The sequence below is a fragment of the Nicotiana sylvestris genome, chromosome 4 (assembly GCF_000393655.2).
Source record: "Nicotiana sylvestris chromosome 4, ASM39365v2, whole genome shotgun sequence".
Lineage (NCBI taxonomy): Eukaryota > Viridiplantae > Streptophyta > Magnoliopsida > Solanales > Solanaceae > Nicotiana > Nicotiana sylvestris.
In genome coordinates this window covers 115,395,926-115,468,014 of record NC_091060.1, presented here as the reverse complement: position 1 = coordinate 115,468,014, position 72,089 = coordinate 115,395,926, and the positions used below count along the sequence as shown (strand labels likewise).

General features: G+C 38.4%; 2 protein-coding genes across 2 annotated transcripts; both read right to left on the bottom strand.

The window, feature by feature from the left end:
• Window positions 1-38,607: 38,607 nt before the first annotated feature.
• LOC138890044 (uncharacterized) lies at window positions 38,608-39,603 on the bottom strand. Its single transcript, XM_070173394.1, has 2 exons — window positions 39,242-39,603; window positions 38,608-39,133 (listed from the first exon to the last, which is right to left on the bottom strand). The coding sequence occupies exons 1-2, from the start codon at window positions 39,601-39,603 to the stop codon at window positions 38,608-38,610; spliced, it is 888 nt and encodes a 295-aa protein (XP_070029495.1).
• A 4,473-nt stretch (window positions 39,604-44,076) lies between these two features.
• On the bottom strand, window positions 44,077-53,737 carry LOC104219273 (peroxidase 12-like). Its single transcript, XM_070172176.1, has 3 exons — window positions 53,431-53,737; window positions 52,774-52,968; window positions 44,077-44,898 (listed from the first exon to the last, which is right to left on the bottom strand). The coding sequence occupies exons 1-3, from the start codon at window positions 53,683-53,685 to the stop codon at window positions 44,272-44,274; spliced, it is 1,077 nt and encodes a 358-aa protein (XP_070028277.1). The 5' UTR covers window positions 53,686-53,737; the 3' UTR covers window positions 44,077-44,271.
• Window positions 53,738-72,089: the final 18,352 nt, after the last annotated feature.

The window sequence follows — 72,089 nt, the reverse complement described above, 5'->3', positions numbered from 1 at the left end:
GAGCGTCAGTTTGATGACCCTCATTTGCTTGTCCTCAAGGATAAGGTCTTGCATGTCGATGCCAGAGATGTGACTACTGGTGATGATGGGGTATTGAGGATGCAGGGTTGGGTTTATGTACCCAATGTTGATGTGCTTCAGGAGTTAATTTTAGAGGAGGCCCATAGCTCGCGGTATTCCATTCATTCGGGTGCCGCGAAGAAGTATCAAGATTTGAGGCAGTACTATTGGAGGAGGTAGATGAAGAAAGATAGAGTTAGATTTGTATGTCGGTGCCTCAACTGTCAGTAGGTGAAGTATAAGCACCAGAGACCGGGTGGGTTGCTTCATCAGATAGAGATTCCGGAGTGAAAGTGGGAGCGGATCACCATGGACTTTGTAGTTGGGCTCCCATGGACTTTGAGAAAGTTCGATGCTATTTGGATGATTGTAGATCGGTTGACCAAGTCCGCGCACTTCATTCCTATGTACTACCTATTCTTCGGAGCGTCTAGCGGAGATTTATATTTGGGAGATTGTTCGTCTGCATGGTATTCCAGTTTCCATCATTTCAGATAGAGGTACGCAGTTTACATCACGGTTCTAGAGGGTCGTTCAGCATGATTTGGGTACTCGGGTAGAGTTACAAAATTTCACCCTCAGACGAACAGACAGTCCGAGCGCACTATTCATATTTTTGAGGATATTCCCTATGCGTGTGTGATTAAGTTTGGAGGGTCTTGGGATCAGTTCTTACCACTGGCAGAGTTTGCTTACAACAACAGCTATCAGTCCAGCATTCAGATGGTACCGTATGAGGCTTTATATGGTAGGCGGTGCAGATCCCCAGTGGGTTGCTTTAAACCAGGTAAGGTTAGATTATTGGGCACAGACTTGGTTTAGGATGCTTTGGAGAAGGTTAAGGTTATTCAGGATAGACTCCGTACATCCCAATTCAGACAGAAGATTTACATGGACAAGAAGGTTAATGATGTTTCCTATATGGTTGGAAAGCGGGTTTTGCTTTGGGTTTTGCATATGAAGGGCGTTATGAGATTTAAGAAGAAAGGGAAGTTGAGTCCGAGGTTTATTGGCCCTTTTATGGTATTGAGGAGTGTTGGGGAGGTTGCTTATGATCTTGCCCTACCTCCTAGCTTGGCAGGAGTTCATCCTATATTTCATGTTTCAATGCTCCGGAGGTATCACAGGGATCCGTCGCACGGGTTGGATTTCAGTTCAGTCCAGTTGGACAAGGATCTATCTTATGTTGAGGAGCCAGTGGCGATATTGGACAGGCAGGTTCGAATGTAGAGGTTAAAGAACATTGCATCAGTAAAGGTTTAGTGGTGGGGTCAGCCGGTCGAGGAGGTGACCTGGGAGACCGAGCAGGATATGCGTAGCCATTACCCTCTTCTTTTCACTACTTCAGGTATGTCTCTATGTTCATTGATGTTTAAGTGTGGGAGGATGTAGCGACCCGGTCAGTCATTTTAAGAATTTACGCCCCGATCCCCTATTAACTGCTTTCCCCGTGTTTGTTTCTGCTATTGTGAGGTGCCGAGAGGAATTATTTGGAGTTTCAGAGAGTTTTGGGACACTTAATCCCTAAATGAGAGCTTAAGTTTTGGAAATTTGACCGTTTTTGGAACAGTGTGAAGATGGCCTCAGAATGGAATTTCGATGGTTCTGTTAGCTCCGTTGGGTGATTTCGGGTTTAGGAGCGTGTTCAAATTGTATTTTGGAGGTCCGTAGCTAATTTAGACTTGAAATGCCAAAAGGTGAATTTTTGGAGTTTTCGGTTCGATAGTGAGATTTTGATCCGAGGGTCGGAATGGAATTCCGGAAGTTATGGTAGCTCTGTAGTGTTGAATGTGACGTGTGTGCAAATTTCAGGTCATTCAGACGATGTTTGATAGACTTTTTGATCGAAAGCGTATTTTGAGAGTTTTTGGAATTCTTAGATTCGAATCCATGGTTAATTCAATGTTTCGATGGTGTTTTAGGTGTTTAAGGAATGGTATAAGTTTGAATCGTGGTATAGGACTTATTCGTGCTTTTAGTTGAGGTCCTGGGGGCCTCAGGATGATTTCGGGTGGTTAACGGGAAGTTGGAAATTTGGAGGTGCAGCTGAAGTTCTTTGGGCTACTGTCATAACCGCATCTGCGGTTGAGAGGCAGCAGATGCGACTCCGGAAGATCCCCTCACATTATGAGTTGGACTATAGGACGGTATCCCGGGAGATCCACTGGATATTTATATTTGGGACTACAGGACGGTATCATGGGAGATCCCCGGTTGTTATCTTTGTGCTGAACTGTATTTCTTTCTGTGTTTACTTTGCCTCTATTGTAGTTGTTGTTGTCCTTTATATCCTGTGTTACTTTTACTGTTGTACTTACTTATATTGTTTTGTTCTACACTTTTGAACCTTATATTTTATTTAACCTCAGCAGGGCCCTAACCTTCCTCATCACTACCCGACCGAGGTTAGGCTTGGCACTTACTGAGTACCGCTATGGTGTACTCATGCCCTTTCTGTGCATGTTTTCCTAGTGCAGACCGAAGAGTTCTTTCTACTCTCCCTTTTTGTATTAGCCCTTTTGTACTTTCATTTCCTTGTTAGATATTCTAGAGTTAGATGCTTGTAGACATTCAAAGGCTTGTGATCATGAGATTCCGAGTTTTCAAAAATGTTACTAGATTTTGAGAGTTGATATTGTGTATGTCGAGCGGCACTTTAAAATACTATTTATTTCACTATTTTGATTTTTATTTATTTCTTCCGCAAATTGGTTAATTTTCGCATTGTTAGGCTTACCTAGTCGTAGAGACTAGGTGCCGTCACAATGTTTCACGGAGGGCGAACCGGGGTCGTGACAAAAAGGCATATAAGTATTGAAGAGACTACTAACCTGAGTCACAAGAACCAGGTTCCTTGACGATTTTTGAAAATTTGAGCAAAAACTCCTAGAAGTGCAATGTCACTCATACTTGTTTTTTCCTGAAATTTCCATGTATGTATACCTGTAACGGTATAGAATTGAGTTAGATGCCACCAGAAAAACACTTTTTAGCATTGTTCCTTTCATTTTTTACATAGTCAATTATCGAGGGACCAGGTCCTTAGTTGAGCTTGATCAACTCCAACTCTAGACAATCTCTTTCAAAGTGTTCTCTGTTCAGTTCTTTAGTGAAGATATCTGCTACCTGATACTCCGTATTGCAAACCCTCATACAAATAAGCCATTTTTCATCATTGTCCCTCAAAAAGTGATACCGTACATCAATGTGCTTTGTCCCCTTGTGTTGTACTGGGTTCTTTGCCATGTTTAGAGCACTTGTGTTATCACAAAACAATGGCACACGATCTGTAGATACACGCAAATCTTGTAGTTATTTCTTGATCTATGGCAGTTGAGCACAACAAGAGGCAACATCCAAATATTCAGCTTCAATAGTAGAAAGAGCCGTAGAGTGTTGTTTCTTTGTACCCAAAGAGATCAAACATGACCCCAGAAAATGTACCATTCCAGATGTTTTCTTTCAATCCACCAGATATCCAACATGATTAGCATCAGCATATTCAACCAAGTCAAAATTATCTCCTGAAGGATAGAAGAGGACCAGGTCCTACGTTCCCTTAGGATACCTTAAAATTCTTTTGGCAGCCTTCAAGTGAGATTATTTTGGGCTTGATTGGAACCTAGAACACAACCCAACACTAAAAACAATATTAGGTTTGTTAACAATCAAGTACAAAAGAGATCCAATTATACCTCTATACATAGTTTCATGCCTAAACGAGTAGTAGTGGCAATAGGTATATCAATGTTCTTAGCATTATCCATCTCAAATCTTTTCAGCAGCTCCTTGAAGTACTTAAACTTCAAAATTTGAAGGATCAGGTTCCTCTATATTTGAAATATCACTGACATCAATAGAATTATGGCTTCCACTTCTTTGTTCTGCATCAGGAGTACCTGATGCTATATCAGCAAGACAATTAGGGGTAAGTACATAGGGGTTCAATTAAGGAAACAGCTAATGAAGAATCAGTGAAATACTCGACTAACCAAATAAGGTAAGAAAATAAAATAAAGTTGCAGAATATAAAAATAATCGAAAATTAGCATATAGTAAATCATGGAATCAAGGATTCGAAATTACTGATTTAAGGAGAGTAATAAGGGTTCCCATGAATAAGCAAATAAACAAGCTAAAACAAGAGAATCGAAAGTCTAAAGGGAAGTTTTTCATATCAAGCGAAGAAGCTTAGAGTTAATCAAGGAGAGAGTCATAAGTCAATGTTTCAGCATATAAATAGAGTGAGATAGGAGTAACCAAACATAGCAAGAAAAGAGGCAAGTCTTGACCAATCAAGACGAAAAGAAGCACATAGAGCTGATGTAGGATAGGCATAAGAAACTTAATAGAAACACATTCGAAGTGATCTAGTCACAGAAACTCAAACAAGAACAACCTAGTCACAAAATCAAATGAAGAAACCTAGAAAAAATTAGAGCTTTCAACATAGGTGAGTTGAAGAGGTAGTAAACTCACAGAATCAGTTGAAACATGCAAGAAATAGAAGTTTAAACATAAAAAATTAGTTTAAATAAAGTTTTAGAAGAAGTTCCAAAAACCCTAATTTTAGAAAAAGATGAAAACACTTGAAATCACATGGTTCTTGTAAAAAGTTCCAAGGATAGTGTAAAACATCAAATAAACAAACTCAAATCGTTTTAAATTTGCACAGATCTAGGAGATGTATGAAGAAATTAGGGTTTCAGAAAAACCCAAATAGAGATAAAAGAACCTGTCTAGAATCCCAAAGATCGTAACAAATACAACATAATTTTGCTCGAAATCATACTGGAGTAGCCAAGAACAGACAAGTGATGAACACTAGGTGCAAGTCGGCGTGGCCCTGGGCCCTTGAAGTCCTTAGAGAAGGCAAGCATGGCCTTAGAGGAGCCATTAGAGGCTTAGGAGTTTATAGGAGCTCACCGGAGAAGAGAGGTCAGTGGTTAAAGGGGCTAGGGTTAGGTTGAGTTACTGAGAGAGGAGAGGAGATGAGAGAATACGGAGGCGGCGGGTTTGGGAAAATGAGATAGGGTTAGGGTCGTTTAGGAATAAAAAAGGAAGGAGTTAATACGGGCCGTTGATCTCTCAGATCAACCGACATGATTTAATTAGTTTTGGATCGGGTAGGCAGGTTTAGGGTTTGGGTCGGGTAATTTAATACGAAATTGGGTTGGGGTTGGGTTAAAATTAAGGCTAAAATTGAAATGTAAGCTGGCTATATTTTAAATTGCCAATTTATCCCTATATAATTTATAATAAATAATTAATAATTTCTACAAAATAATTTCATATACTAAAATGATTTAAAATAGATTATCAACATTTTAAAAATATAGAAGGTTGATTTTATGCATATAAATGTAATTATACATTAACAGGGCTAATATTACAATTATATGCAATTTAGCTTTAAAAAAGCAATTATAAAAATGCATAAAAATATTTTAACCATATTTTGGAATAAAAATAAAATTAAATGACTATATCACCACAACAATAATTTGAGGGATAATTATTGGGGATTTTATGAGTAAAAGGGAAGGAAATAAATCAATTTAAAATCTTTAAAATTATGGAAAATTTATAACAACCTTGTGCATGCTTATATATGCATATATATGCTATTTTAAAGGTATTTATGTATATAAAAAATATTGGAAAAAATTGGGTATAAATAATTCCAGTGAAGATACCAATTTACCCTAGAGGCTTTCCCCCTTATATAAAATGGGATCCAAAGTTCAATTGAAGAATGGTATCTCAGCTCAATGATTGGGTCACTATAAATCTTTTGAACTTATAGGACTAAACTTAGAATGAAACTGTAAGATGCCTACGTACCACGGTGAAAAGGATCAAGTCCTACTGTAGTTCAGAATGGGTAAGTTTTTTATTTTTTTGTCCTAACATTTCTTAGGCCGCCTATTTTGAGGTTTTCAACCTAGCAGACCTTTTTATTTGGTAAGCCGTAAAAATTTTAGACTCATGCGGGCCAGGAGTGACATGTAGTTTATGATCTTGAATTAAGGAGCGTAGGGATTTGCAATTAAAGCTTGTATTTTGAGGAGCTTTGCAACCAGAAGATTTTTTCAAATTTGAGGAGCTTCATGACATGCATTTTAGGCTCGTTCATCCAGGAGAATGGCAACTTCAAGGATAATACTTCTTCAAAAACTTGCCATTGATAGGGCCGATTCTCATGCCATCTGCATCAACCAGCTTGTAAGCCCCACTTGAATAAGCTTCTTCCATGACATATGGTCCATCCCTTTTTTAAGTGAACTTCCCTACAGGCTTATGGGAAGTAATAATGGGTCTTCGTATGGCAAGTACTTGATTTTCTACTTGAAAGGATCTTGGGAGAACTCTTTTATTGAAGGCACGAAACAATCAAGCTTGATAACATTCAAGACTCTATTGAGCTTCCAATCTCTTCTCATCAAGAGCCTCCAACTCTGACAATCAAAGTCGAGCATTTTCTTTTTCAATGATCTCTTCTTAAAGAGCTAACTGTAATGAAGGTATTTGATACTCGAGTGGCAAAACGGCTTCAAATCCATAGGCAAGTGAATAAGGGGTCGCTTGTGTTGGCATATGGTGAGTTGTCCTATATGCCCACAAAGCTTCTTCCATACAGTCATGCCAATCTTCTTTGGATTTTGAGACAACTTTCTTAAAGAAGTTGCATAAAGTCTTGTTGAATGACTCGACTAGACCATTGCGACAATGTTGTACATGAAGAGTTACGTTGATTGAAGCCAAAGAGATTACAAATCTTGTTCATCAACCTATTATATAATGGCTTTATTATCCGTTATTATGTAACAGGAATGCCAAAGCGATAGATTATGTTTACTCATATGAAACTTGCAATATTTTTCTTCTTTACTTCCTTAAGAGCAACAACTTCAGCCCATTTTGAGAAGTAGTCAGTTGCAGCCAACATATATAGGTGCCAATTAGAGGACTTTGGTAGTGGTCCAACAACAAATGATCCCCAAGTGTCAAACGACCAGGATGCAACAGTTGGGTGCAACACTTCGGGAGGCTAATAAATAAAATTTGAATGGAATTGGCAAGCCTTGCATCTTCGAGCATACTCCAAGCAATCTTTTACCATCCTTGACCAATAATATCCCATCCTTTTTATATGGAAGTGGAGCTTTGGTCCAGACTGGTGTAACCCACATACCCCAGAATGTGCTTCTTGCAAAGCTTGGAGTGTTTCGTTTTCCCCTAAGCATCGCAAGAGTACTCCCTTGAATGACCTTTTTTATAGAGTATCTTTGTATTAAAGGAAGCAAGGTGCACGACGACGGATTTTAGTCCTTCTCCTCGGATTTTCTGGAAGTATCACATAGCTTAAGTAGTCAATAATGAGTTGTCGACATTCTTCCTTCTCAGCTTCAGAAACCGCAACCAGATGCTCGAGTTAATTTTCTTCACTTTCCCCCTTATTTGGTGGCGGTACTACCTATTTTTGGTAGATAGTAACTTGCGCTTGATCAGGCAGGGTTAGTGATGAAGCTAGGGCATCGACCTTCTTATTTTCTTTCCTAGGTAAGTGTTGAATAATCACATCGCCAATCCATCCCATCAATTTCTTAGCATAATTATGATAAGGGTGTAGTTCAGGTTTCTTGACCTCGTAACTACCTAAACGCTGATTGACCACTAACTAGGAGTCACTAAAGATTTGCAATTGCAACTGTTTCATATTGACAATCATTTCAAGTCCAAGTATTAATGCTTGATACTCAGCAACATTGTTGGAAATGAGTTGTGTCAAAGTGAAGGAGTATGGCAAAACTTCCCCTTGAGAAGTGTCAAATACTACACCAGCACATGTTCCTCCGCGATGTGCAACACCATCAAAGTACATCTTCCATGGAGGTTCAGAGAATTGCATTTTCAGGATTAATGGCAAGCGTGGTCCATGTCAGAATTACGCGGCCGCGATTAAAATTATGCGGTCCGCGAAACTCAGCTCAACCCAGATCCAGATTTGAATAATGCGGACTGCGATCAGAATCATGCGATCGTCAAAGCAAGAATGTGGTCGAGCTCAGAATTACGCGGCCGCACAACCTCTGCAGGAGTATTTTTTTGGAAATCTTATCTTAGTATAAATAGATCTTTTTGACATTTTTAGGTCATGTTATGCATTAGCGGATCAAGTGAGATGGCTGGATATTTCGTTTTGAGCAATTTTGTACTAGAATTAACTTTCAACATTAGATTTTCATCTTTTAATCTAGTATTATGAATTTTATCTTCATTTTATCTTTAATTTCTGTTATTTCCATGAGTAGCTAAACCAATAGCTAGGGTTGTAACCTAACCCTAATGTGCGTATTTGATGGGTATTTGATTTTAGGGCTTGAATGTGTATGGGTTAGTGTTATTTAGCCTAGTTCTTGCTAGAACTATAGAATTAGTGGTTGCAAATACTGATTCATGCCATTATGACTTAGTCTCTACTTGAGAAATAGGGACTAAGTATAGGAAAACTAGGCTAACAAGGAATTGGGATGAACTCAAGAAATTGATAACCCTAATTAAAGGGTTAAATCTAGAGATAGTAATACCCGACTTGAGCAGATATCACTTGAATTGCATGAATACCCATTTGGACTTGAGAAAGCCAAATTGGGAAAAATTACTCAAACTACCGAGAGGTATAGAGTGAGTACCTGGGTGTGATAGCCATATTACAATCCCAATTAATCATGAGATTGCCCTAGATTTTACTATTCGTTAGATATCCACCTAGGTAGAAGACATGACCCTAGTATCTTTAAACATTTGAAAAACAACAACAAAAATACTGTCCTTAGTTTCAATTATTGCAATCTCTAGAGTAAAGATTAGAAGTAGAAATCAAACCCAAACATTTGTGAAAGTGTAATTAGACTCAGAGCCCGCATCTAGCTTAGATATAAACATAATTCAAATTATTAACTCCCTGTGGATTCGATCCCGACCTAGTTGGGTTAAAACTGCATTGACCACCCTCTCTACTCAATAGTAGTGTAGGCTTGGACTCGATCAATTTTTGGCGCCGATGCCGGGGAGTTAGACGGTTTTAGCTATATATCTAATTATTTGTGTGTTTTGTTTTTCTTTCCTTCCGTTTTTCTAATTTGTGTATGAATTACTTTTAGGTACCAAATGGCTCTTAATAACAAAGCTCTCGAAAATTTTCCATTGGGGGAGGAGGTAGATGATGATCACATAGATGAGATTCAACCTGAACCTCAAGTACAAAGGAGAGGCCGCCCGCCTAATAACAATATCCCAAACGCTCCCCTACCTCCTCCAAGGGCAGCACATCGGGTGTTGCCCAATGAAGGCTATGCAAGTGCAATAGTCCCGCCCAGAATTAGGGCAGGCGATTTTCAAATAACCAATGTCATGCTTACACTGTTGGAACATAGGGGTTTCTGCACCGGAGCTCCACACCAAAACGCCTACAAGCTTCTCAAAGGTTTTGTTGACACGTGCTGGGGGAGCAAGCAAACTAATGTCTTCGAGGACGCATTGAGGTTAAGGCTTTTCCCATTTTCTCTAAGGGGGAAGGCTTTGGATTGGCTAGAAAGGTTACCCAACCATTCCATCACCACTTGGGATAAGTTGGCCGAGAAGTTCATTGCAAAGTTCTTTTCTCTGGGACATATGGCAACGCTAAGAGATGAGATCCTTGATTTTAAACAAGATCCAAATGAACCGTTGTATGAGATTTGGGAAACGTATCAGACAATGGTTAAAGAATGCCCGAATAATGATATGACCAAAGCCATGATCCAACAAACATTCTACTGTGGCATCAACACAACAAACCAATGTGTGGTTAACTAACTCGCCAGGGGGAACTTCATAAACACGCCATATGCCGAAGCTTGTGAAATACTTGATGAGATGGCGGAAACATCCTCAATATGGCAAAGTAGAGACAATGTGACACAAGGTGACTCTAATGTTATTCACCTACACAAGGAGCTATATGAACAGCCAAGCTATAGCCGGAGTTGACTACTACCATGAACCAATTGGCCAAAGCTCAGTTATAACAAGTTCAAGGACCAAAGGAAGTGCATGCCATGGAAGGGGAGAATATGATGATCAACAAGAGAAGGCAACGAGGTCAACAAGTTCAAAACAATCCAGATCAATTTGGGCAAAGTGGTAGTGGGTACAATCAAGATGATTCCTATGATGATCAAAGTAAAGAGGTTCAATATGTCAACAATTATCAAGGTCAACAAGGCAATGCTCCGAATCAACAACAGTGGAGATCACAAGGAAATTGCGGAAATCAAGGTCAACAAGGAAATTGGAATAGTGGAAACAACAACAACCAAGGCAATTGAGGGAACAACAACAATCAAAACTGGGGTAATCAAGGCAATTGGGGTGGCAACAATAATAGTAATTGGGGATGCAACAACAATCAAGGGGTTGGAACAATAATAATCAAGAAAATAGGGGGTCGAGCTTTCAAAGGCCCCCGATGTATCAACAACTGAACAACCCACCCCCATTTCCGTCACAAGTTCCTAGCTCTTCCAACAATGAGATGGGATGGATTGAATCCATGTTCGAGCAAATTATGAAGAAAAATGCCAACTTTGATGCCCAATTGGCCTCCCACAACACTTTTATCCGCAACTTGGAAGTCCAACTTGGCCAAATTTCTCAAGTATTGAATACTCATCATAAGGGGGCACTACCAAGTGATACGCTAGTAAACCTGAAGGGTGGAACCAATACGGGCCATGCTATGATGGTGATTACAAGAAGTGGCAGAGGTGGAGCTGCTAGTACCTCTAATCCAAAAAAGATTTGAGTGATGATGTATTGGTGCAAGATGATGATGAGAAAAGCAATAATGTGCAAGTGAATGATGAGAATGTGAATGATGAAGTGAGGATAGACATTGATAACAACCTGGAGGAGACACAAAATGATGTAAATTCGTCTAGGGAACATGTGATAGACATACTGGGAATGGTAGTGCCAAAGACAAGGCTCCTTTGCCAAGGCCTCCTCCACCATATCTTCAAAAGCTCTCAAAGCAAAACAATGAGAACCAATTCAAGAAATTCATTGATATGATGAAACGTTTGTCCATAAATTTGCCTTTGGTTGAAGCTCTAGAACAAATGTCGGGATATGCCAAGTTTATGAAAGACTTGGTAACAAAGAAGAGATCCATGAATTGTGAAACAATCAAAATGATGCATCAAGTGAGTGCCATTTTACACTCCATGGCTCCAAGGTTAGAAGGCCCCGGTGCCTTTACAATCCCATGAACTATTGGTAATGCCGATTTTGCCAAAGCTTTATGTGACTTGGGGGCAAGCATTAAGTTGATGCCATATTCTGTGTTCAATACATTTGGGATTGGGAAACCAAGACCCATATCCATGAGGTTGGAAATGGCGGACTTAACAATGAAGAGGCCATTGGGGGTAATTGATGATGTGCTAGTTCGAGTCGACAAGTTCATATTTCCCACAGATTATGTGATACTTGACTGTGAGGTTGACTACGAGGTGCCAATCGTATTGGGGAGACCTTTCATAGCTACAGGGAAGGCCTTAGGTGATGTGGAAGCTGGGGAGCTCACTTTCTGGGTAGGTGATGAAAATGTTGTGTTCCTTGTTTGCAAGTCAATGAGGCAGCCTAATAGCAACAAAGTGTGTTCGTTTGTGGATCTTGTGACCGAAGTGATTGTTGAAGACACAAGTGCTGTGATTAATGTGGAAGACTCATTGGAAGCTGTGTTATTGAATCATGATGTGGATTATAAGTAAGGCTTGGTAGAATATGTCAATGCTTTGCAAGGAATGGGTTCATATACATATGAGCACCGAAAACTTTCCTTGGACTTCGAGAATAGGAAGACTCCACCAACAAATCCTTCAATCGAAGAGCCTCATACATTGGAGTTGAAGCCCTTGCCTTTACACCTCAGGTATGAGTTCTTGGGCCCTTGGTCTACTTTACATGTTATTCTTTCCTCGTGCTTAACTAACGTGCAGGTAGATGCTACCATTGCGGTGCTCCAAATGAGGAAGAAGGCAATAGGTTGTACATTGGAAGGATATTCGGGGTATAAGCCCCGCCTTTTGCATGCACAAAATGGTATTGGACAAGGATGCCAAACCTTCTGTGGAACATTAAAGAAGGTTGAATGAGGCCATGCAAGAGGTAGTCAAGAATGAGATCATCAAATGGTTGGATGTTGGGGTTGTCTACCCCCATTTCTGATAGTTCATGGACTTCATCGGTGCAATGTGTCGCAAATAATGGGGGTATGACTGTGATTACAAATGACAACAATGAGTTGATCCACACAAGAACTATCACTGGTTGTAGAGTATGCATGGATTACAGGAAGCTCAACAAAGTGACTCGAAAAGACCATTTTCTGCTTCCATTTCTTGATCAAATGTTGGATATGTTAGCCGGATATGCTTATTATTGCTTCTTGGATGGGTATTCTGGATATAACCATATTATTATTGCACCTAAAGACCAAGAGAAGACCATTTTCACTTGTCTGTATGACACATTTTCATTCTCAAGGATGTCATTTGGTCTATGTAATGCACCGGCTACTTTTCAGCGGTGTATGATGACAATATTCACGGATATGGTGGAGGAATTCCAAGAGGTTTTCATGGATGATCTCTCTATTGTGGAGGATTCTTTTGATGCATGTTTGGATAATCTTGATAAAGTATTGGCACGTTGTGAAGAGACCAACTTGGTGCTTAATTAGGAGAAGTGTCACTTTATGGTTGAGGAGGGCATTGTCCTCGGTCATAAGATCTCCAAGAATGGTATTGAAGTGGATAAAGAAAAAATTGAAGTGATATTAAAACTCTCTCCTCCTACTTCCGTCAAAGGAGTGAGGAGCTTTCTAGGCCACACAGGGTTTTACCGTCGGTTCATCAAGGATTTCTCAAAGGTGGTGAACCCCTTGTGTAAGTTGTTGGAAAAATATGCAAAATTTATGTTCAATGATGATTGTATGAAGGTATTTGAGCTACTCAAGTATAGGTTGACTACCACTCCCATCATTACCGCACCAAATTGGAGTTTACCATTTATGTGATGCTAGCGACGTGGCAGTAGGAGCGGTATTGGGGCAAAGAATCAACAAGATATTCCACCTGGTCTTCTTTGCCAGTAAGACCATGAACGACGCCCAAGTCAACTATAAAAGAACTCTTTGGCATTGTCTTTGCTATGGAAAAGTTTTGCCCGTACCTCATGGGTACCAAAGTGATTGTTAACACCGATCACACGACGCTTCGTTATTTGATGAGCAAAAAGGAGTCAAAGGCTAGATTGATGTGGTGGGTACTTCTTTGATCTTGAAATCATAGACCGAGAAGGGAGTGAAAATCAAGTGGCGGACCACTTGTCCCATTTGTAAGAGGAGGGGAGGCCCCATGATGGCCTTGAGATCAATGATTTGTTTCCGGATGAACAACTCTTTTCCATGTCTTTGACCTGGATGCATTGGTTTGCCGATGTGGCTAACTATCTTGTGAGCAGAACTGTCCAGAATGAGTTCTCTTCAAACCAAATAAAGAATCTTAAACGGGGCTTCTTGGATTATTATTGGGATGATCCATATCTTTTCAAAATTTGCACTGATAGTGTTATATGAAGATATGTTCTAGAATAAGAGCAATTGGGTATTCTTCAAGCTTTCCATTCCTCACCCTATGGTGGTCACCATGGTGGGGCAAGAACTGCTACAAAGGTCCTAAGCTGTGGATTTTATTGGCCTACCTTGTACAAAGATGTTAGCAAGCTTATTAAGCGGTGCGATGATTGTCAACGAGCTGGTGGGATTTCCAAGAATAATGATATTCCTTTCACCACCATCCTTGAGATTGATATTTTTTATGTATGGGGCATCGACTTTATGGGTCCATTTATGAGTTCGTATGGGAACACCTATATTCTTGTTGTTGTGCATTACGTTTTCAAATGGGTTGAAGCTGTGGTTTTGCCCAACGATGAAGCATGGAGTGTGGTGTATTTCTTGAAGAAAAACATATTCACAAGGTTCGGCACCCCAAGGGCCATCATTAGTGATGGGGGTTCTCATTTTTGCAACAAAGCCTTTGACATGTTACTCTCCAAGTATGGTGTCACTCACAAGGTGTCAACCCCCTATTACCCCCAGGCAAGTGGATAGGTTGAAGTCTCCAACAGGGAGATCAAGAGTATTCTATCCAAGACTATCAATGCAAACTGGACTGATTGGTCAAGGAAACTTGATAATGAGTTGTGGGCATATAGAACAGCTTACAAGACTCCAACTGGTAAGTCTCTGTATCAGTTGGTGTTTGGAAAAGCATGTCACCTCCCAGTGGAATTAGAGCATAAGGCCATGTGGGCGTTGAAGAAGTTGAACCTTGAGTGGGATGTAGTTGCCAATCTTTGGGTGGAGCAATTGAATGAACTTGATGAGTTCCGGTTCCCTGCTTACTCCAGTTCATCCTTGTATAAGGACAAGGTGTACCTACATGATAAGTATATCCAGAACAAAGAATTCAAAGAAGGTGACCTTGTTCTCTTATTCAACTCATAGTTATGGATGTTTCCGGGAAAGCTAAAGTCAAAGTGGAGTGATCCCTTTGAATTGGTGTATGTGACTCCTTTTGGTGCTCTTGATTTGAAAAACAAGAATGGTGAGATCTTCATAGTCAACGGGCACCGAGTGAAGCACTACATTTGTAAGGTTGAAGATGGCCACGTTGTGGAATTGATCCATTTCAAGTTAATGATGGTAACATGCGTCATGCCGCGACGTTAAATCAGGCGCTTCTTGGGAGGCAACCCATGTATTTTTCTTTCATTTGATTTTCTTCTTAGAGTAGTCATTATTTTGAACTAACAGGTTGTGAAGTGTGTATAGGAATTGGTTGTGCAGTGCAGAAAAATGACTAGGAAAAAGTTGGCTAAGTGGTGAAACCTCGCGGACCGCGCCCAAAATTATGTAGACCGTACAAGAACTTTGCGGCCGCACAAATCTGTGCGCGGTTGCGCAACTGAAAGATGGAAATTGCCAACTCTTTGAAGTTGGCCTGTTGAAACTCATTAAGACTTGCGGTCTCGTTCATAATTCTGTGGTCTGCACAATTTGTGCGGCCGCTGCCAATATTTTGCGGACCGCGTCCAACTGAGCTATAAACAAGTAAAGATTGGGGACCGTGACAAAATTTCGCAGCCGCACTCAGGTAAGTCAGTGGGGTCATTGGGTTCAGAGAATAAATAAGACCTCTTGGAACTATTCACACTTTATAAACCCTGACTTCTCATACACACCTAAAGCAATGTGCATTTGTTCTTGCTTTCAATCTCATCCCATTTTCATCAAGTGTTCATTTCCTACTTCTTCACAACTGGTATGATTCATTTCAATGATTTAATTTCTTCTTTTTCTTTTCTTTTCTCTTTGTTTTAGTTTTCTTTTTATCTAGGGTTAGATTCATGCCAAAATATAGAATTGATGCTTAAGCCTTGCGTAGAATCATATAGGTAGTGTTAAAATGCACTATGAGGGCTGGGGTTAGTATCTTTGCAAGGTTAATTTCCATAAATTTTGTTTAATTAGTGAAAACCCTAGTATCATGAGTTCATTAGTGCCGATGTGATTTGAACTTCACGACCGCCCACATTTTTGTGCGGTCCGCGATAGGGTATGCGACTGTGTACTATATTGTGCGATCCACGATACCCTAGTTCAGAGGCACTGAAACTTGATAGATTTCGTAGCCGCGGTCACTTTAGCTGTCACTCCACCAGTTGTCGGAGATGTAAAGATTGATACATAAAATAACTTTTTATTTAATTGATAATCATATAAAGAAGACGATATTTTAGCCATTTGCATCAAGCTCAAACTTCCTTCCTCCATGCGCGCCCCCCAGAAACACACACTATAATAAGGGGTAAAATTTGATTGGCAGCATGTTCAATCAAACAGGTGATTTTCTCTCCGACTACGGTCTGTGATTGATCTTTCACGGCTACACTCTATTTTATGTGGTCTGCGCATGTGAACTTCAGAGACTCATTGATTTGTTTCTGCGGCCACACCCAAAATTATGCGATCCACGATGGGTCTTTCACGTCCGCATTCATTTTTATGCGGTCCGCGGTTGATCAACTTCAGAGATCTAGTAGTCTGAGCCTGGTCTCTTCGCAGTTGTGTTCACTTTTATGCGGTCCATGATGGGCAGTTCGCGGTTGCACTTACTTTTGTGCGTTTCGCGCTGCCCTGTTCTAAGAAGCACTAACTTTTATTTCTTCTGTAATGCTTTAACACATGTTTAACCCCAATCCTAACTAACTTTCACTACTTGTATGTTGCAGACAATGGTGTGTTCCCATGGTAGAGGTGATACCTCCAAAGGGAGGGCAGAACCCTCTCGAGGCCGGAGTCGAGGCAAACCCAACATACCTCTATCAGTCCAAAAATTAATTGGCAAGATGGAAACCACCAATAGAGCCCCGGACACTTCAGACGCTAGTGAGTATGTCCCATCCAGGAAGGCTTCTAAGAAAACTTCGGCCAGGCGCAGCCGGAAGTCCAATCCCAACAAATTCAGGGGAGATTGCATTTGGTTGATGAGTCCTCCTCCTCTGAGGGTTCATTTGGATAGTCGGAAGGGGGTAGTGAAGATTCTGAACCCTCTTTCGCACATGCTCCCTCGGTACCAATCAACTTAGACGATGATGACGAAGTCCCGGATGAAAAGAGAGGGAGTGATACAGTTGTGGGAGGCTTGGCTAGATCAAGGAACCCGGAGGTGTGGGCTGATAGGTTTGTGAGTGAGAAAGTTTATGCCAAATTTTTGGAATGGTGGACCCAAAGGTCGCTCACCCTTGGGCGTCAATTCATAACCAAAGACCTGAGCCAACACAATCTAAATGTCTTAAAGCAATAAAAACCGATGGAAGTGGTTCTCCTGCCGTCCGCATGATCCCAATGAATACCTCATCAAGGAGTTTTATACCAATGTTGCCAACATCAAAAAGGGTACAAAAGTGACGAAGGTCCGAAATTTGAAAATCCAGTTTGATGGCCTAGCATTGAACAGATATATAGGGTTTGAGGAGGTTGAGTTAGTGCAATACTTGGAGAAGCTAGACTTGGGTGAGGCAGTTCGCCCATGGCTAGTTGAGTTACTTATTATTCCGAGGTCGACACCAGTATGTCTCACAGAAGGGGTGCCAATCCTCAGAAACACCCTTAGCTTTGAAGCAAAAGGGTGGCAAACATTCGTGTGCAGTCGTCTTGACCTTTTCCAGCATGAACATGTCCTTCCACTTTCCCGAGCAGTGTTGGTAGCATCTATCATGGCAGGATATCCTATCAATGTAGGGAACTTGATGTCCTACAACATCTCCAACGCAGTGCATAAAGAAGAAAGATTGTATTCTTACCCCAACTTTCTGACTGAGTACTTCAAAGACAAAGGGGTTGAGCCTAGACACTTTGATGTGGAGCTGAAGGCTAAAAAGCCTTTATCATAGTATCACCTCCAGGGACCAGACAACCCTAAATTCAAGGGTAAAGCCACTACCTCCACTGGACAGTCTGAAGAGCTAAGGGTAGTGGCCACAAGATCATTTGTCGAGCCCTCTACAATCACCGGTACTTCTACCGAAGCAGCAGCCATGCCTCCTCCATCTTCAGTACCACTGTCAGTGCCTTTATCTTCTACCTACCCTCAGACTGCACTAAGGTTTTCCCAGATACTATCCAGTCTCAATGACTAGATGCAGGTAGCTACCACAAATCTAGCTACCATATCCAGTGCAGTGGCAGCACAATCTTCAGTCCCAGTAGAGCTTCAGGTACCTCCATCAGTAGAGGACTCATTGAAGAAGATTTTGGACAACAAGAAGAAGATTATGGATGACTAGAAAAAGATCAGGGAGACTCTTGATGCACATGGGAAGGTAATCAAGGATCTGGGGAAGCAGGTGAGGAAGCTGAAAAAGACTCAAAAGGAGTTTGTCGGGAAGTTAGCTAAGGAGGTGGAGAAGATTGCACATGCGGGAGATTTGCCTATGGACCTTCTGATGGAGGAAACAGTCCCAGAAGCACATGTTGCAGAGCCCAAGGCACCAGGGGCAGCAGCCGACCAGTCTGAGGAGCCAGCTGCAGCAACACACACTGCTAAGGAGCTTATCCAGATACTCAGCAATCCTGTAGTCCCCCAGTCAGAGGATGAGGAGATACAGTTAGAGGATGTTGAGGACACTGTTCAGGTTGAGGACCCAACGCAGACAGAGATCGCATAGGACATTTTCTTTACTCTTAATCCCTTTTCCCTGTTCTTATTTGATTATTAGCATTGAGTACAATGCTATATTTCATTTGGGGGGTGGTACATTTTGATTTATGGCATTTGGTATGTAATAACCATTACACTATTTTTCTTTATTTTTACTTTTGGTATGTATATATTTTTTATTTTCACTTTTGGTATGTATATATTTTTACCATTTGATGTATATATTCATTTCCAATTATGTATATATTTGCTTTACCTGAACTTTGTATATATTCAGTTTAATCTCCCTAGTTTACTTCATAACTTCTTTCGTTATTTTCCCTTATTAGCATAGCTTTTTACTTTCTTTAGTAGCTTCTTTTTAAGTTGTTAGCTTCTTTTTTGCGCTTTATGTGAACAATAAGCCTTTGGTTTTCTTTATGCTACGGTTCTTTCCTAATGTGGATATTGTATGAACCGGGTGGCTCTTCCCAATGATGGATGACATGAAAACCTTCTTAAGGGATTGAGTCTGTTTTACTTATGTTTTGGTGTAAATAGTAGTAATGAATAAAAGTGTCTCAAGTAGGCTTCACTTGGTACTGACACATTTACCTTCGACCTTATGGTTAGAAACAAGTTGATTGGCAAAGAATAGTTCTAGTTGTGACCTTTAGACTCTTGTGTTGACTAAAACAATCATCAAGTGGTTTCTTTGAGCCATTTGGGATGTTCAATCTTAGTTAGGGTTGTTGTAGGCCCTCTACTCTGTTCACTTTAACAATCCAACAACTTGTGAGGTGAGCTATTGAATTACAACTCCAAGTTTCGTGCCAATAAGTCTAGAACTTGCCCTGAATGTTTGTCTAGGCGAAATTCTAAGTTAGCTCGACTTGAGAAATGGTTAGAGGCTCTCCTTGATCCAATTTGAAACTTGAAAGCTTCCTTAACCTACCAATGTATATCCCTAATCAACCCCTTTGAGCCGAAGCCCTTTTTCTTTCAATAACCATATTACAATCCTTTATCCGTTCTATGATGATCCTCTCTTGGCACCCAATCTTTCCTTGGCATTCTTGATAGACAAGTGGAAAAAGCATAAGTTTAGGGGAGAGATGAGGAATGTGAAAGTGATAAAAGGTAAAAAGAACAAAAAGAAATGAAAAAAATTGAAGGCAAAAGAAAAGAAAGAAAAGTCAAAAAGAAATATGTCAAAACGAAAGTGAATAAGATAGAAAAGTGAAGGGATTAAAAGAAAACAATAATGAAAGGCATTAGATAATTAGAAAAGGAGAAAAATGATTGTCATGAGCAAAAAAGAGTAACAGTGTGTCTCTCTAGTTCCCCTAAGGAGGAAGAAAATGACTCAAAGAGTCAAGAAAGTATGACCGAAATGAGAAAATGGAGTGCTTAAGGAAAGATGAAACCATCATATGCCGATAAGTCCTACCTTGATCCAAAAGCCTTCATTATATTCCCACAAAAGCCCTATATGATCTTGAGTTGAGTGAGCTTACATTAATGGTGATTTACATAAGGGGCAAGCTTATGGTACTTAGATCCAGACTTGTGACATTCCTTTGAGAGACATGAGCGACTTCTTCACACTCCTTGTTTTTAGTGTTACAATGCTAAAGTGAGATTTGCTTATGGAGAGTAGAGGAGAAGGAGTTTGGGTTCCACAATGACCTACGTAATAGAGCGATCCTCCTTGATGAATTAAGTTAACTCTTGATGCTCTAGTGTCGCATTAGAACTATGGTACTCAAAAGGTCAAAAAATATTTTTGTTTATAATTCATTTGTGTTGAGGGTAATTGTTAGTACCAATTGATGCATGATTGATTCACCTTAGGGTGGCTGAAATATCCTTCTATTTTAGTGGAGGTGGGAATTACCTTATTAGCTTGAGGACAAGCAAATTCTTAAGTTTGGGGGAGTTGATAAGTAGGGATTTTAACCTATTATTTGCTCTCTTTTACTTGTGTTTTGGGGCAAAAATGCGTGAAGGTATTTCCGAAAACTAATGTAATATGATTGCTTGCAGGAATTGATAAAAATGAGACAAATGAGTCATAATCAACTCATAAAGGAGTCAAAACTGGAACAAAAACCAAGACTAGGCCAAGATATCTGAACCGCGGACCGCACAAATATTGTGCAGCCACAAAAAACACACCGCTGCCATGATCAGAATTATGCGGTCCACGAAAGAGAGGTTTAGAGAGTTGCATTTTCAGGATTAATGACAAGCGCGGTCCGCGATAGAATTACGTGGCTGCAGAAGTCCATTACGTGGCCGCGATTGAAATTATGCGGTCCGAGAAACGCAGCTCAACCTAGATCTAGATTTGAAGAACACGGACTATGATCAGAATTACATGGCCACAAAATCAAGAATGTGGTCGCGCTCAAAATTATGAGGCCGCACAACCTCCGCAGGGTTATTTTTTTCCGAAAATTTTAGCTTAGTATAAATAGATCTTTTTGACATTTTTAGGTAATGTCATGTATTAGCAGAGCACGTGAGACGGCTTGATATTCCATTTTGGGAAATTGATTGAACCCTCGAATATGTTCGAAGATCTCGAAATGATTTTCTAGTTCGGGGGAGAATTCGTGTACTAGAATTATCTTTAACATTAGATTTTATTCTTTTAGTCTAGTATTATCAATTTTATCTTTATTTCATCTTTAATTTCTGTTATTTCCATGAGTAGATAAACTCATAGCTAGGGTTGTGACCCAACCCTAGTATGGGTATTTGATTTTAGGGCTTGAATGTGTATGGGTTAGTGATATTTAGCCTAATTCTTGCTAGAACTATAGAATTAGTGGTTACAAACACTGATTCATGCCTGTATGACTTAGTCTCTACTTGAGAAAAAGGGACTAAATATAGGAAAACTAGGCTAACAAGGAATTGGGGTGAACTCAAGAAATTGATAGCCCCAATTAAAAGGTTAAACCTAGAGATAGTAATACCCGACTTGAGCCAATATCACTTGAATTGCATGAATACCCATTTGGACTTGAGAAAGCCAAATTTGGCAAAATCACTCAAACTACCGAGAGGTATAGAGTGAGTACCCGAGTGTGATAGCCATATTACAATCCCAATTAATCACGAGCTTGCCCTAGATTTTACTATCTGTTAGATATCCACCTTGGTAGAAGTCATGACCCTAGTCTCTTTAAACATTTGAAAAACAACAACAAAAACATTGTCATTAGTTTCAATTATTACAATCTCTAGAGTAAATATTAGAAGTATAAATCAAACCCAAACATTTGTGGAAGAGTAATTAGACTCAAAACCCACATCTAGGTTAGATATAAACCTAATTCCAATTATTAACTCCCTGTGGATTCAATCCCGACCTAGTTGGGTTAAAACTGCTTCGACCACCTTCTCTACTCAATTGTAGTGTAGGCTTGGACCCGATCAAGGATCCTCCATCAATCAAAATTAGATTTAATCTTTCATCACGTATATAGCCAACTAGGTACAATGGGCGGTTATGAGGAGTGTTACCTAGTATAAGATCGACATTCGTGAACATAACTTTTTCCTCACAAGCATTAACTTCTTTAGGAATGGACTCGATGAGCTTTTGTGAAGATGGTGCCAATGGTAGGTCATCACTAATTTCTTTCCCTTTGTTAGCATGGCAACAAGAGGCATCAATGCCCTCATGAGAAATTTTCTTGCGAAACCAACTTGGTAAGAACTCCTCCAAGGTCACTGGATGTCGTGGATTTTGAAGGTGGTGCACCTCAACTTTTGCTTTCTTCAAATGCTTAACTAGATTCCATCTCCTTGATATTTTTACCATCATTTTCCTTGTTGGTTGTTCTATTGATCCTTTTCGTGGGATCCTTTTGAGGCACCGACGAGTCACCAACGTCCAACCTTCATCATCATCAGGTTGATCATCTTCAACTCTGTTGTTCTCTAGTAATTCTTCATCTTTACTTTCTTTAAAACTACATAACTCATCTGGACTGAATGAGCCAAAGGTGATAGAGACTTGGTTTGCACTTGTTTTCTCATCTTCAAGCATGATATTCTTTTCACGAGCCAAGTCCATAACTTTGTCCTTGAAGACAAAGAACTTCTTCAAAGGGTGGCTCACAAGTCGATGATATTTGCAGTAATTTGGGTCATTCGTTTTCCCAGCTTCATTTGTCCACTTCATCTCCAGAAGCTCAATGAGATTTAACTCGAGGAGTTCTTCAAAAATTGTTGGCACGTCAGAATCCATAAATGGGTACTCTTTCTCTTGCATTTATTTTGGACTCAACTTTCCACTTGGCTTTTCTAGAAAATAAGTGGATTTCATACTCTGCTTCTTGCTCACCTTTGTCATGAACTTCATAGGTGATGTGCTGACATTTATAGCTTCTTTGTTTTCAGACTTGGGTACGAAGTTGCTCCATTTCCTGACTTCTTGCTTGTCGTTGCCTTTGCGAGGTTCATAGATGGGTAGTCTTTCATTTCCAGTGGAGGACATGCTCAATTCTATGTCATGGGAACGAGTTGCAAGTTCTTCAAATGTGCTAGGCCTAATACCTTGTAATATGTAGCGCAGTCCGCAGTGCATGCCTTGTATGCACATCTCTATGCCAGAAGCTTGTCTTTGCAATTGAAGCTTGCATTTCTCAACCTATTGATAAAGTCGATAACTAGTTCACCCTTCTGTTGACGAGTATTTGTAAGTTCCACCATGCTCATAGTGCGCCTTGTGCTATAAAAGCGAATGAGGAACTCTTGCTCTAGTTGATCCCAGCTATCAATAGATCCCGTCTCAAGTCTGTATACCAATCAAAAGAATTTTCTTTTAGTGAGCGAACAAATTGCTTGACGAGGTAATCTCCATAATTCCCAGCATTGTTGCATGTCTCAATGAAGTGCGCCACATGTTGCTTTGGATTGTATTTACCATCAAGCTCTTGGAACTTTGGGGGTTCATAGCCAGCAGATATCTTCATCATGTCGATCCTCACAATGTACGGTTTTGCATATGTACGGGAGAACTTGGAAGTAACTTCATACTTATTTTTGAGAGTCCCTTCAATAAACTCATTTAGTTGATCGATTGGAATCATCCATTCAGATATGATAAGCGTCACGACCCAAAATCTACTATAGATCGTGATGGCGCCTAACGCTGCCATCAGGCAAGCCAACAGTGATTAATCAACTTAGTTACTCATTTTATTATTTTCGAAATCATGAATCCCATTAAATAAGTAGAGTAAAATCTGGCACTTATAGAAAACCCGTGATTTTATTTTCCAATTTCCGTATAAAATATAAATTACAAGGTGAAATGTCAATTACTGCGTGGACTACAATGATGAATATCCAATAGGAACTCCCAAAACCCGGTGTCACAAGTGCATGAGCATCTATTAAAGAGTACAATAATAATACAGCATTTGTCTGGAATACAAGTTAAACAGGAGAATATAAATAACTCTGATGGAGACTCTATATGTTGCGGATCATAACGTGGAATGTAGCTCACCGTAAAGTCCCCGCAACAGCCATGCCCTTTGCGGCCAAAAGACCACGAGACATATATATACCTTCACAATAAGTGCAGCAAATATAGCATGAGTACGTAAATCAATGTGTTCCTAATGCATATCTAGCCTAACCGCGGAGAAGTAATGACGAAGGGTCAACGTCAACACTTGCTAGCGTTCCAATAAAGCAGTATGCTTAATCCTAAATAAATATGAAGCACAACAGTAATAGTAGGATGAAACAGTAACCAGTATAATCTTTCAAAACTTCTTTTAGCGAAATAAACTTCTCAATCTCGTATCCTATCTCAACAACTTGGGAAATATCAAGTGCCAATATAAAATGAATAAGAAATACCATATAAAATGCAAGGCATCAGTGGAAGGAAAATCTTGTGAGTATTCGTACTGCTAGCGATATAACGCACGATAATGCCGAGGTCGTACGGCCTATTTTCATAAGGAATATAATATTGTCGAGGTGAACAGCCCGATCCAATAATAATGTGTACATTGCCGAGGGTCGAGCAGCATGAACCACAGATGCATCTATTATACTACCGAGGTAAATGACCCGCTCCCATAAGAATACGAATCTTTATCGGTTCCTTGACCCCACTCACGAATATACGTGTGAGTTATGAAATTTAAGGAAAACTTTGCAATGAGTACGCACAACGCGAGAGAAATTCATAAGGGAAGCACAAATTATTCTGCGGATTATCAAGTAGCTCGTCACATCTCTAAAATAGCGAGTCTATCACCCTATGCAAGTCTAGTCTCAAGTCGTACCGCAAAATAAAAGAATTAAACGAGCAAAGATAACTCAAATAGTACAGTTATAGCATGGCGTTAGCCTAGGTCTACCCGGCATAATAAGGAATTCTAGCATATGCACAAACACCTGTCACCTCATATGTGTGTAGCTTGTACAACATGTAACACATAAGAATATAACACCTATGGGGTAAATTCCTCCTCACATGGTTAGACAGGAGACTTACCTCGCTCCGAAGTTCCATAACCTGCTCGAACGCCACTCTAACACCTCAAATTAATGCCCTTCGCTCCGAAACTAGTCAAACAATGTGCAAACCAATAAAAAAATACTCTAATGCTTACAATTTAACAATTTATAATGATTTCCAACTCCGTTCAAAAAGTTAATAAAGTCAACCCTCGGGCCCATGTGCCCGGATTCCGATAATTTTTTAAGATAAACGTTACCCATAATTCCACGAACTCAAATATATAATTTATTCATAATTCCATATCCAATTTCATGGTTAAAATCCAAAAATACCAAATTCTAGGTTTTCTTCAAAATCTCACAATTTCCATATATTGCCCAAATTCGTATATTTAACTCACAACTGTAGAAATTACTTATATTATGATTAAAAATGAAAATGGCACTCCAAAATCGCTCCAAGGCCGGCTACCATGGAAGAAACGAAATGAAAATGAGCCAAACCCACGTACTTAACAAGGCACTCTGCCCAGCGATCATCGCACCTGCGGACAAATTTGCGCACCTGCGAGCTCGCTTCTGCGAGAAAAATCTCGCTCCTGCGGAAGTCCACTTCTAGAATCCCATGGAACTTGCATAAATTCTTCCACTCCTGCACAATCGCAAGTGCGACACTGCCTCGCGCATCTGCGCATTTCACTGCACCTGCGGCAGTGGCGTCGCTTCTGCGCATACGCAGGTGCGGTGCACCTCTTCTCTTTTGCAATCACATGCCCAACTCGCTTCTGCGAGCTTCATCTCGCTTCTGCGAGCTTCATCTCGCTTTTGCAAAGTTGCTTCTGCAACAAAGTCTTTGCAGAAGCGGTTGCACCAGCAAAATAAAAATTCCAACAACTTCAACAAGGCTCAAACTGATCTGAACACCGTCCGAAACTCACCCCAGCCACTTCGGGCCTTAACCAAATATACCAGCACGTACGAAAATATGATACAAACTTATTTGAACTCTCAAATCACGCCAAACAACATCAAAACTGCGAGTCAACGATGGAAACCTTTCTTTAAACTTTCAAACTTTGTTGAACGCGTCCGAATCATACTTAAACATTTCGAAATGATGACAAACTTTATGTATGAGTCACAAATCATGATACGAACCTATTCCAAGGCTCAAAACCCCAAACGGACATCGATATCACCAAAGTCCGCCTCAAACTAAACTTAGAAAATTCTAAAACCTTCCAAAAGGCCAATGTCCACAATAAGCACCAAAATGCTCATGGGTGACCCATACTCAACTCGAACATATGCCCAAGTCTGAAATCATCATTCGAACCTATTGGAAACTTCCAATCCTGATTCTGAGGTTGTTTACTCAAAAGTCAAACCTTAGTAAATTCTTCCAACTTAAAGCTTCCGAAATTAGAATTTTCCATCCGAATCAACTCTAAACTTCCCGAAATTCAACTCCGACCACGCGTACAATTCATAATACATTAAGTGAAGCTACTCAAGGCCTCAAACCACCAAACGACGCGCTAGAGCTTAAAATGATCGGTCGGGTCATTACATTCTTCCCCACTTAAGCATACCTTCATGCTCGAACGTGCCAAGAACTGTTCTAGAGTTGTCCAAAATTACTGTTTAACACCTCGTGCACCTGCCCGTGCCACCACAACCTATGTGAGCACATTAGCTCGATCGAGACTGAAGATCCTCCCTATAACCTTAGCTAACAAGCCTTAGAACTAAATTCCAACATCCAGAATTCTTTACGAGACCTAATTCTAACATATGAACACTGTATCAATCTCCACACGCTGAACCAACACATGATCGAGCACCCATGCTAATACCACACAATGCACCGCATAACTTATTTTCCCATGGTAACCTCCTCCAATCACAACAGTTGCAAGTTGACTAACCCAACACCCGCAATATTCCTCATAACACATGTAAGCCCCGTTCCAACTCTCATAATATTTCCATGACGAAAGAGATGTGTGGAAACTCATAACCACCTGCCGAATCAATAAATAATGATGTCTCTCCTCCTGAAAGAACCATTACCTTATTCTGAACTAAATAACGATATTTTCTCTTTAATATACCCTACATTATTCCGATCGCGCTGATCTCAGGTCCAATAATCTTGTCTCTCCCAGTACAAGCTGCTCAGGCAATAAGCAACCTCAACACCGTCCAAATCTTATATGACGCCATCAATGTGCCAACAAGCTACAACCTGAATATAGCTCATACGGAAGAACAAACTCTAGAAAAGAACTACCCAGCCCGCGTAACGAATAAAACGGTCGAACAGACGCTATTAACCCTTCTCATAGAATGAGAAACAAAATACACAAAAATAGATATAAAGAATCGTACTCAACATCTCGGTGTTATGGCGTGCAACCCGATCCACACATGATACCGTTGCGGCGTGCAACTCGATCCAAATAACAAACCCATGGCAGTGTGCTACCCGATCCACACCTAACAATCTATAAGGAAATACCTGTCGAGCCAAAATGATCATATATATATATATACACAATACGTGCAGCAAGTGTAGCATGAGTACGTAAATTAACGTGTACCCAGTAAGTATCTAGCCTAACCCTGGAGAAGTAGTGGCGAGGGGTCGACACCGATACTTACTAGAGGTCCAATAAAGCAGTATGCTAAATCCTAAATAAATATGAAGCACAATAGTAATAGCAGGATAAAACGGTAACCAATATAATCTTTCAAAATTTCTTTTAGCGATATAAACTTCTCAATCTCGTATCCTATCTCAACAGCTCGAGAAATATCAAGTGCCAATATCAAATAAATAAGAAATACAATATAAAATGCAAGGCATCAGTGGAAGGAAAATCTCTTAAATATTCGGACTGCTAGCAATATAACGCACAATAATGTTGAGGTTGTACGGCCCGATCCCATAAGGAATATAATATTGCCGAGGCAAATGGCCCGATCCCATAATAAGGTGTACACTACCGAGGGTCGAGCGACACAAACTATAGATGCATATATTATATTGACGAGGCGAACGACCCGCTCCCATAAGAATAAGAAGCTTTAACGGGTCCTTGACCAATATACGTGTGAGTTATGAAATTTAAGGAAAACATTTCAATGAGTACACACAACACGGGTGAAATTCATAAGAGAAGCACCAATTATTCCGCGGATTATCAAGTAGCTCGTCACATCTCTACAATGGCAAGTCGATCACCCTATGTAAGTCTAGTCTCAAGTCGTAACGCAAAATAAAGGAATTAAACGAGCAAAGATAACTCAAACAATACAATCATAGCATGGCATTAGCCTAAGTCTACCCGAACATAATCAAAAATTCTAGCATACGCACGGACACCCATCACCTCATAAGTGCATAGCTCCCACAACATGTAACACATAAGAATATAACACCTACGAGGTAAATTCCCCTCCACGAGGTTGGACAGGAGACTTACCTCGCTCCAAAGTTCTTTAACTGGCTCCAACGCCACTTTGACATCTCAAACTAATGCTCATCGCTCCAAAACTAGTCAAATAATGTGCAAACCAATAAAACATATACTCTAATGCTTATAATTTAACAATTTATAATGATTCCCAACTCCGTTTGAAAAGTCAATAAAGTCAATCCTCGGGCCCACATGCCCGGATTCTAAAATTGTTTGAAGATAAAATTTACCCATAATGTCACAAACTTAAATATATAATTTATTCCTAATTCCATGTCCAATTTGGTGGTAAAAATCCAAAAATACCAAATTCTAGGTGTTCTTCATAATCTCACAATATCAACCAATTTTCATGTATTTACAAGCACAAATTCATATATTTAACTCACAACTTGTAGAAATTACTTACCTCATGATTGACCATGGAAATGGCGCTCCAAAATTGCTCCAAGGCCAGCTCCCATGGAAGAAACAAAATGAAAATGAGTCAAACCCACATACTTAACAAGGTCCTTTGGCCAGCGATAATCGCACTTGCGAACAAATTTGCGTGCCTGCGAGCTCACTTCTACAAGAAAAATCTCTCTCCTACGAAAGTCCACTGCCAGCACCCCGTCATACCTACAGAAATTCTTTCGCTCCTGCACAATTGTAGGTGCAACATTGGCTCGCGCATCTGCATATTTCCCCGCACCTCCAGCAGTGGCGTCGCTTTTGTGCACACGCAGGTGCGCTAATCCTCTTCGCTTCTATGACCACACGCCCAGCTCACCTAAGTCGCTTCTATGAGGTTCATCTCATTTCTGCGACCAAGGCTTTGCAGAAGCGGTTGCACCAACAAAACAAAAAATCTAGCAATTTTAACAAGGCTCAAATAGATCTGAACCACGTCTAAAACTCACCCGAGCCACTCGGGGCATTAACCAAATATACCAACACGTCCAAAAATACAATACAAACTTAGTCCAAGCCTCAAATTATGCCAAACGACATCAAAAATGACAATCGAAATCTTTCTTTAAACTTTCAAACTTCGCCAAACATGCCCGAATCATACTTAAGCATTCTGGAATGAGGCCAAACTTTACATACAAGTCACAAATCATGATACGAACCTATTTCCAAGCCTCGAAATCCCAAACAAACATTTATATCACCAAAGTCCACCTCAAACCAAACTTAGGAAATTCTAAAACCTTCCAAAATTCCAACTTTCACAATAAGTGTCGAAAAGCTCCTGGGCGACCCGATACTCAACCCAAACATACTCCCAAGTCCGAAATCATGACACAAACCTGTTGGATCCTTCCAATCCCTATTCCAAGGTCATTTACTCAAAAGTCAAATCTTAGTAAATTCTTCCAACTTAAAGCTTCTAAAATTAAAATTTTTCCATCCAATCTACTCTGAACTTCCCGAAATTCAACTCCAACCATGCATACAAGACATAATACATAAAGTGAAGCTACTTGAAGGTTCAAACCATCAAATGATGAGCTAGAGCTCAAAACGACTGGTCGGGTCGTTACAACAGGGATAGCCTTGGCGGATGCTACTTGTCTTGGAGTAGAATTACTCTCTAGAACTTCTGGGAGCTTGCTAGGTGCATGGGTGGATTCTTCTTCCATCAAGATTCCTACCCTATCTGTTAGCTTGTCAATTCTAGAATCTTGATTTTGCATGCACTTGGTTAAGCTAGCAATTGCTTCTGTCAAGTTTGCTAGTTGCTCCTCCACGAATAAAGTGTTTGTCACCATCGTTTGCATGATTGTTGTGGATGATAGAGAGTAGCATGGATTGTCACATAGATTGATCCTCGATTGGCTCACGCTATGCAGTGTAAGTGGGGATGATCCATCACTTGAAGTATCATCTTTCTTTACAACAGAGTTCTTGGATCTAGAGAGGTCAAGCAGAATAAGAGATTTCTTAATCTTTTCAGCAACATCGCTTCCTCCTTGGGGTACGTTTGCGTAAGATCTTGCGCATTTTGAGCATGAAGATTCGAAAACAGGGTTGATTCGAACGGCACTTGGAGTGCTTATTGTACTAAAGACCTTGCCTTGATCCTTGTAACTAGTCCAAAGCTTCCAAAGGTAACATCGAGAATGCTTTCCACATCAGTGTAGAACCTAGAATTAGCATCCATGGTGGAAGTTGATCTGGAGTTGATTTTCTTTGAAGCCATTTCAATCTTGAACTTTGGTATAAACTAGTGTTTGCAACCACTAATTCACAATTGAAACCCTAAATTAGCCCAAATATCAAACACTCATAGACAATCAAGCATCAAAATACAAGACTCATCAATTACCCACACTAGGGTTGAGCCACAACCCTAGCTAATGGGTCTAGCTACTTATAATTAGAGAAGAAAACAAAGAAATAGATGAAGAAAAACCCATAATAATTAATTGCTAAATTAAACTTGAAGATTCAATATTGAAATCAAGCTAAAATTACTCAAAATAGGCAAAAGGAACGAAGTCACGAATGCAACTCTCAGTCACGAATGCAAGTCACGAATGCTTACTCAAAATAAGCTAATCTGTCTTTTCATTTCATGTTCTAGGTCGCCCACCAGTATAATGCGGGAATACATTTCTGTTCTAGGTCGCCCACCAGTATAATGCGGGAATACATTTCTGTTCTAGGTCGCCCACCAGTATAATGCGGGAATACATTTCTGTTCTAGGTCGCCCACTAGTATAATGCGGGAATACATTTCTGTCTTTTCATTTCATGTTCTAGGTCGCCCACCAGTATAATGCGGGAATACATATCTGTTCTAGGTCGCCCACCAGTATAATGCGGGAATACATTTCATGTTCTAGGTCGCCCACCAGTATAATGCGGGAATACATTTCTGTTCTAGGTCGCCCACTAGTATAATGCGGGAATACATTTCTGTCTTTTCATTTCATGTTCTAGGTCGCCCACCAGTATAATGCGGGAATACATTTTCTGTCTTTTCATTTTTGTTCTAGGTCGCCCACCAGTATAATGTGGGGATACATTTCTGTCTTTTCATTTCTATTCTAGGTCGCCCACCAGTCTAATGCGGGCATACATTTCATATTTTTACATTCAGGCGCCCACCTGTATAACGAGAGGAATACTTTTGAGTCTTATATTGCAGATCTTGAAATCAGCAACCCACCGGAAGGTAGAAGGTTACAACAGGAATCCCCAGCAGGAAACAATAAAAAATCCTCAGCACCAGAAAGCAGAAGGTTGCAACAAGAGGTCCCAGCACAAGTTCAAGCGCATGAGTCAAAAGGAAGAAAAGACGCGTCTTGAAAGAAGCGTCCTGTGAACATTAAAATTATGCCCAGCATAACAGATCTGATGAAGAGAGTCGTATCCCCAGAGGAACCGCCAAAAAGCTTAATGAAGGAATCCATATCCCCAGCGGACCGAGCAAAATGATGAAAATTGGTATTCAGAAAAGTAAAGGGCCAGAAATTCACGGAAGAAAGGCACCGGAAGAAACACAATCCGACAAGAAAGCAAGGCAGCAAAGACAAGTTGAAAATAGATAAGATCTTGTGATCCATAGGCTAGCCTAGCTTCTGATTTTCTTGTTTTCTTTTTGGATACGGTGTAATAAGGAGATCAGTAAGGAAGTGGTAACAATATACAACAGCAGTAACAGCAGAACCACAGTTCCCCGGTAGTCCCAGCTACCAAGACTTCCCGAACTACATTGTCCTGATTCCTGTTTAGCCCAGGATATGTAGGAAACCTTTGAAGCAAAGGTTCGGTTAAATCTTTTTTCAAAAAAAAAATGCTTCACACGGAGTACTCGGACGGGCAAAAATCGCTCACTTTATCTTTGCACGAAAACCCTTCGTGTCTTCGGGCAAAGAGGGGCAGCTGTAAGCACGTGATTTTTGCCCTATGAAAGAATTACTCCCAAAAAATTTAAAATAAAATAATTTTCCTTTGTGTGCAATTTTTGTTATTTTTGTGTGGTATTTTTGTATAATTATTTGTATTTTTATGAGTTCATGTTTATTTGTTTTAATTAGTAAAAATATAAAATATATCACATTTTCATTTAGTATTTAATTAAGTTTGTTTTACAAAAAATGAAAGTCACAAAAATAGGAATATTTTGCATTGCTAGCATTTAATGTCAAATTAAGCAATTTTATTTTAATAGATGTTTAATTGTGTATGATAATTTTTGTTAGGAGTTTAATTAGTATTTTTGGAGTTAATTTAGTTTGTAGCTCAATATAGAATTTTAGTATTATCAAAAATAAAAATAAAAATAAAAAAATAAAAAAAAAAAAAAGAAAAGAGGGCTACAAGACGTTAATATTTGAATTGAGTCTAATATAGCTATTTTGACCATTTTATCTTATTTCGCCGCAAAAGAAAAATTTCAAAAAATATATATGTAAATTTTAGCTTATGTATTTCTCATAAACTTGAAAAAATACAAAAATAGTACCTTATTTTTTATACTTTATATAATTTCGAAAATTATAAAATATGTAGTTTTATTAATGTTTTGTAGTCATTTTAAACTTAAAAAATACAAAAATATTATTTTATATTTTATCTTTATATAAAAAATGAAAATTACAAAAATAGTTTTATTAATATTTTGTAGCTATTTTAATCTTGAAAAAATATTTAAAAAGTTATAGTTTTGTCTTAAATATTAGTCTTTTGGTAGTTATTTTGCTTACATAATTAGTTGAGCAACGTCGTGTTCTTATTTCTCGGGTCCGGGCAAAAGAATAATATTCGAGTTCAAACTACCCATTTTTAGGCCTAATTTTCGGGCCTAGCCCATAATAATCCGAGTCCACCACGCGTGGGGAACACAGACGGAATACGACACACGGGAAACCCCACCACGCATGGGGGACACAAGTCTTGAACCCCACCACGCATGGGGGTCCATTTTTCTTTGCACCTATACAAAATACACGGACTACTTCTGGAAAAGGGGGGGATTTTAAAAAGGGACTTTGACAGATTTTGAAAAGGGACGGACTATTCATCGTCTTCCTCTTAAAGGAAGAAGAACGAAAACCCTACCCAAAACCACCCTCACCCAAACCAGTCGGAACCCTACCCAAACCACCAGTCCGGACTCCCTCACGACCACCAAACAGACCCTTCCACAGCCCGTCATTACCGGTCCACCTCCGTGAAACCATCTGCGTCCGACTCCCAAACATTCCGGCACCGGCTCGTCGTCACTATCCCCCGACCCTAATCCCTCACGTCCAGACAACACCACCAAACACCACCACCAAACAGACCCTTCCACCACCCGTCACTGCCCATCGTCCACTGCCCAAACGACCCCTCGCATCCCCGGAAGTGAACCAGTAATGCCACCACCAAACAGGCCCGTCAGCAGCCCCCCTCTCGTCGACCTTACTGTTGTCGTCGTTGTTTCATATTTCGCGAGCAGCTGTTGGTTGTTGCGATTCTGCCTTGCCGAGTTTTGTTGCCGCTGCTACTCCTCGACGCCACAACACCCTCGTCCCTCCATGCTAATCCGCCATAGTCCAAACGCCCAGCTGCTGCTTCATCCTTTTTCAACGTCCACAAAGCAGTCCGTTCAACCTCCAATAGTCCAACTCCGAGCTCGACTTGGGTTCGTTCAAGTTTTAGGATTTTCTTTCAAGATTATTTAGTTCATTTTTATTTATTTTCTGTTATGGCTTTGGTTTTAAATGTTGTTCCTAATCTTGTTTTTTTATTATTCTATTTTTCGGATTATTGATTCTTTATTTAAAGTGTTATTTTGTAATCTTGTTTTGTTCATTAGTTCTCCTTCTTCTTCAAAGACCTTTTTATTTGGTCAAGATTTTTCTTCTGTTTGTTTGAGTGTGCGTTATAAGCTACATTCGATTTGAACAACTTCGTCGAATAGTTAGTTTATGACTGCTTTGTTTGGACGAATACAGCATGAATCACTTCGTTGGTATGTTTTGATGCTTGAATCATTTTGTGTGAATTTGACTTAAGGATTGGTTGTAGTTGTGTAGTGATTTGGTGTAGTTGTAAATCAGAGAGGTTTAAATACATATTGCTAAGAGTGAGGGCAAGGCAATAATAATAGGGGATTTTTAGGGGTATTTTTGGGTGTTAAAAGATTTAAAAGGATTAGTGTTAGTAGTCTGCCAGTTAATATTCAGTGTATAATTAATGAATTATTTAATGAAAAGGGAATTAGTAGTGCAGAATACACCCTGTATGGTATCTTTAAGGCTTGAAAATCAGAAAATAAGCATGAGATTAATGATAAAAGTGTATAGATGCACATGAGAGGGAATATACAGGTTGAAAGTGAAAAGCTTTGAATAAATAATGTTTAGTTCTAGCCTATAAATAAGGGGAGTTGATATAGAGAAGGGGACGGACTGGGACTGGAAAAAAAAAAGGATTGAGACTGGAAGTTGAGAGAACAAAAATTTTCAGAACTTAAAAGTGAGAGATAGGCTAATTTTTCAGAACTAAAAATCAGTCTTTGAGAGCTAAAAACTGAAAGTGAGGTTCTTTTCTTTACGGCTGAAATCAGAACTTTGTTATTGCCATCTCTTGGATTGCGTTTAGTACTACTGATTTTCAGTCAAGCTTTCTGGGGTTTTCAGTTTGGTTCTGACCATTATTATATTGGTTATTGATGTTTTGTTGCTGTTATTTGCTGTGGGATTCTGTTGCTGTGCTACTGCTGTACATTGTTGCTCCTGACCTTTTTTCTCTATTTGTAGTTCGAATTCCAGGTACACATTCGAATCTTGTAGTGATAAAGCTTTGAAGTTGAAATGCAGCAATAAAATCGAACCGCTTTAATAAAGCAGATAGTAGACAATCTGGTCTATTTAGATTTTTATGAACTGTTTTTTTTTGTATAATTGGATTGAAAAGAGAAGGAATCGTATAAATGGTCATGCGCTGATATAACATGAACCTTTCAATTTTATTAGATTAATGGGATAAATCATGATAAGTAGCATATCTCTAGTTAGTTGTTTGTTTTCATGCATATATTCAAGTAGTCCATAAATGAGATAGAGTACTTAGTCAAAACCCAATTAGTATTTTGTTTAGATGGTTAAAACTAATTTCCATTAGTCCTCTTAAGTGATTATACTCTCATCAGTATTGGCATTAATTCATGTTACAAATAATCTCACATAGATAGATTGTGGACTTGATAAAAATGTAAAAATAAGGTGGTTGGGTAGTGTCAACATTATAGCTCCAATAATAATAATAAAAGTAAATAAATAAATAAATAAATAAATAAAGGTCATAGTCGAATCCATTAGGTATAGTTAAATTGCGAATTCATTAGGGTTAATGAATTAGTCTATAGCTTTGATCATTTAGTTAACCTCATCACAGTTAAAAATGGCTAATTGTAGTAACGTTAGTCAAACTTGTACGTTTTTATATACATAATTCCATTTTTAGTAATATTAGCTTATGGAATAAGGCGCGAAACAATTTTTTCATTTTTACAAGTTCAAGTATAATTTTCGTTAGCATCTGTTGTAATCTATTAATTAAATAAGTTACGGTTTTTTTTAGCATGTAATTAATTAAGAGTTTTTCTTTTATTTTAGAGACGAACTTAATAGAAAATGTAGTTGTTGTAGGTTTATCTTTAAAAATAAAAATGAGATGAGCCTCGCCGAAAAATACAAAAATCGCGGGGCCCTCAGTAAATATTTGTTTTAAAATCGCTTAGACTTCGGGATGGACCGTTTAGCAAAATTCCACGGCCTCCCCGAAATAATGATACGCTAGTCATTTTAGGCCCGTATTTAATAACGTTATCTCCTTAAACTCGGGAGCACATTTATGTGACCCAAATCCAAATCTCAGCGGAGTTGAAATGTGTCTCTAATCACGGGCACATTGATTGTGACGTGGTTCGAGATGCGTGTCCACGACGTTTCCAATTCCTTTTTTAAAAAAAAAATAAGAATAAGATGAGCCTCGCCAAATAAAAATACAAAATTGCGGGGCCCTCAATAAATATTTGCCTTAAAATTGCTTAGACTTCGGGATGGACCGTTTAGTAAAATTCCACGGCCCTACCCAAAGTAAATGATACGCTAGTCGCTTTAGGCGCGCCTTTAATAATTTAATTTCCTTAAACTCGGGTGCACATTGATGTGACCCAAATCCAAATCTCAACGGAGTCAAAGTGTGTCGACGACCACGGGTACATTGATTGTAACGCGGTTCGAGATACATTTTCACAACGTTGCAATTCCTTGTAAAAAATAATAATAATAATTATGAAAGCGGTCAAAAGTTAAAATTTGCACATAAGTTCATATATGTATAAAATTAGATAATCAAGCCGAATATAACAGTTGAGCGACCGTGCTAGAACCACGGAATTCGGGAATGCCTAACACCTTCTCCCGGGTTAACAGAATTCCTTATCCGGATTTCTGACGCGCAGACTATAATATGGAGTCATTCTTTTTCTCGATTCGGGATTAAAATTGGTGACTTGGGACACCCTAAATCTACCAAGTGGCGACTCTGAAATAAATAAACAAATCCCGTTTCGATTGTCCTTTGATTGGAAAAACTCCCTTGTACCCTCGCGGGTGCGGAAAAAGGAGGTGTGACACACAACCAATCCCAACTCTCGAAACATCACAATATACGGTATATGAACCTGAAGCTGATAGTAAAACCAATACTAGAGTTGTGGTCAAAGCTGTCTTGAGCTTCTGAAAGCTCTCCTCACACTCGTCCGACCATACAAATGGAGCACCCTTCTGAGTCAACTTGGTCAAGGGCGATGCAATGGATGAAAATCCCTGAACAAACCGGCGATAATAGCCTGCCAACCCAAGAAAGCTACGAATCTCTGTGCTTGAGGACGGTCTAGGCCAACTCTGAACTGCCTCAATCTTCTTCGGATCAACCTGAATACCCTCGCTGGACACCACGTGCCCCAAGAAAGCCACTGAAATGAGCCAAAACTCACACTTGGAGAATTTTACATAAAATTTCTCCTCCCTCAATTTCTGCAATACAACTCGCAAATGCTCCATTCCTCCTGACTACGCGAGTACACCAGAATATCATCAATTAATACAATAACGAACGAATCCAGATAAGGTCGAAATACACTGTTCATCAGATGCATGAACGCTGCTGGGGCATTGGTCAGCCCGAAAGACATGACAAGAAACTCATAGTGACCATATCTAGTCCTAAAAGCAGTCTTAAGAATATCTGAATCCCTGATCTTCAACTGGTGATAGCCCGAACGGAGATCAATCTTAGAGAACACCCTCGCTCCCTGAAGTTGGTCAAATAAATCGTCAATGCGAGGCAAATGATACTTGTTCTTAATTGTTACCTTTTTCAATTGTCTGTAATCAATGCACATTCTCATTGTGCCATCCTTCTTCTTCACAAACAGAACCAGCGCACCCCATGGTGACACACTAGACCGAATGAACCCGTTATCTAGGAGTTCCTGAAGTTGTTCCTTCAATTCTTTCAACTCTGTTGGTGCCATACGATATGGCGGAATAGAAATGGGTTGAGTGCCCGGCACCAAGTCAATACCAAAATCAATATCCCTGTCCGGTGGCATGCCCGACAGGTCTGCAGGAAACACATCAGGAAAATTTCTCACAACTGGGACAGAATCAATACTGGGAGTCTCAGCTCCAACATCCCTCACAAATGCTAAATATGACAGACAACCCTTCCCAACCATACGCTGGGCCTTCAAGAAAGAGATCATTCTACTAGGAATATAATCAGTCACGCCATGCCATTCGATCGCGGTACACCCGGCATAGCCAAAGTGACTGTATTAGCATGACAGTCTAGAATAGCATGACATGGAGATAACCAATCCATACCCAAAATAACATCAAAATCCACCATGCTCAATAGCAATAGATCAACTCGGGTCTCCAGACTCCTAATAGTCACAACACATGACCGGTACACATGGTCCACAACAACAGTATCGACCACCGGGGTAGATACATGAACAGGTAAAGCAAGAAACTCAAGGGGCGTACCCAAATAATGAGAAAAATATGAGGACACATAAGAATAGGTGGAACCAGGATCAAATAATACAGAGGCATCTCTGTGGCAGACTAAAATAATACCTGTAATGATAGCATCTGAAGCGATAACATCTGTCCTGCCTGGGATGGCATAGAAACGAGCCTGGCCACCACCTGATCGACCTCCCCTCTGGGGCGACCCCTAGCTGCCTAACCTCCACCCCTAGCTGGGTGGGTGGGTGGTGAAGTAACTGGAGCAGAAATCGAGGACTGATCCCTCTGTTGATACTGACCACCACGAAGTCGAGGGCACTGCCTCCTCATATAACCAAACTCTCCGCACTTGAAGCAACTACCAAGTGCTAGAGATGGGGACTGAAGGGAACCCCTGGCACCAGAATGACCAGTAGAAGGACCTGCCACGAAGGAACCTTGGACGGATGGGGCACGAGACGAACTCTGAGCTGGGAGGGTGCTAAGTGAAGACTGGCCCTGCTGAAACCCTTGATGACCACGACCTAAAGATGCCCCACTATACTCTGGATGGGCCGACTGAGTAGGCCTGAAAGAACGACCTCTACCACGCTGGAATTGGTCCCTAGACAGAGTACCACCGAAACTGCTAGAACCTTGAGGCCTCTTGGCCTCCCTCTCCTCTCGCTCTCTACGGCGGGCCGTCTCAATCTCACATGCTATATCAACCACCTCCTCGAATGTGGCAACCAATACTCTCTCTCTAGTTATTAGAATACGGAGATGATAGTTAAGGCCATCCACAAACCTCCTGATCCTCTCGCGGTCTGTCGGAATCATCCAAATAGTATGACGGGCCAACTACGAAAACCTCACCTCATACTGGGTCACTGTCATATCCCCCTGAGTCAACCACTCAAACTGTCTACGCAGCTCCTCTCTGTGAGACTGCGGTACATACTTCTCCAAGAATAGAGCGGAGAACTGCTGCCAAGAAAGGGGTGTTGCACCGACAGGACTACGCCTCTCAAAATCCTCCCACCAAGAAAAGGCAGCCCCCAAGAACTGAAAGATAGTAAAAGCCACACCACTCGACTCAAGTAACCCTACTGTACGAAGCATACGCTGACACTTGTCAAGAAAACCCTGGGCATCCTCTCCCTCAGCACCACTAAATGTCGGAGGCTGGAGCTTACCTAATCTCTCAAGACGATGTTGCTCATCATCCGGCATAACTGGTACTACGAACTCCTGAATTGGTGCAACCGGCTGGGCTGGAGGTGCCCCCGGCGTCTGTAGTCCCTGCACTACCTGCTCAGGTGTGTGAGCAGCGGGGGTCTGATTGCCTCCCCTGTCCTGTGAAGTAGCTGCTGCGGTAGTGGCTAAAACTGCCTGAGCCAGGCCAGTGCAAATTGATAAGATCTGTGCCAAGGCCTCTTGAAGACCCGGAATCACGATGGGCACAGCAGGTGCCTGAACTGGTGCTGCTGGAGCATCCGTAACTGGAGCCTGATCCGGAGCTAGGGTAGTTGGTGAATCTGCAGGTGCTGCCCTCGCTACTCTGCCTCTGCCACGACCGCGCCCACGACCTCTGGTGGTCTCAGCTTGTGGCACTGGTGGTCGTCCACCTCATCCGGTAGCTCGCATCCTCACCATCTGTGAGAGAATAGAATGATAGAAGTTTTAGTTCCCGGATCAATAAAGTCGCACGACAAGAATTTCAAGAATGTGAAGTTTTTCCAAAAGGTTCTGCAGCCTCTTGAGGATAAATACAGACGTCTCTGTACCGATCCGCGAGACTCTACTAAACCGGCTTATGACTTGCGAGACCTATGTAACCTAGGCTCTGATACCAACTTGTCACAACCCCAACCCCGGTCGTGATGGCGCCCAACACTCTGCTAGGAAAGCCCGACCATATAATGACCTTAACCCATTTCTCACACAGTTTGTGATTAATTACCACAGATAATTTTACCAAGTCATAATACTTGAAGTCTGAAATAAGAGCTAAAACATGCGAAATCTCAATAATAATCCTACAACATAGCGCAAAAGGATCTGGTGTCACAAGTCTAAGCCTCTAATACAGGTTTATCAACCTAATACATGTCCATCTAGGGAATACTAATTAAAAACAAGGATAAAAGGGAGAGATCAGGGTTGCGGACGCCATGCAGCTACCTCGATGCTCCCATATATGCGCTACTCAACTGAAATAATCCTCACTCAGCCTCAGATGCACCTAGATCTGCACGCAAAGTGCAGGGAGTAATGTGAGTACTCCGACCAAGTGAGTAATAAACATAAATAATGGCTGAGAATAAGAAATCATAGAAAATCACAGGGTAATCTATAATTAGGCAATTTAAGACAAGTAGAATGAAAGCGATAAACCAATGAAATCGAAGTATAGAATTACTACCACGTATAAGCAGATAAATGATAGATAAATAAGGAAATGCAACACATAAAATGGTACTCTCTAGTACCCGCTACGGCGTGCAGCCCGATCCATTTATTTATCGTCGATGGCGCTTACTGGGGTGTGCAAACTCCGGGAGGGGCCCCTTACGGCCCAAGCGCAATAACAAGTCATCTCGTGGCATCAACTAGGCCCCCAGCCTCAATATTGATATAATACTGTTGCGGTGCGCAGCCCGATCCCATACTCAGTCTGGAAATCACATAAGCCCCTCGAGCAATAATAAAATAGTAGTCCTCAGCCCAAAACATCATTAGAAATATTATTTAAGTTTCAAATCTAAGTAAAAGTGGCTGAGTTTCTAAAACAGTATTAAACAATTTGACTGAGATCAAGTAATATGTCAAATAGTGTAGAAATAGTGATAACAATCCCCCGAAGGGTCCAAATAGTTGGCACAAAGCCCAAATATGGCAATCAGTCCAAATAATGATGATAACAATTATGCTTTAATCAAATACGCGGTAAAAGCATCACTTGGGACGGACCAAGTCACAATCCCAATAGTGAACGACCCCACGCTCACCATCAAACGCGTGTCTCACCTCAATATAGCACTATGATGTGCAAATCCGGGGTTTCAAACCCTCAGGACATCATTTACATTCATTACTCACCTCGAACCGGCTAAAGCTCTAGCTCGCTATACCCTTGCCTCTCAAATCTACCTCCTCGCGCGTTGAATCTGACAAAAACCACAACGGATACATTACAATAGGCTAAGGGAACAAAACCCAAGCGAAAATAATCGAAAAGCATCAAATATCCCAAATTTAGCAAAACTCGAGCCCCGGGCCCACTTCTCGAAATTCAGAACTTTTCACATCAACAGATTCCTTATCTCTCCACGAGTTCATACATATCAAAATTACAAGAATCGGAGTTCAATTGGCCCCTCAAATCCCTAATCTTAGCTCTCTTAAGTTCAAGCCCTAACCTCCATTTTTAGTCCTTGTTTTTCTTAATTTTTCAGTCTTACTTCATGTAATAACACCATAGGATTGTGTTTGAGGTCCAAGAATCCTTACCTTATCGAAGCTCCTTGAAACCCCTCTTCAAAATCGCCCACAATTCTCCAAGCCGAAGTGGAAAATGACAAATTCTATAAAATTCGCGAAGGAGAACTTAATTACCTTCTGCCCAGTCATAACCGCTTATGCGGTCAAAAACCGCTTCTGCAGTACCGCTTCTGCGGTCCTAACTCCGCTTCTCGGAATTCATTAAGTCCAGCCTGACCGCATCTGCGGTCCTATAGCCACATTTGCGGTTCCGCAGGTGTGGTCCCCTATCCGCATATGCGATCCCAGCCTTTGCCTTGACTTTTCGCTTCTGCGACCTCCAGCCCGCATATGCGACACCGCATCTGTGGCTTCCAAATCGCAGGTGCGAAAATACCAGAACAACAGCAATCTGCAACATCACAAGTCCAAATTCTTCCCGCTTAGCCATCCGAAATGACCCCGGGACCTCAACCAAAAGCACCAACACCTGCTAAAACACCATCCAAACTTGTTCCAATCATCAAAACACCTCAAACAACACCAAAACCATCAAATTACATCGAATTCAAGTTTAAGTTCTTCTAAAACTTCTGAAACACGCATTCGATCAAAAATCCAATCAAATCACCTCCGAATGACCTAAAATTTTACACACACATCCCAAATCACATAACGAAGCTACAGAAACTCTCGAAATTCCATTCCGACCCTCGGATCAAAATCTCAGCTATCAACCGGAATTCGCCAAAATATTAACTTCGCCAATTCAAACCTATTTCTACATCGGACCTCCAAAACTACTTCCGATCACACCCTAAGTCATAAATCATCCTCCGAAGCTAACCAAACCACCGAAAATCACATCCGAGGCCTATAACTCATAAGTCAACATACAATTGACTTTTTCAAACTAAGCTTTCCTTAAAGAGACTAAGTGTCTCATTTCCTTCCTAACCAATCCAAATCAACTCGATCACACCAAATATAGAAAATGAAGCATAAAGAAGCAGAAAATGGGGAAAAATGAGTGGTAACTCATGAGACGACGGGTCGGGTCGTCACAATTTGTAATTGCTAAACTTAAGCATTCTAGTAGCTCAAGTTTTGTGATGCTGAAGTTATTTAGTTCATTTGTAAAAATTTCAGCACTAAATAAGCTGAATTTTTTTTTGTCCTGAATTGATTAGTTTTGTCATTAAGCTTTTTCAAAAACTTCAGCAGAAGATGCTGAAGTTATTTAGTTCATTTGTAAAAACTTCAGCACTAAATAAGCTGAAGTTTTTTTTGTCCTGGATTCATTATTAGTTTTGTCATAAAGTTTTTTCAAAAACATCTGCAGAAGATGCTGAAGTTATTTAGTTCATTTGTAAAAACTTCAGCACTATATAAGCTGAAGTTTTTGAAAAAACTTTTTAACATACTAGATAAATAATCATCTTATTCTTTCATAGTGTATTACTACTATAAATTAATCAGATTACCAACAGTATCTAAAGGATAAATTTTGGAAACGATAAACGTGAAAAGAACAGAATTATCATGAAAAGAATCACTAAGTGTGACCTTAAACTTCCCGAATGTGAAAATATTCATAAATTATTGTCTACTAACTTATGTAATTATTTATAATTTATTTTTAAATAATCTGATAAACATACTTATGGCAATCATCTCATGTACTGAAGTTTCATAGCAGCACCAACAGCAGAAGACGAAAGAAGAAGAAGAAGAAGAAGAAGAAGAAGAAGAAGAAGAAGAAGAAGCAGAAGGAGGAGGAGGAGGAGGAGGAGGAGGAGGAGGAGGAGGAGAAGGAGAAGGAGTAGGGGAGAAATGGGGTTGAACTTGTTTAAAAAGTGGGTACAAGTTAAAACCTTAAAAAAAATGGGTATATGTTAAATGGAGGCGATAAAATAGGACGCCCGTGTAACTTTTACATGTTTTTCAACAAATCGTGTAAATTTACTACAATTGATAACTTTTCAAATATTCAAATATGTTTTTCTAAGCGAGAACCTTCTATAACAAGGTAGATTCTATTGATAGTGTAAAGTTTCATTATACGGTCAATGTGTATATATAACATCAATATAAGTTTAGTGCAGATAATAGATGCACGTATAGCAGTTTTGGTAGACTGAAAGTCTGAAACTAATCGAGACCTTAAAGTGCAGTTCATCAAAACAACACGTGGGTAACAGATATTAAAATTGGCTAAAGTAGTAACGAAAGTGTTACGTATTATTGACTTGTACACAGTACATCTCAGACAAAACACCTTTGTCCTCACAAAGATTCTTGTCATCATACATAGTGCTGAACAAAGACAACCCACATATCACGTACTCTCTTTCTTTATCCTTCAAAAAATAAGACAACACACATGTAGCTGGAATAACCACAAAGGGCTACATTATATTATATCTCCGACCAAGTTTCTTGTTCCTCTTCTGCAACAGAAGAGGAAAGAAGCAAATTGTAATTAGCAGAATTCCTGACCGAACAGTTAGCCCTAATTTCACCTTGTGTCCCAGTCAACACATTTAGCTGCCCCATCTTGATCATAGAATTCACAAATTCCTCAAAGAAAAGTGACTCATTAATAGCAAAGCTAGTAGCAATGCCTCGAGTCCTTCTATCCGTGTACAAATCTTGATCCGATGTGAATAGTCCTTGTCGATTCATGAGATCAACGTAGTACTTGTTATCGAACTTGTTAGCTGATCGAATGTCTAGGACAGTGGTGTTCGTAGAGTTTGAGGTTGGACAAGTGTTTTTAAGGTTTTTGGCAAAATTTTTATCCATGGATGGATCTTGGTTAGGGTAAAGTCTCTCGGTGAAAGAAGTGCAATGACCAATGCCAATGGTGTGGCCACCAGAAAGTGCAACAACATCAGTTGGGGTGAAGTTTTTGGTGGCAAGTGAAGTTAGAATGCCACTTGTGTTGAATGAAGGAGGTGGAAGGTTGGCTAGGGTTTCATTTCTTGTTGCAAAGTTGAGTCCATCCTTTCTACCTAAAGGTAGATCATAATCAGGGCCACCAGACTGCATTATTATCCATGAATAGAAATATTAGTTACTTCATCTTAAGCCTGATGAGTTCTTTAATTTCAATATGAAGGATACTTCGAAAATATTTAAATTGTACAATCATATAAACTTATAAGATAATGATTACATATGAATATCTGCAGTAAGTATTATTGAGAATCTGATAAAATAATAACTCCGTGAAACTTATTTGATGCCGTATAAATGTCACGTGAAGAACACTGTCCTTATAGTTCTTAAACATTTTAATATGAATTGAAAAATAGTTCATTTCCTGGTGAGGGGAACTACTTAACGCGGAGTCTTATATTTGAAAAAAAAAATTGAAAAAAGAAAAAAGCTATGAGAAAAGAAACGAGAGGACATTGTATTAATGGTGTGACAGTCTAGCTAAAACTTATTGACATTGACATTTGAATGCGAACATTATGGAGAAGTGATACTTGGCAATTGTTTGAGGCTTTTGTACTACGTCCAACTGTTTGAATTATTTGTCATAAATTTATCACATTGAACAACTTTAGAAAAATGTTTCTTAGTTGTTTGGCCACGAATTTTTCTTTTAAATACTCGAACAGCCTTAATCGAATCGTACTTTAGTATATAGGAGTGTCATATTTTATAAGAGGTTTTATATCTTAATCTAGTTTGAGTCCGAGCTTATCCAAAACTTTTTAAACAAGGATCGCAAACATTCTAAAAGATATAGGTCAATTTTCCACGACTACAAAGTCTTTTTTTTTTTATACGAAAAATCTCTTTCATCTCATAAGTTCACAAAAAATTTTAAAACTAACTTTAGTGAAAAGTCTTGAAAGAAAAAACTTTAGTCATATGTTAAAAGAATATTTTGTACCAAGTGAAATTGGGATCGTCATATAGAATTGCTGTTATACCCACTTCTGAGCAATCTAGCCGAATTTGGATTGTCATATGTGTTGTTCCTCTGTACTTGTAAATAATGATTCTGGAAATTAGAACGTTAGCTTATAAACGTAAATATAAATAAAAAAACAGAAATTAATTCGAGCCCACTGAATTCACAGTGTTTCCTTAAGGAATTTAATCCCCTCCTAGTACCCAAGGTTATAGATTATTTCCTCCCAGGATAGAACGAATTACACACTGGTGTAGCGGTACTTCAAACCCCAGTGTTTCAACGAACACAAAGTTCGGCAACAAATCACACTTATGGATGCTTTGTTTGTAGTTAAAAACAATGCAGAATAAGGAGGACAACTCAGAAGTCGAATGGAAATTCTGAGAGGAAGGAATGCAAAGTATAGCCAATGTTGAATTCTTACTGAAGAGAATATCAAATTGCAATTCGTTTTTCCAGTGTATACGCAGTGTATACAGAGTGTATATCCAGTATATGCAGAGTGTATATCCAGTGTATACAGAGTGTATATTAAGTGTATACAGAGTGTTTCAAGTGTTTTTTCCGATGTGTTCTTCTTTCTCTCCAACTTATGCTCTATTTATAGCAGTTATTTGAGAGAAATCTGCCCCTTCCATGGTGCAACAAGCACTAGATCATGGAGAAAGCACTTACATGGTGGTATATACACTTGCTTGGTGGGAGGAACACTTGCACCATTGTGGGAGGTGCACTAGGCTGCATTGTTGCTTAGTGTTGCAACACAATACACGGATTGGAAAATATCCGTTACAAACACGGATTATATCACGTTAATATTCACTATTAACAAATAAATTTGGTCCAAAAAATTAATCAATCGATCGATCATTTGACCAAATCCGAATCCAAATCCCATTTCCCATTCACTCTAATTTTAAGACTATTTCATCTTAAACAAAAACTCAACAATCCCCCACATGAATGGGGAATGGCTATATCATGGAAGTATGCATGAAAAACTTGTGTGATTTGCAAACAAGAATTAATTGCATCTGGATAAGTAGGTTTCCCTTTGAACTTTCCGTAGTGAACTTATGTCGGATATACTCGGTCAATCGGTAGATTTGATATCTTTGAACCGTCGAACTTTAGTGTATACCTAGACAACCATAAGTCACACAATCAATCCCTTAACCGTCTTTGGTTCTCATTGTTGTGTTCGTTTCAGCCATGAACACTGCCTGGTTTCATAAGTGCGTAGAGAATTGGCCTTGCAAAATTCTCCTTGAAGCGGCTAACACTTCACACATACATAGGTGATTCCTAAACGTGTCATCTCATAGATACACTATTTGATATACCCTGTATCAAATTTAGAAATCATTAAAAAGCCTTAATGCTTTATCCTTGGTACTGAACATTGTCTCATCACGAGAATGGACTAAAACAAATTTTGTTGACAATGTTGAACCGTCATTAATGACTTTGTTTGATCTCCTTGAACCTAGATCTTGGGATCTCCAGTCTTCTAGGTAGAGTTACCGCCACAATGACTTGTTCTTGGCCATAGTCCCATTCCCCTCGATGATTTCTCAACTACCTCTCTAGTTAGGCCTTTTGTAAGTGGATCTGACACATTATCACTTGACTTTACATAGTCAATCGTGATAATTCCTCTAGAGAGAAGTTGCCTAACGGTTTTATGTCTTCGTCGTATATGACGAGATTTACCGTTATACATAACGCTCCCAGCCCTTCCAATTGCCGCTTGGCTATCACAGTGTATGCATATTGGTGCCAACGGTTTGGGCCAAAATGGAATATCTTCCAAGAAATTCCGGAGCCATTCAGCTTCTTCACCGGCTTTATCTAAGGCTATGAACTCAGCCTCCATTGTAGAGCGGGCAATACATGTTTGTTTGGACGACTTCCAAGATACCGCTCCTCCACCAATAGTGAATACATATCCACTTGTGGACTTCGAATCAGTTGAACCGGTGATCCAATTTGCATCACAATATCCTTCAATCACCGCAGGATATTTACTGTAGTGCAAATCAAAGTTTTGGGTATGTTCTAAGTATCCCAAAACTCGTTTCATTGCCATCCAGTGAGATTGGCCTGGATTGCTCGTGTATCGACTTAGTTTACTTATAGCACAAGCTATATCTGGTCGTGTACAATTCATGATGTACATTAAGCATCCCAACACACGAGCATAATCCAATTGTGATATGCTTTGGCCTTTGTTCTTTGCTAGTGCAAGATTCACGTCAATTGGAGTCTTTGCAACTTTAAAGCCCAAGTGCTTGAATTTTTCAAGTACTGTCTTAATATAATGAGATTGTGACAATGCCAGGCCTTGAGGAGTCTTTTGGATCTTAATCCCCAGAATTAAATCTGCAATTCCCAAGTCCTTCATATCAAACTTGCTAGTTAGCATACGCTTAGTAGCATTTATGTTGGCAATGTTATTACTCATTATCAGCATATCATCCACATATAGGCAAACAATGACTATGTGATTTGGAACATTTTTAATGTACACACATTTATCACATTCATTTATCTTAAAACCATTTGACAACATTGTTTGGTCAAATTTCGCATGCCATTGTTTGGGTGCTTGTTTTAGTCCGTAAAGGGACTTAACAAGTCTACATACCTTATTTTCTTTACCTGGAACCACAAACCCTTCAGGTTGTTCCATGTAAATTTCTTCCTCCAACTCTCCATTTAAGAAGGCCGTTTTAACATCCATTTGATGAATTTCAAGACCATACACTGCAGCTAATGCTACTAACATCCGTATGGACGTAATCCTTGTAACTGGGGAGTATGTATCAAAGTAGTCAAGACCTTCTCGTTGTCTATACCCTTTGACAACAAGTCTTGCCTTGAATTTATCAATAGTGCCATCATCTTTCATTTTTCTCTTAAAAATCCATTTAGAACCCAAAGGTTTATTTCCAGGAGGAAGATCAACCAATTCCCATGTATGGTTGTTCAATATGGATTCTATTTCACTATTGACTGCCTCTTTCCAGAACAATGATTCCGAAGAAGACATAGCTTCTTTAAATGTTCGAGGCTCATTTTCCAATAAGAAAGTCACAAAATCTGGTCCAAACGAAGTAGACGTTCTTTGACGTTTACTACGTCTTGGATCCCCCTGATTAAATGTACTTTCTTTTGTTTCTTCCCGAGGTCGTTTAGATACTTCACCAATCGACTCGCATTCCTTTTTATACGGATATATATTTTCAAAGAACTCAGCATTATCTGATTCTATAACCGTATTATTATGAATGTCGGGATTTTCTGATTTATGAACCAGAAATCGATATGCTTTACTATTAGTTGCATATCCTATGAAAACACAATCAACTGTTTTCGGTCCTATTTTTACCCTTTTGGGTTTAGGAACTTGCACCTTTGCCAAACACCCCCACACTTTAAAATAATTCAAGTTGGGCTTCCTTCTTTTCCATTTTTCATATGGAATGGATTGTGTTTTACTATGGGGTACTCGATTTAGTATTCGGCTGGCCGTAAGAATGGCTTCCCCCCACAAGTTCTGTGGCAAACCAGAACTTATCAACAATGCGTTCATCATCTCCTTTAATGAACGATTCTTTCTTTCCGCAATCCCATTGGATTGGGGAGTGTAAGGGGCTGTTGTTTGATGAATAATTCCATATTCTAAACATATTTGTTCAAAAGGAGATTCATATTCACCACCCCTATCACTTCTTATCATTTTGATTTTCTTGTTAAGTTGCGTTTCAACTTCATTTTTGTATTGCTTGAATGCGTCTATTGCTTCATCTTTACTATTAAGTAAGTAAACATAGCAATATCGAGTACTATCGTCAATAAAAGTTATGAAATACTTCTTTCCACCGCGAGATGGTATTGACTTCATGTCACAAATATCTGTGTGAATTAAGTCTAAAGGATTTGAATTCCTTTCAACCGACTTATAAGGATGTTTAACATACTTAGATTCCACACATATTTGACATTTTGATTTTTCGCATTCAAACTTAGGCAATACTTCCAAGTTTATCATTTTTCGCAAGGTTTTATAATTGACATGACCTAAACGTACATGCCATAAATCATTTGACTCAAGTAAGTAAGAAGAAGCTGAAGTTTTATTATTAGTTTCAACAACTATTACATTCAGCTTGAAAAGGCCCTCAGTAAGGTAACCTTTTCCTACAAACATTTCATTCTTACTAATCACTACCTTGTCAGATACAAAAACGCACTTGAAACCGTGCTTTACAAGAAGTCCAGTAGAGACTAAGTTCTTCCTAATCTCGGGAACATGAAGGACGTTGTTCAAAGTCATGACCTTGCCAGAAGTCATCTTGAGAAATATCTTACCGTATCCTTCAATTTTTGCTGTAGCAGCATTTCCCATAGAGAGCGTCTCTTCGGGTCCAGCAGAAGCATATGTAGAAAATGCTTCCCTCACAGCACAAACATGGCGAGTGGCTCCAGAATCAATCCACCACTCCTTTGGGTTTCCTACCAGGTTGCATTCAGAAAGCATGGCGCACAAGTCATCAACATCATCATGCTTTTCTACCATGTTTGCTTGACCCCTTTGCTTGTCTTTCTTCCGAGCACGACACTCCGTAGATTTGTGTCCGGTTTTCCCACAGTTGTAGCAGTTTCCACTGAACCGCTTCTTGCTTGGGTTGTATTTCGGACCAGAAGCCTTCTTTCTCTTTTTGTTATCTTCAACAATATTTGCTCCCATTATTGTTGAATTTCCACGGCCTCTTCTCTCAGCAGCTTTGTTGTCCTCTTCGATTCTCAATCGAACAATGAGATCTTCAAGGGACATCTCCTTTCGTTTGTGTTTCAAATAATTTTTGAAGTCCTTCCACAATGGAGGCAACTTCTCAATTATTGCTGCTACTTGGAATGCTTCATTGATGACAAGACCTTCAATGAAAATTTCGTTAGTAAAATTACTAAAAAATTTACTTTCAATATCAGTATTTATTTGAAACATACCTTCAGCAAGTAGATCATGAATAATCACTTGCAATTCCTGGACTTGGGTAATAACAGACTTGCTATCTACCATTTTGTAGTCCAAAAATTTTGCGGCGACGAATTTCTTCATCCCGGCATCTTCAGTTTTGTACTTCTTTTCAAGTGCATTCCACAATTCTTTTGACGTCTCCACGCCACTGTATACATTATACAGATTATCCTCCAGCCCGCTAAGAATATAATTCCTGCACAAGAAGTCAGAATGCTTCCATGCCTCAATCACGAGAAAGCTATCATTCTCTGGAGTTTCATCTGGAAGATCAGGAACATCTTCCTTGATGAACTTCTGTAGACATAACGTAGTCAAGTAGAAGAACATCTTTTGCTGCCAGCGCTTGAAATCCATCCCGGAAAATTTTCCGGGTTTCTCTGCCGGTGCCAACGCCGGAGTTCGACTTGTCGATGCGTTGGCAGTCATCATCGGAACAGTTTGATTTCCGTCATTCGCCATTTTTACTGTAAAAATGACACAATCAAACGTTTAATAAACGTTTAAAACTGGAGTAAAAATCACGTAGATTTTAATCTCCAACAAACCGCAACGAAGGCTTAACTCTCCAAACGGGAGTACACAAAAAACCACAAAGGTTGGAAACAAGGTTATAGTTTCCAGAATAATAAAAGTAACACAAATACAGAAATTAAATTATTAAATTATTAAATTCCTTAAGATTGTTGTTCCTCTGTACTTGTAAATAATGATTCTGGAAATTAGAACGTTAGCTTATAAACGTAAATATAAATAAAAAACAGAAATTAATTCGAGCCCACTGAATTCACAGTGTTTCCTTAAGGAATTTAATCCCCTCCTAGTACCCAAGGTTATAGATTATTTCCTCCCAGGATAGAACGAATTACACACTGGTGTAGCGGTACTTCAAACCCCAGTGTTTCAACGAACACAAAGTTCGGCAACAAATCACACTTATGGATGCTTTGTTTGTAGTTAAAAACAATGCAGAATAAGGAGGACAACTCAGAAGTCGAATGGAAATTCTGAGAGGAAGGAATGCAAAGTATAGCCAATGTTGAATTCTTACTGAAGAGAATATCAAATTGCAATTCGTTTTTCCAGTGTATACGCAGTGTATACAGAGTGTATATCCAGTATATGCAGAGTGTATATCCAGTGTATACAGAGTGTATATTAAGTGTATACAGAGTGTTTCAAGTGTTTTTTCCGATGTGTTCTTCTTTCTCTCCAACTTATGCTCTATTTATAGCAGTTATTTGAGAGAAATCTGCCCCTTCCATGGTGCAACAAGCACTAGATCATGGAGAAAGCACTTACATGGTGGTATATACACTTGCTTGGTGGGAGGAACACTTGCACCATTGTGAGAGGTGCACTAGGCTGCATTGTTGCTTAGTGTTGTAACACAATACACGGATTGGAAAACATCCGTTACAAACACGGATTATATCACGTTAATATTCACTATTAACAAATAAATTTGGTCCAAAAAATTAATCAATCGATCGATCATTTGACCAAATCCGAATCCAAATCCCATTTCCCATTCACTCTAATTTTAAGACTATTTCATCTTAAACAAAAACTCAACAATCCCCCACATGAATGGGGAATGGCTATATCATGGAAGTATGCATGAAAAACTTGTGTGATTTGCAAACAAGAATTAATTGCATCTGGATAAGTAGGTTTCCCTTTGAACCTGTGCTTATATTTAAAATATTATAAAATCATCCATGTAAATGGAATATTACAATTATAAGTTGGCATCTGATTAATTTCGATTAAGAGCTTTTATTAAAAGAGAAAAAGTTTATCGCAGAGAATATGTGTATTAAATCAATAAAAATGTCATGATATGCTGATAGATCTATGTTTATTATAACCTAAACACGATAATTTAGCTAGTAGATTTGGCATAAACATTGAGTGCGAGTAAATTTTATTGATGTAAACTTACTAAGAAAACAGAGTCGCGAGCAGCAATGGCTGTGATATCTGCGCAAGAGACCACCCTACCGCACTCTCGATGCACACGGCGGCGAAGGTCTTCAATGATCCTAAAAGCCTGCTGTCTTAAAGTCAAGTTGGGAGGTGCATCTTTCTCACTTGGTCCACTCGCTGAACCATCTAATAGTACTGATCCGTCACAACCCTATGTGTATCAAAAATGGCACATAATTATCTTGTAATAAAAACAAGAATAATCAATTTAAATTTAGTTTATCTAAAAGTCAGGACGGTGCGAATAAAAGTTCCTTAAGGAATAGGAATAAATTGGTGTTTGTATGTGATAGTTATGACTTTATATTGAACCGTTTAAGTGCAATGTTACAACTTCAATGAAAATTTTAATAAGTTCTCTCTTATGTCTTTTCTTGTTTCAACATCTCCAATCCACCTCAAAGTTTTACTAAAGAAAATCAAATGTAACCAACTAAACTTCATTGATCAGACTATATTTCCATTATATTGGTGAAAGAATTTAAGTTATAACTTACATATACTGACCGTATAGATTTTTTATACTATTCGTGAAGTAATTACTTTATAAGTGACTTGAATGTACAAATAATTTTTTTTTATCATGGCGTACGATTTAGAGTTAGGTAAATACCTGGACAAAACAGTCATGGAAGTGAAGGCGAAGAAGGCCGGCAGCCTGGCCAATATCCTGCCGGAAAACCTGCCGTAGGCGGCTTCTGATGATGGATTCAGCATTGGGGCAAATGGAATCATAGAAAGTCCATGAAAGACCCTTCACAATTGGTTGCGTACCTTGAGCTTCTGTTTGATGAAAGTGGACTGAAATTAAAGCAGAAATGATCAGCACAAGTGAAGAAACAAAAGAAGAAAGGGAAATTGAAGACATTATTGCTGATCTTTTGAGGTTAATTATTGCTAAAGGTATACATTAGGGTTTATTTATAGCTGGAACGGAGGGAGTTAGTTGCATTCTACAAATAATTATTATTCTTAGTTACTCCCTCCTGCCTTCACTTTTAGTTGTCTAGTATTTTAAAAATAAATTTTTATTTTTACTTATTTTTCGCATATCAAGAGAAGAATAATTTAATTTTTCTATTTTGCTCTTAGCATTAATAACTCATTCCAAACCCATTAAAATTATATACCAATTAATATGGATATCATGAAAAATTATGTACTTTATACTTATTATTTTTTAAGGGGTGTGCAAAGTCAATAACAGACAATTAAAACTAAACGGAGAGAGTATTGCTCCAGTATTTGTTATTTTGAAAAACTTAAAAGAGAATTAATTATTATTATATTTCAAATTTACACTTCGCATTATTGGCATGTCCCTTACGTACGTACCATAAACTTTGAACAAATGGTTTTAAAATTGGCTCTTTTCACCATAATATCCTTTGTTATTGTTCCGGAATACGTATCATAAGCATTGTCATGACCCAAGTTTCCCTCCGTAAGATGTCGTGACGGCACCCAGTCTCTAAGATTAGGTAAGTCTAACAATTCCGGAAAAGAACTTAAATAGCGGCTAAAATCTCAACATCAACATGTTAGATCTAGTTTTAATGATGCAAATAATATATCTGTGCAGGAAATCAATTACAGAAGAACAAGAAATCAAGGAGCTACTACAAGATCGCTGAAGTCAATCTTGATGCTTAAGGAAAGAAATCAATCAGCAAAGATTACGAATCAATCAGCAAATCTGGATGCTTAAGGAAAGAAATCAATCAGCAAATCAGTCAGCAAAGATCACGGACAGCTGCGATGGAAAGAATCAATCTCTTTCCAAGGATCAAATCTCTTGAGTTGTCAAGCCTCGTCAACAAACGGTCTTCACCAAAGTATTTACACTCAGCTTCAAGCCTTAGACAAACATACTTTGATCGAACCACAAAACCCTCTCTTTGTTCTACTGCAAACAAACATTGTAGTTCTCTAAGATCTGTTGTCTAACAAGTCAGAGAAAAAGGAGAGTACAATACTGGTGAGGCATTGTATCAAAAGAGACGAGTGTTATAGGAACTGAGCTATCACGTCATTTCAATTGTACTCGAAGAAACGCATTTACTAAAGAGAACTCCCTTGCAACCCAAGGGGACTGGACTAGGATTCACATTGAATCCGAACCAGTATAAAATTCCGGTGTCTTTAATTCCTGCACTTACTTTCTGTGTTTTACATTTTGCTATTATAATTGTGAAGTTATTGCATCTAGTCGACTAATTGACAAACTAGTCAACTGATAAGAGATTAAGTTTAAAAATATACAATTCCTCCCCCCCCCCCCCGTACTTTTACAACATACAAATATATACCTTAAAACTGTCATTCCACATGTACAAGTAAAATTTGCAACTCAAAGAAGAATAACTCCCAAACGCGGTAGTTATAAGCCACAAACTCTAAGGAAGTACTAAATATATTTGTACATCGGAGTCTAAGGGAATAAAAGAAAACAACATAAATAGGATAGAGAAGGGGACTCCGAGGTCTGTGAACGCTGGCAGATATACTTTAAAGTCTCCAAGCAGCAGCCCAACGCTCTACTATCGAAGCTGATAAGTTGTACTTAGGTCTGCACAAAAACATATACAAAAGTATAGTATGAGTACACCACAACGGTATCTAGTAAGTGTCAAGCCTAACCTAAGTATTGTAGCGACGAGGTCAGGTCAGGGCCCTACTGGAATATAAGAGATAAGACAGAAGGCGAAATAATAAAAATAAAGGCAGGGTAATGAAACAATAAGAATGTACGGGGAAAACAATAGCATGGGAAAACAAGAAGACAATTACAACAACATTACAATATTTAAGGCTTCCAGCCGCCCCTGAAAAGTGTGGCTTAAGATGTCAAGAAGTGTAGTATTTGATCAAAGGCAATACTTTACGCCTTTAGGCTACACTTTTACGGGGGTGGCCTAAAGAACCGTAACCTTTGACCTATGGCCACGCTTATCACGCGTCGCCTTAGAAGCCACACTTTAAAAGTGTGGCCAATGCGGTAAAAAAGCTACGCTTATATTTTCTCTTATAGCCACGCTTTTATGACGTAAAGCTACATGTTTGAAGCGTGGTCTTTCGTTCCTTGTAGACCACACTTTTAAAGCGTGGCTTCTAAAGCAACAGTCATCAATCATAGCGCCAAATTGCCAATCCCTATGGCCATGTTTTCTAGTCGTGGCAATTTTGTGTACGCTTTAAAATTATTTTTAAAATATTTATATTTTCTACAATTTTGTGTTTAAAATTTTTATTTGCCTACAATAAATTCTATGTTCACATTTGTTTCAAGCATATATATTATGATCACAAACATTAAATAAGATAATAAGTAACAGAATAAAAATAGGTCAAATACATATAGTTAAAATAAACTTGAAAAAAATATATAATTTGTGTAGTATTGCCCATACTAATAAAGCACTGTTTCAAGTTCACTAGCAATAAATGCTATAAAACAAAATTTATTCATATAAGTATCAATAATAATAATTATCACAATTTTTCAAAAAGTCTTCCCCATTCACTTCAATAGGTCAAATTGATTTGTGGCCACCACTTCCAGTTGCATCACCTGCATTTTCCTACACATTCAAAATAAAATTTAAAATTAGGAAAAAAACTTACATATAGTATGCAGAGAACTTTCCTAGACTGATAACCCACAAAGTCAATACGAAAGCATATGCATATCAGTAGTATGTAGATCTGGAAAAAAATAAAAATCATTAAATATCTTCATAAGCTTGCATAACAGAGTCTCAAACCCAATAAAAAAAAACTAATAAGGTGTCTATAACCCAACTAGAGGAATCCAAGGATGATTCGAGAATCGGTTGTTGAAACGTGCAATGGCTATTGACAACCACAAAGAAATGTTGTAGGCATGAATCCTATCACAGGATTCACTGTATTGGGAAAAATTGTATTTAAATATAAAGGTGATGTGTCGAAACACATAGACTGGTCAAATGGTCAAAGAATTACAACTAGCCAAGAGGCACGAGTTGTAACAGATACGAGCAAATGGCAGGGGAAGAGGCACTGACAGTCAGTTATACAAATAACCCAACGCCCATACCTATCTAAGTCATTTATGTCCGAGAATCAAAAGGAATGAATCTGACAATAGAAAAAAGTGCAGATACGGCATTTAATAAACATTAAATGTGGAATACGTTAGAGAATTTGTATTGAATGTAATGATTATGTAACATAGCATTCAATGTCTTTAATTACTCATAATAGCTTCATTATGATTTGGGCAAAACGTATATCTCCAAGATATCTATAAAAGGGAGATATCAGATCAATTGTAAGGACGCGAAATATTATTAGTATAAACTGGTTTACTTGTTTTTCTCTTGATTACTCTCTTGCTACCTAAATAGATTCCTTTGTACATTCTTTTGATTATCAGTAACCATGTTCTTCAAAATTCTAGCTTTGATTAAAATCCATTTTTTGGTTAAACAAATTGGTTTCGTTACCGAAAAACTGATAATCTATTTTCTTTTCACTTAACTTTTCATGTTGCATCAATTATGTCGAACAACAATGACAACACTCAAGGAAACCAAGAGAACCAACAAAATCAGGGAGATCCACAAAATATTAACACTCAAGTTCCTACTCCACGAGACTCTCCACGGCAATCTCGTGAGGGTACTCCTGATGGGTCTCAAATAATTAGCATGCTTAATTTGAAAATGTTGAAGCTGTTGATGAAGCTTTGCATAAATTAATTGCTGCTCAGGTCAACAAAGTTGTTGAGGAACTTGTTAACCAATTACCCGTTGTAACACCCACACCTACTCCAAATAATAACACTTTGGAAAATCCTCGTTCCGGGCTTGTTAACTCAGGCAGCGATGGAACTCCCAATGAATCACAGGAGAGAGAACCAGGTAATGTAATTAATTCTTATTTACAAAATTTAGTACTAACCTTGCAGAAACGGCTCAAGGAGCAAAGTGAGCGTATAGAGCAGATACCCGGGGTGCCGCCCATAATCAAAGGGGTAAATATGGATAGATATTCGCAATAACCCTGGAAGCCAAGTGTTGCTCCACTCCCAATTCCAAAAAAGTTCAAAATGCCTGATATTCCAAAATATGATGGAACAACAGACCCACGAGATCATGTGACTGCATTCACAATGGGTGTAAAAGGCAACGATTTGACTAAGCAGGAGATTGAATCAGTATTAGTCAAAAAATTTGGTGAAACGCTCACCAAAGGAGCGCTAACATGGTATTCTCTTTTACCCGAAAATTCTATAAATTTTTTTGCTGAGCTTGCAGATTCTTTCATCAAAGCACACTTGGGAGCTCAAAAAGTAGAGAAAAGAATGGAGGATCTTTTCAAAATCAAGCAGGGGGACTCAGAACTGCTTAGAGAATTCGTGGACAGATTTCAACGTGAAAGAATGACATCGCCACGTGTACCTGAGAACTGGGCAGCTATAGCTTTCACAAGTAATTTGAATGAAAAAAGCTCGGAAGCTACGAAGAGGCTCAAGGAAAGACTTCGAGAATTCCCCGCTACAACGTGGAATGATGTTTATAACAGGTATAACACGAAGCTGAGGATTAAGGAAGATACTGTTCCACGATTTCAAAAAGAAGAAAAGGTAAGTTTGAGAAGGCAGAGACCGAAAAAAGATCGGTAAAAATAGGTACGAACCTTACATGGGACCTGCGGGAAAGGAGTCACAGTCAAAGCAGGATAATCAAAGGTACGATCACAGATCAAGAAACAGAGAATCAGGTTCTTCATCAAGATTCAGGAACGAGCGAAATAACTATGAGTCACGTGATGATGATAAAAATTTAAAAGCGAGATTCAGTGGTTACAACTTCAACATCAGTACCTCTGAGCTCGTATCTGTTTTGAGAAGCATGGGAGATAAGGTTCAATGGCCAAAGGAAATGAGATCGAATCCAAATAGGTGCAACCCTGACCATTGGTGGGAGTTTCATAATGACCACGGACATAAAACAGCAGATTGCAGATTTTTACAAAGTGAATTTGATCATTTATTAAAACAAGGATATCTTACTGAGTTGTTCAGTGAGAAAGGCAAGCAAGCTTACATGAAGAATAGGCAGGAGCCTCCAAAACCACCTTCTCCCGAAAGAACTGTCAACGTTATAAGTGGGGGTGAAGATGTCAATGGTATATCATATACTACAGCTAACAAAATTTCCAAAGTAACAACTACCCAAGGGAAACAGGTGCGGTATGTTTTAGAGGAAGACAACATTACATTCAATGACACAGATACATATGGCATATTAACCCCTCATAACGACGTACTGGTAATATCTTTAATTGTACATGATACTAATGTGAAACGAGTTTTGATTGATCCAGGTAGTTCCGTGAACATTATTTTGCTAAGAGTATTACGTGAGATGCAAGCTGAAGATAAAGTGATACCAAAGGCGCATACTCTATCTGGATTTGATAATTCTAGTGTCCTCATGAAAGGAGAGGTAACACTCACCACATTCGCTGAAGGAGTCGACATGGATACAAAGTTCCAGGTGGTAGATATGGAGATGGCTTACAACATGATTCTTGGGAGACCATGGATCCACGAAATGGATGTTGTTCCTTCAACCTTGCATCAAGTTATTAAATTTTCATCGCCATGGGGAATTTATCAAATTTGTGGAGATCAACATACATCCAGGGCTATCAAATCTGTTGCAGATACAAGTATGAGAAATGAAGGTAAATAGCAATCACAGAAGGCAGTTGAGGACACCACAACACAAACCTCAACTGAACAAGGGCAAACAGATGTAGATTCAAGGCCTGATACCATTCAAGAACCAGAAGAGAATGAAAATATCAAAACAACATTAGAGGAATTAGAGCCTGTTATGTTATTTACTCAATGGCGTGATAAAAAAGTCTATGTTGGAGCCAATCTTAGCCAAGGTATGAGAGGTAAGTTAATTGAATTTTTGAAAACTAACGTGGACTGCTTTGCTTGGTCCCACTCTGACATGACAGGAATACCACCGGAGGTGATGACTCATAAACTAAATGAAGATCCATCATTCCCTCCTGTCAAGCAAAAGAAAAGAAAGCAAGAAACTTTCAAGAATCGGGTGATTCAAGAAGAAGTCCAAAAATTGCTAAAAATTGGTTCCATTCGTGAGGTAAAGTATCCTAACTGGTTAGCTAACATCGTTGTAGTTCCAAATAAGAACAGTAAGTGGCGAGTTTGTGTAGATTACACAGATCTTAATAAAGCCTGCCCTAAAGATTTTTTTCCACTACCACACATAGATCAATTGATTGATGCAACTGCAGGTCATGAACTATTAAGTTTTTTAAATGCATATTCAGGTTGTAATCAGATTAAAATGGATCCAGGAGATGAAGAAAAAACTTCATTCATAACAGACAGGGGGACTTACTGTTATAAAGTAATGCCCTTTGGTCTAAAAAATGCAGGTGCAACGTATCAGAGGTTAGTTACCAAAATGTTTCAAGAGCATTTAGGAAAGACCGTGGAGGTATATATAGATGATATGCTTGTTAAAACTCAGTATTCGAAAGATCACATATCACACTTATCTGACACATTTTCAATTTTGCGCAAATTTAATATGAAATTAAATCCAAAAAAATGTGCATTTGGCGTTGCATCAGGTAAGTTTTTGGGTTTTCTTATTTCTAACCGTGGTATTGAAGTGAATCCTGCACAGATTAAGGCCATTGAGGAAATCTCTAATATACTTTCAAACAAGAAAGAAGTTCAAAGATTAACAGGGAGAATTGCAGCCTTGGGAAAATTCATTTCTAAATCATCAGAGAAGTGCTTTAAATTCTTCTCAGCCCTTAAGAAGCAGGATCATTTTGAATGGAACGAGGAATGTCAACAGGCACTCAGGAATTTGAAAATGTACTTATCAAATCCACCTTTGCTGGCAAAACCAAAGGTTGGGGAAAGACTACTCATTTACCTTGCTATTTCAGAGGTTGCGGTAAGCGTTGTTTTGGTCCGAGAAGAACAAGGTAAACAATCCCCTATATATTATGTTAGTAAATCTTTATTAGATGCGGAGATGCGGTATCCTCAATTAGAAAAAGTTGCACTTGTATTAATCATGACATCTAGAAAGTTAAGACCTTACTTTCAGTGTCATCCTATCGCTGTAGTAACTGCCTACCCTTTACGTAATATATTGCATAAGCATGAGTTATCAGGTAGGTTAGCTAAGTGGGAAATAGAGTTAAGTGGATACGAAATCAGATACCAACCTAGAACTACTATAAAATCACAAGTGTTAGCTGATTTCGTGGCTGATTTTAGCCAAGGGATGCAATTAGAAGCAGAAAAAGAATTACAAGTATTCAATGGAGCTAACCCGGGAACTTGGACTTTATTCACTAATGGCTCATCTAATGTAAAAGGTGCAGGCTTGGGGATTGTCTTGGTACCACCTACGGGTGAAACCATTCGACAAGCTATTAAATGCCACTCCATAACTAATAATGAAGCGGAGTATGAGGCTATGATTGCAGGTCTAGAAATGGCACGAGAGCTTAGCATAAATCAGATTATAATCAAGAGTGATTCGCAACTCGTGGTTAATCAAATGCTGGGGGACTTATACAGCTAGGGAAGCAAGGATACAACAATACTTAGAAAAGGTACGTGAATTGATAAAGCAATTTCAAACTTGGAAAGTTATACAAATACCAAGGGATGAAAATGTTGAAGCGGATGCCCTAGCTAATCTCGCATCTACAGCTGATGTGGCAAGCGATGCAAACGCCTCAGTTATACATTTATTCCATTCAGTTCTCGATCCTGATAAGAATGAGCTAAATTTTAATAATTTAACTTGGGATTGAAGGAACGAGATTGTTGCTTTTTTGCAGTATGGTACCGTCCCTAATGATAAGAAGAAAGCTCATGCCCTTCGAAAGATGGCTGCTCAGTACTGCTTAAAGCAAGGTAATTTATATCGTAAAATGTTCGGTGGTCCCTTAGCAAGATGCCTCGGACCTTCGCAAATGGAGTATGTAATGAAAGAAATACACTAGGGACATTGCGGGAATCACGCAGGAGGAAGGTCATTGGTAAGAACCTTAATTAGGGCAGGTTATTACTGGCCTAAAATGGAAAAAGAAGCAGAAAAATTCGTGGCCAAATGTGATAAATGTCAAAGGTACGGTAACAATATGCATAGACCTGCGAAGTTATTACACCCGGTCATTGCGCCATGGCCATTTATGGAATGGGGAATGAATATCGTGGGTCCGTTATCAAAAGCAAAAGGATAGGTAAAGTTTTTGCTCGTACTCACTGATTATTTTACTAAATGGGTGGAGGCAGGAGCATTTAAATAGGTGCGATAAAAGGAAGTCAAAGATTTTATTTGGCGGAATATCATATGCCGAATCGGTGTACCAAAGGAGATCGTGTGTTATAATGTCCCTCAATTTATTGGAGCTCAAATCACGGAATTCTTTCAAAGTTGGCAAATTAAAAGGATTACGTCAACACCTTATCATCCGGTGGGTAATGGGCACGCAGAATCAACGAACAAGGTTATTATCAATAATTTAAAGAAACTATTAGAGGAATCGAAAGATAACTGGCATGAAGTGTTACCTGGAGTTTTATGGGCATATCGCACAACTACAAAAACAAGTACAGGAGAAACACCGTTTTCATTGGTTTATGGAGTTGAGGCTTTAATTCCAGTTGAGATAGGGGAACCAAGTACACGGTTCACACAGGCGGCACAAGAATCTAATGAAGAGGAGATGCGGGTCAATCTAGATTTACTCGAGGGGAGGAAAAAAGCTGCATTAATAAGAATGGCAGCACAAAAGCAAGTCATAGAACGATATTACAACCGAAAAGCACGCATCAAATTCTTCAAAGTGGGGGACTTCGTGCTTAAAAAGGTTTTTCAATCTACAAAGGCAGCTAACGCGGGTAAATTAAGTCCAACATGGGAAGGACCCTATAGAGTTCGTGATATTGTAGGAAAGGGAGCATATGAACTGGAGGCAAAGAGGGGCAGCTGTAAGCACGTGATTTTTGCCCTATGAAAGAATTACTCCCAAAAAATTCAAAATAAAACGATTTTCCTTGGTGTGCAATTTTGAGAATTTTTGTGTTATTTTTCTTGTATTGCTTGCATTTGTCTGCGCATGTTTATTTTATAAATTAATAAAAAAATATAAAAATACGTCACATTTGCGTTTAGGATTTAAGTTTACAATTGTTAATAATTACATTTGTTTTACAAAAATAAAAATTACAAAAATAGGCATCTTTTGCATTTTTTAGCATTTAATGTCCAATTGTACAATTTTATGCTTAATTATTACTTAATTGTGTGTTAATTGTTATTGGGAGTTAATTTGCGCTTTTATAAATTAATTTAGTTCTATATGATAATTTAAGGATTTTTAGAATTTAGTTTTAGAAAAATAAAAGGAGAAAAGAGAGCAAAAAATATAAAAAAATCGAAATTGGGCTCTTCTTCAAATTCAAGCCACAGGCCCAAAAAATACCCAACTTTCCCCATGACCCGGTCCATCTCAACACGGGTCGACCCGGTCCGCCCCATAACCCCTCTTCATTTTTCATTTTTTTTTCCAAAAAACAAAACAAAACAAAAACAAAAAAACAAAAACCCTAAAAACTAACCAATCCGCCCCCGCCCCCTCTCCTTCTTCTTCCTCTCAAAGACCAAACCCCAAGCAGCCATGGCTGTTGCCCTTTCCCCCTCACGCCTCACCCTCAACACATACACACACACGTCATTCTTCATCGCCCTCATGACTCCAGCTCGAACCAACAACCAACACCGTCTCCATCGTCGTCCTCAAGCTATGAACGACCAAACGACCACCTTCGAGCTCCGTCTCGACATCCATGGCAGAAAACAACCAACACCCATGGTTGCTTCACCACTGACTGCTCCTGCTACTTCCAGCCATGGACGAGATCCTCGCTTCCATGGCTGCATCTTCAAGCTCGTCGAGCAGCTGCTCCACGTCCCCCCCCCCCCCCCCGTCGCACGCTGCTGCTTCTCCTCCTTCCAGCTCCTCCGTCGTTGTTGCTGCTTGTTTTTGCTACGTCCAACCATGGACGAGCTGCAACTCGTCGCTGCTGCTTCTTCTGCTTCTTCCAGCTTCACCGCTACCCGACGTTGCTGCTTCTCTTCCTTCTTCCATGGCTGCGTCTTCTTCTTCGTTCTCCTCGCGACTGCCACGATCAATTGCTTCTTCTTCGGTCGTCTTCGTCGTCGAGCTATTTTGGTGCAATATTTGTTTCCAGGCAGATTTGTTTTCGTTCGAGTTCATCGTCATTCCGATCTGGTTAGTAGGTTTAAGTTTCATTTTTGTCCGTAATTTGTTTTATATTTTCGGATCTGAAATTAGATATGTTTGATATTAATTTCATGTTTATCGTTTTTTTATTTTATTTTTTCAGTTTGTCTCATTTATTTATTTATTAAAAGAAATTGTTAATTTAATTTTAATGTTATTAGACTCAAATTGGAATTTAATTAATTAGTTTTTCAGTTTGTTCATGTGTTTTTATTTATTAAAAGAAATTGTTAGTTTAATTTTAATGTTGTTAGATTCAAATTGAAATTTAACTAATTAGTTTTTCAGTTTGTTTCATGTGTTTTATGTATTTTTTTAGAAATTGTTAATGTTGTTAGATTCAAGTTGAAATTCAATTAATTATTTCTTCTTCGGTTTGTTTTTATTCGTTTAAAAGAAATTAGTTGTAATATAGAAATATGTTAGTTTAAATCATTTGAATATGACATGTTTGTTGTTTAATTGAGACATGATAATTCATGTTCATTTTGTGTTTGAAGTTCATGTTAATCCAGTGATTTAATGTGAGTTTATGTTTTAGTTTTTAATTTTTGATTTTAGTTTGAATCATGTATCTTTGTTGTAATTTTGTTGGATTTAATTTGAAGATCAATTGATTATTTGAGTTTAGTGATTTGAATCTGTTTATTTATTTTTGTTTAAGTTTTAATTTGAATTTGAGCTCATGATTTGAATATACTTGTTTGTTATTGTTGTTGAATCTGAAAGTAGATTTGTTGTTTAAAGATTGTTCAATCAAAATAATTCTAGTTGTTTCTTTGTTGTTCATCATTTAGTTTGAGTTTGTTCATAAAATTTGATTAGGAATTGGTTATAGCTACTATATTTTGGTTAGAATTGATTAGGTGAATTGGTTATAGCTGACGGGGTAGATTTGTAAATTGCAGTATTTTCAGGGGTAAAATGGTAATTTCAATAAGGGCGGAGGGGTATTTTTGGAATTAAAAATCTGAACAATTATTTTTTTGAGTGCTCTGTCCATTAAGATTAAATAATTTTTTAATAATATTAAAATAATACATGGTGGGGGACAAGACATAATGGTGGGGAATAATGCAATTGTTTAATATAGGCATGTGGAACAAAATATAATGGGGGGATAACAATGTATTTGTTTAATATAATGGGGGACAAAACATTAGGTAGTGGGATTAAAAGGGGGATGAGTGGAAGATAGTGGGTTTTAATTTTTAAAAAAATTGCTGGAAGATGGTAATAAATAGGGGGACTTGGACAGATTTAAAGAGGAAAGAAAGAAGATAGAAAGAGAAAAAAAAGGAGCTGAATATTGAAGAGAGAAAAAATTCCGAAAATATTAAGACTTCCAAACATACAAATAAAAACATTCTGGAAATTAAAAGAGATAGTAGTATACACCTGATATACAATTTAAATATTCTGATATACGGATTCAGAAATTAAGGGTTGAACATTAATTAGTCTTTCAAATCTGAAAAGATTCCCTTGGCTTTTGTCCGTTGATTGTTGTCAGTGTTTCTGGATTTTTATCTTGATTTCAAAATCTGTCACTGGTTTCTCGTTGCTGGTTGTTACTGGCTGCTGGGTGTTGCTGTTGTTGTATGCTACTGAATTTCTGCTGATCTCCCTTTTCTTTTGCTTCCAATATCAGGTACACGACTGTAATACTAGCTATTGCAAGCTAATAATGTGGAAGCATGAATACATATGAAGAATGGAATTTTGAAGTGTTAATTTCGCTTTTTCTTTGTTCCTTTTATTGATTGTATTTAGGCTATTTCATGTATTACTGAATAATAATTGGAATAAGAGAAAATAACATAAGTTAGTCTTTAATGAATCGGTTTGGCAAAACGGGTTAATTCACTAGTTATGAAGGTTTTAAGATTATCAACAGTAGGTTAATCGTGAACAAGTAGCTAAATTTAGCTAAGGCATGAATTTAAACTAAATTTCGTGAATTAGGCATTAAGGCATGATTTGAGTTCAAACAAGATTAGAAGAACGTTTAAGTTTAATAAACTTTCTAATAAGCTTTAGTAATTATGGTTAAATCTAGTTTCAAATAGTTGTGAATAATTAATCTCAATAGTTTTTTTTTATAACAATGAGAGTTTTAATCTAACTATATTTGATTCTTTTGAATATTAGTTGTCGAATTTTTATTTTATTTATAATTTCGAAATTTTTAAGTGAAATTCCTTTTCATCAATATTTATATTAATCTAGCAATTAGTATGCCATGCTTTCTTAAATAAAAAAAAGCTCGTAATTAATTAGGATTTCTTTCTTTATTTTAGAGACTAATTTTAATAGAAAAATGTAGTCGCTTTAAGATTTGTCCATTTAAAATAAATGAGATGAGCCTCGCCTAGTAAAATGTATAGATTGCGGGCCCTCACAAATGTATGCATTAATTATTTAGAACATCGGAGTTGGTCGTCTAGTGAAATTTTACGGCTTTTCCCAAAACAACAATACGCTAGTCGCTCTAGGCGCGTCTTTAACAAATTATTTTCTTAAATATGGGTGTGCATTTATGTAACCCAAATCCAAATCTCAACGGAGTCGAAATGTTTCGATAACCACGGGTGCATTTATTGCGACGTGGTTTGAAATACGTTTTCACAATGTTGCAATTCTCCGTAAAATAATAACAATAAATAAAAATAATAAAAGCGGCTAAAGGATAAAATTTGCACATAAGTTTATAATATGTATTATATCAGATAATCAAGCCGAATATAACAGTTGAGCGACCGTGCTAGAACCACGGAACTCGAGAATGCCTAACACCTTCTCCCGGGTTAACAGAATTCCTTATCCGGATTTTTGGTTCGCGGACTGTAATACAGAGTCATTCTTTTCCTCGATTTGGGATTAAAATTGGTGACTTGGGATACCCTAAATCTCCCAAGTGGCGACTCTGAAATAAATAAATAAATCCCTTTTCGATTGTCCTTTAATTGGAAAAAACTGCTTCACCCCTCGCGGGGGCGGAAAAAGGAGGTGTGACAGCTCTGGCGACTCTGCTGGGGATTCCTGACCCAGAACCACTGGTTTAGGGTTAGAAATTCGAGCTTAGATAAATTGATATATTTGGTTTTATCTGATTTTGTTACATGATCTGTGCATAATATGCTAACTAACTGCTTTTACCGCTTTGATATTTTGTGAACTGTATATAAACTGGCCGAAACACATCTCCTCTCTGAGTCTTCTAAATCATGAAGAAGGGTGTACTTCGTACGACTTCTTTTCTATATAGTGTCTAATCCCAATTTAGAACGAGGTTGGATAAGTTGCAAAGCCGGCGAAGCTTCTGTATTCCCGGATTGTTGCCTCCCCCTCGGCTCGAGCTGTCCGCTCGGGTAAGCCAGGTCTAGAACAAAACACCCAGGTTCTGAACCTAGAATAACTTGACTTCATACTGGATCCCTAGTAGGAACGTTTATTTGCATCATGTTGCATTTGGCTTAGGGGACTCAACACAGGGGTTGGGTCCGTCTAGGACAAGAAATTTGAAATGAAAAAGACCATCCTGCTGCATCTTCTTTGTTTTACACATTTATTACCTCAGATCTGCATGCTGACCGGCTTCGAAAAATCGAGAATATTGGAAAATTGCGAAAAAGAGGGAAGTAACTGTGTAGAGAGTTAATTGCCTATTTAAGAAAAAAAAACCAATGCCCCAAATACTGGCGAAATTCTGCCGGAATTTTGGGAAAAATGAAAAACAGAATAATATTTTTCTTATATATAGTTTGTTTCACTAAAAAAAAAAGCAAAAGAAAAAATAGAAAAAAGTCTCTTATTTTTAGGTTGAAGAATAGGTTGGTCATTTTGTTGAAACGAAAAGAAAAAATTTTCACTTTGTCTTGTTTTCAAAATGAAGAAAAAAAAATAGTTTGTCTTGCCATGAAAAATGAAAATGAAAAAAGAGTCTTGTTTTTAAAATGGTTTTTCTATTTATTTATTTGTTTATGAAAATGCCAAAAATGAAAATAAAAAGAGTCTCGCGTTGAACGTGGTTTTATTATTTGTTGCAATATATATATATATATATATATATATATATATATATATATATATATATATATATATATATATATATCGAAAATATATTTTTCTTTATTTCCTTTCTAGAAAAGTTTTTTTTTAGATCCCAATTTTCAAAAAAAAAAATCCAAAAATATTTTCCATTATTGATTTCTTTAGAAAGACTTTTTAATTGTTTTTTTTAAAAAAACAAAATAAATAAAAATATTTTCTTTTAATTTCTTCCAAAAAATCCGAAAATATTTTCATTCTTCTTTCAAAATTGAAAAGAAAATTCAATATTCAAAAATATTTTTTATAAGCATTTCTTTCCATAAAAGTAAAATTCCAAAAATATTTTCTTTCTTCTTTAGAAGTTTTTCTTTCAAAATTCAAAAAAAAAAATTAATTAAAATCTTTTTTCTTTAGAAATCCTTCTTTGCATAAATTCTCCCTTTCTTCTTTATAAGTCTTTCCTTCAAAAAATAAATAAAGAATAAAAAAAAAGTTAGTTTATTTACTTTATTCATGATGTCCCGAACTACGCGGGTTTGATTCTCATCGGATGTGAGATACGTAGGCAACCCTCATCGGGTCCAACCTCCCCTTTTGCTAAAATATCCAAAAACAAACAAATAAAAAAATAAAAAAAAACATGTTAAAATTTTAATTTTTGTCATAAATAAGTCGGGCGATGTCCAACCTCTCCTTTTACAAAAAAAAATATAGCAAATATATATATATATATATATATATATATATATATATATATATATATATATATATGTCAAATTTTAATTTCATCATAAAGAAGTTGGATGACGTTGTTTTGTCAAGACATAGCCGAATGTTCCCGAAAGGGACGCCGGAAGGCTGACTTTGCATAAACGGCCACTTTTTGGGTCATGTTTAAGATTTGGTCCAGTTGACCCACACAGCCTTAAAAATCTTCGTCCCCGAGGCGTTAAAAGGTCGTGTTTGCAATATTGAGTTTTCTATTTTGAAAAACGACAAAAAGAGTCATAAATAAGTCGGGTGATGCTGTTTTTGTCAAAAATAGCCGAATGTTCCCGAAAGGGACGCCGAAGGGCTGACTTTGCATAAACAGCCACCTTTGGGTCATTGTTTTGGATTTGGTCCAGTTGACCCACACAACCTTAAAAATCTTCGTCTCCAAGGCGTTGAAGGGTCGTGTTTGCAACACCAGGTTTTATTGTAATTTGAAAAGAAAAAAAAACAAAGAGTCAGCGGTCAGGTGAATACCGTTTGGATTTTTTAGTCAAAAATAAGCCGAGCCAGCTTCGGCCGCGTCTCAAACCGTTCTTGCCGAAATAGCCTTAGAGTATCTTTCAGTTGTCGAAAGGCTATTTCCGTAAAAGAATGGACAAGTTTGTAAAGTGTCATAAAATAATCCTCCCCGGCCTCAAAATTCATGTGAAATTTGGAAGGGACCACATTTGCAAAAATAACCGTTTGGTTGCATTTGTCAAACGGAGAAAGGGAGCTGGCCTTTTGTTTTTGAGTTTGTAAATCTTTTGATTAGAATATGTGGGTTATTTGATTTTCGAGTTTGTAGGTCATCTTTAAACCTTTGAAACCCAGTTTGTTTTATTATGAAAATTGATAATAAAAAAAATGTTTCATTGTTGTTGTCACACCTCCTTTTTGCGCGCCCGCCCCGAAGGGTAGAATGCGCGAGGGGGTTTTTCCAATTTAAGTGACAATATTCGAAATGGGATTATTTATTTAATTCAGAGTCGCCACTTGGGAAAGGTTTGGCTTTTGGTGTCCCAAGTCACCGGTTTATCTTGAATCCCAAATCGAGGAAATTTTCGACTTTTCCAAATGAAGTCTGCGAACCAGAAATTCTAAGTAAGGAATTCTGTTGACCCGAGGGAAGGTGTTAGGCACCCTCGAATCCCGTGGTTCTAGCACGGTCGCTTAAATTGTTATAATGGCTAAATATCTGATTTAAATACATGTTGTGACTTATGTGCTTTTATTAAGTTTAAACCGCTTTTATTATTATCATTTATTTTTATAGAATTGCAACGTCGTGAAAATGCATCTCGAACCACGTCACAATCAATGCACCCGTAGTTGTTAACACATTTCGACTCCGTTGAGATTTGGATTCGGGTCACATCGATGTGCACCCGAGTTTAAGAATGTAATTTAATTAAGCCGCGCCTAAAGAGTCTAGCGCATTATTATTTTGTAGAAGGCCATGAAATTCACTAAACGGCCTATCCTGAATTCTAAATATTTATTATGATTATTTATTCAGGGCCCCGCAATTTTGCATTTTTATTTGGCGAGGCTCGTCTCTATTTTAGAAAGGATATCCTAAAGTGGCTACATTTCTAATGCATTTGTCTCTAAAACTAGAAGAAAAAGGTACATGCTAATTTAATTATATGCTTTGTCCTAATCCGGATTCTTATGATTAATTATTTACAAAGTTAAGAAAACATTATACTTCAATGGAAAAATGCTTTAATTTGACAAAGAAATCACATACGAGCTAACGAAATACAACACTTAATCCGAACAAACATCTTTAAGTCGAATTTAGATTAACTTGCTTAAACAGGGTTAATAGAATTTCTTATTAAAGAATGTTACCGATGATATTCAAAACTAGTCCTATAAACTGCCTAAAGAAATCGAAACTGGGTGACTCAAAACTGTATTATATTTGGCTAGATTTAACAGCCATTTGCCCCTACTTATTCAAAGCATGCTGAAAGAGTGAATTTAATTTTAACAATCGCACTAAATAGTTCACATTCCATGAGTTATATTTACATCCTGTATGCTACTAAATGAATCAAATACCACAGTTTCAAATCAACATAAACATTAATTAAGTACAAACTTACTAATATATTCTCCATTAGGCTACAAATTAAAGGATTTATAGAACTTTAACAATTTTCGCAAAGCTATAAGTAAGGCAACAGATGATTGAAAATTCTTCAGATCTTTCGATTCAACTTTCATTGCGACATCAGTTACATCAGATAGATTCGAAGTGTGTGCCTGAGGAGATGCTTACAATGAAATAAGCAGGGGAGTCAGTTGAGCAACAATGTAAACGAAACAACAGCAGTAACGGATGAACAACAACAGGACCAATTCCAATGCAAGATGCAATTATAGACAAGGGAAGAGGCAGCAAAATGACAGCAATAAACAGGGGAGCAGGATCAGGACTCAGACAAACCAATTCCAAGAGAATCAGCCAATGCAAACCAACCAATAAACTCAGCTGATACTTAAAAGAAAACAGAACTGACTGAACAGGTTGAACAAACTGGGAATCGAACAAACAGCAAGAAGAAGAAAGCAGTTTCTGCTTTCTGTATATCCCTCTCCCTATCTCCTTTATTTTCAAAATCCAATATTAGTCTTCAGTTTTGAGATTATACTTGAGTTATCAGAAAGAAACCTTTTCCAATTTTTACTGTTTTTCCAGAACTTCCAGTTCCCAAAATTCAGTCTGAGTTCTCCCTTCATAATATCAGATGTATTAATGTCTATCCTCTAACTGATGGAAGTCCCCCCTTTTATAGCCTAAATTCCACCCTTTAACAGCCTGTTAGACAATCAGCACACCTCCCATGTGTTGTCCCTTTTCAGTTTCCACTTAGCTATTTAAGTATAACATACCCCCATGATATTCTCTGGCAAAACTCACTTTTAAGTAAGGTTTATTATTTCTGAAGCTAAAGCAGAGTATGGGCAGCAGAATGTAGTCTGGCAGCATATGCTGTCAAACTATTTTAATTCAAAAAAGGGCCTTTATGCACATGCTGTGCACAAGTGCACATGCCATCAATTCAGATTGCAATTAAACAA

Coding starts and splice junctions, on each gene's coding strand:
- LOC138890044 (XM_070173394.1), bottom strand. CDS start 39,603: ATGCCGGATGATGAGCAACATCGTCTTGAGAGATTAGGTAAGCTCCAG. Junction 39,134..39,241: donor GTGACCCAGTATGAGGTGAG/GTTTTCGTAGTT, acceptor TCTAATAACTAG/AGAGAGAGTATTGGTTGCCA.
- LOC104219273 (XM_070172176.1), bottom strand. CDS start 53,685: ATGTCTTCAATTTCCCTTTCTTCTTTTGTTTCTTCACTTGTGCTGATC. Junction 52,969..53,430: donor TCCATGACTGTTTTGTCCAG/GTATTTACCTAA, acceptor TGATACACATAG/GGTTGTGACGGATCAGTACT. Junction 44,899..52,773: donor CTCGCGACTCTGTTTTCTTA/GTAAGTTTACAT, acceptor ATAATAATGCAG/TCTGGTGGCCCTGATTATGA.